Below are 72,089 nucleotides of genomic sequence, written 5' to 3' on the forward strand. Positions count from 1 at the left end.
TTTTAGTTTGGGCTCAGCTTTGCTATAAATAAGACAATTTGTTAAAGAGTACTGAAAGTATTTAAAATTTCTAATGTAAAATGTTAACCTGTTAGTCAGTATTTATCTCATGGGCCAATAAATCTTAATGTTCACTGCAACAAAAGAAGTCAGTTTATGCTTATTAGTATGCTATGATTTATTTAATGTTTACATGTTAATAGCCTCATTCTGTAATAGTTCCACAGTCAGAACCCCATTGACTTCAATTCATAGATTCCAAAGCCAGAAGGGACCATTGTGATCATCTAGTCCACTAAAACGACGAGGAATCTGGTGGCACCTTAAAGACTAACAGATTTATTTGGGCATAAGCTTTTGTTGGTTAAAAAAAAACAACCATTTTTTCAGATGCATGGAGTGAAAATTACAGATACAGGCATAAATATACTAGCACATGAAGAGAAGGGAGTTACCTTACAAGTGAAGAACCAGTGTTGACAAGGCCAATTCAGTTAGGGTGGATGTGGTCCACTCCCAATAATTGATGATGAGGTGTCAATACCAAGAGAGGGAAAATTGCTTTTGAAGTGAGCCAGCCACTCCCAGCCCCTATTCAAGCCCAAATTAACGGTGTTAAGTTTGCAAATGAATTGTAGCTCTGCAGTTTCTCTTTGAAGTCTGTTTTTGAAGATTTTTTGTTGCAGGATGGCTACTTTTAAATCGGTTATTGAATGTCCAGGGATGATTGAAGTGTTCTCCTATTGGCTTTTCTATGTTACCATTCCTGATGTCTGATTTGCATCCATTTATTCTTTTATGTAGAGACTGTCCATTTTGGCCAATGTACATGGAAGAAGGGCATTGCTGGCACATGATGGCATATATCACATTAGTAGATGTGCAGGTGAATGAGTCCCTGAAGGTGTGACTGATGTGGTTGGGTCGTGTGATGGTGTCGCTCGAGTAGATATGGGGACAGAGTAGGCAATGGGGTTTGTTACAGGGATAGGTTCCTGTGTTAGTGTTTCTGTGGTGTAGTGTGTAGTTGCTGGTGAGTATTTGCTTCAGGTTGGGGGGCTGTCTGTAAGTCAGGACTGGCCTACCTCCCAAGGTCTCTGAGAGTGAGGGATTGTTTTCCAGGATAGGTTTTAAATTGTTGATGATGTATTGGAGACGTTTTAGCTAGAGGCTGTACATGATGGCCAGTGGTGTTCTGTTATTTTCCTTGTTGGGCCTGTCCTGTAGTAGGTGACTTCTGAGTACCCATCTCGCTCCGTCAATCTGTTTCCTCACTTCCCCAGGTGGGTATTGTAGTTTTAAGAATGCTTGATAAAGATCTTGTAGGTGTTCGTCTCTGTCTGAGGGATTGGAGCAAATGTGGTTGTATCTTAGGGCTTGGCTGTAGACAATGGATCATATGATGTGTCCTGGATGGAAGTTGGAGGCATGTAGGTAAGTATAGCGGTCGGTAGGTTTCCAGTGTAGGGTAGTGTTTATGTGACCATCACTTATTTGCACTGTAGTGTCCAGGAAGTGGATCTCTTGTGTGGACTGATCCAGGCTGTGGTTGATGGTGTGGTGGAAATTATTGAAATCCAGGTGGAATTCTTCAATGGCCTCCTTCCCATGGGTCCATATGATGAAGATGTCATCAACGTAACACAAATAGAGGAGGAGTGCTAGGGGACGAGAGCTGAGGAAGTGTTGTTCTAAGTCAGCCATAAAAATGTTGGCATACTGTGCGGGGATTCAGGTACCCATAGCAGTGCCGCTGACTTGAAGGTATAAGTTGTCCCCAAATCTGAAATGGTTGTGGGTGAGGACAAAGTCACAAAGTTCAGCCACCAGGTTGCCATGGCCTCATCAGGGATACTGTTCCTGACAGCTTGTAGTCCATCCTCATGTGGAATATTGGTGTAAAGAGCTTCTACATCCATGGTGGCCAGGATGGTGTTTTCAGGAAGATCACCAATACTTGTAGTTTCCTCAGGAAGTCGGTGGTGTCTCAAAGACAGCTAGGAGTGCTGGTAGCATAGGGACTGAGGAGAGAGTCCAAATAGCCAGATAATCCTGCTGTAAGAGTGTTAATGCTTGAGATGATGGGGTGTCCAGGATTTCCAGGTTTATGGATCTTGGGTAGCAGATACAATACCCCTGGTTGGGGCTCTAGGGCTGTGTCTGTGTAGATTTGTTCCTGTGCTATAGCAGGGAGTTTCTTGAGCAGATGGTGTAGTTTCTTTTGGTACCCCCTCAGTGGGATCGGAGGATAGTGGCCTGTAGAATGTGGGGTTGGAGAATTGCCTGGCAGCCTCCTGTTCATAATCTGACCTGTTCATGATGACTACAGCACCTCCTTTGTCAGCCCCTTTGATTATAATGTCAGAGTTGTTTCTGAGGCTATCGATAGCGTTACGTTCTTTATGGCTGAGGTTATGGGGCAAGTGATGCTGTTTGTTCACAATTTCAGCCAGTGCATGTCTGCGAAAGCACTCTACGTAGAAGTCCAGTCTGTCATTTCGACCATCAGGAGGAGGCCACGCAGAATTCTTCTTCTTGTAGTGTTGGTAGGAGGGTTCCTATGGGTCAGTGTGCTGTTCAGTGATGTGTTGAAAATATTCCTTGAGTCAGAGATGGCGAAAGTAGGCTTCCAGATCATCACAGAACTGTATCATATGCATGGAAGTGGGGGCGCAGAGAGTCCCCAAGATGAGACAGGCTCTTCTGCCAAGCTGTGTGAGGTTGGATAGATTAACAATATTGTTGGGTGAGTTAAGGTTACCACTGTGGCATGTAGGAGTATAGATCATTTACTGTCCTTTTTCCTCTGTAGAGAAGTGAAGTGTGCATTGTAAATGGCTTGTCTCGTTTTTGTAAAGTCCAGCCACGTGGAAGTTTGTGTGGAAGGTTGGTATTGTATGAGAGTCTCCAGTTCTGAGAGCTCATTCTTGATCTTCTCCTGTCTGCTGTACAGGATGCTGATCAGGTGGTTCCTCAGTTTCTTTGAGAGTGTGTGGCACAGTCTCTCACCATAGTCCGTGTAGTATGCCGATTGCAATGGATTTTTTACTTCAGTCCATTTGGTATGATGTCCATCTGTTTGCACTTGGAGAGGAAGATTATGTCTGTCTGTATCTGTGTGAGTTTAGTCCATTGTTTCTCAACCAGGAACTAAATGGACTGGTTGAGAAAGTCCAGGCCTCGGTCTTCGACGGTCTCCTGGCCGGGAGCTCCCAGCCGCACGTCTGCTCCCTGTGGTGGCTGGCCGCCGACTGAGCTCTGGCGGCCGGCTTTTATACTTCCTGTCCCGCCCCTTGACTTCCGGGGGGCGTGGACAGGCGGTGGTGGTCCCACCCACTCTGGGGTCTGCACGTGGGCTCCCTCTTCTGGGCAGGAGGGGAGCCACACCGACTCACTACAATACTATACACTGAAATTTAAGTACAATTTTTATATTCCAATTGATTTATTTTATAATTATATGGTAAAAATGAGAAAGTAAGCAATTTTTCAGTAATAGCGTACTGTGACTATATTTTTGTCTGATTTTGTAAGCAAGTAGTTTTTTAATGAGGTGTACCTTGGGGGTACGTAAGACAAATCAGACTCCTAAAAGGGGTACAGTAGCCTGGAAAGGTTGAGAACCACTGATCTAGTCTGATCTCATGTATAACACAGGACATAGAATTTCCCAGTGGCAGCTCCACACAAAGAGAAACACCAGGATCAAAGCTGCTTCAATGATAAAAGAAAAGAACATTTTATCTATCAAGTCTCCAAGTGAAACCTTCAACCATAGTGGAAATGGGTGCATCAGCACCAAATATGTGTGAACCCACCCACTGCAACTGCAAAACTCATTGTTGTTTGCATGCATATGAGTTCACGCATAGACACCTGTGTGTGTTTATTGGGTGATTGCATGACCAATTGAAAAAAGGATAATTTCAGTTGGATATCAGAAAGTATTTATAGAATCATAGAAATGTAGGACTTGAAGGGATCGTGGTAGGTCATCTAGTCCAGTCCTCTGCACTGAAGCAGGACTAAGTATTATCTAGACCATCCCTGACAGGTATTTGTCTAACCTGTTCTTAAAATCCTCCAATGACAGAGATTCCGCAACATCTCTAAGTAATTTGTTCCAGTGTTTAACTACTCTTACAATTAGGAAGTTTTTCCTAACATCTAACCTAAATCTGCCTTGCTGCAATTTAAGCCCATTATATCTTGTCTTGTCCTCGGTGATTAAGGAGAACAATTTATCATGCTCCTCTTTATAACAATCTTTTACATACTTGAAGACTGTTATCCTGTCCCACCTCAGTCTTCTCTTCTCCAGATTAAAGTTTTTTCAATCATTCCTCATGTATCATGTTTTCTTATCCTCTAATCATTTTTGTAGCTCTCCTCTGGACTTTCTCCAATTTGTTCACATCTTTCCCGAAGTGTGGTGCCCAGAACTGGACACAATACTCCACCTGAGGCTTTATCAGTGCTGAATAAAGTGAAAGAATTACCTCTTGTGTCTTGCTTACAAGACTTCTGCTAATGCATCCCAGAATGATATTCACTTGCAACTCTATTACATTGCTGATCCATATTTAGTTTGTAATCCACTATAATCGCAGGTCCTCTTCTGCAATACTCCTTCCCAGGTAAAGTGCTGGAATCCTCCAAGTCATAACTAGAGTGGACAAAAAATTCTAGAACATTTTGTAGAGAACAATTCAGCAATTGAGTGGGATGGACAATGTGACCTAAAATATCTTGTCCGTCTCCAGTTTGTATGTTTATATGAGAGAGTCCTGTATATTAGATCAGAGACACTGTATTTTTAACACATGTGGAGATGGAGAAAGTAACATATAAATCACCTGAGATACCTTTAAATACAGATGTGAGCACAAAACATATCCTATAAGTCTGGGTAACAAATTTAAAAAATGTCTAGAGCTGTGCTGTTATATAAGTAACAGACAATGCACTAAATCCTCTATGCAGCTCAGACTGAATAGCTGAACTATACCCTGGTGATCCCCTAGTTGGAAGGAAACCCTCCCCCCCTTCCTAATGCTACTCTCAAGCTGATAATACAGGCTGAGGACTGGAGTAGCCTCCAAGATGAGAGAAAAGTTGGTGGATCCACAGACCTGCTGAATCCCAACCACAAATCCCCAGTGTGGCAGAACACCAGAGTCACCGCAGAGCTGGTTTTAAGGGGGTGCTATACTTCCTTGTCATCAGGCCTCACCAACCCTACCCTGCCCCAAACATCCCACTTCCTCTGCAGAGAGGGCATCTGAGAAGCGGGGACAGGATTGATCCTAATGTATGTTCACTTTCCTAATTAAATAGTTATTCTTCTTCTAAACAAATATCAAGCGTTTTTTTTCTTCAGGATGAACCCTTGTGCTTGGTAGCCCAATAGGCTTAATATGCATTTTGCTCTGTCCCACTAACTCTCATGCTTTCCTTTTGAATTGTTACTGTGCTAGAGATATTTTTCTGCATATTGGTGGATGAATAGTCTACAGTGATAATCAATCTTTACAATCTTTTTGGGCTTCAGCTGTTATTGCTGACCAATAAGAAGTCCCTTGCTTCTTGTCACAGACTTATCTACTAATTACGAGATCCATGAGAACAGGGAAGGTATATTAAAACACTATTTTCACCCAGTCCTATTTCTGGTAAATCCCGTGCCAAAATGGAGTAATACTTGATCTGATCCTCTAACTGTCCGGGATGCATTCATTAGTCTAATATTTTTTCTAAACATTAATTGTTCTCATTTTCAAGGGTTTAAGTTATGAGAGTATTCGAAAATCAAACACAATTTGTTTATTTCCATTTGTGTGTCTGGAATCTAATTAGTATTCAAAATGAAATGCTTTCAGTTGGATGCATGGATATATACTGTATGCTAAACATGTGATTCACACTAACTAAGACAAGGTAAGTAACAGACCTATACTTGTTTGCATTTAACTTAAAAGAAAAAGGTTTCTGAGCATCAGGTATTTTCCCCCTCTCAGACTGTGCAAGGAAACCTTCACACACATTTGTTTATTGAAATGTGGGTTGATAATTTAGGGGGTTATTCTTTCCTTGTTGAGCTAGTGTATTTCCCATTAGCATTAAAGGGGGCTATATGTGCATATTAAGGGGAGAATATTTTCCTGCATGATCAACTCTTTCAAGAACCAGTGTAGGTCCTGCTGTCTACTTAAACTGAGCTGTACCTTAAATAAAAGCATCTTTTATATCACAACTTTAAATAAACCCAATGGATTCAATGATCATTTCAAGGTTATCGTCAATGTTAGCTTTTGACCTCCAACAATGTAGCTAATGTACTTAAGACTAAGGATGTATATTTATTGCAAACCTCATAAATAGTGTTGGTTGGTTTATCTGCAGCTACCAAATTAGGCCAGTTTAGCATTCAAAAGCACTATAGCTATTTTCCCCCCACTGGTTAATGATATTAACTAGTCATTTGTTCTTGGGAAGAGGAGGGGGAGAAAAGATGTGTTAGGCTCATGGTAACTTCAATTAGTTGTTAGCAAAAGATTTTATCCTGGTAGCAAAACCAGAAAAAAAATCTTTTAAATTAATTTGAAGATGCCTACATTTAGAGAATGGCATTGCTTTAACAGGGCTATGCAAATGAGTCCAATTTAGCATCTTGTATTCAGCTGGAAACCATTGCTAAATGATCGGGATAGCCAGTCACAGATATTAAAATGAATTATATCTAATCTGAATTTTAGTCACGCTACATTAACTAATAGAAAGTTATTAACATTTCAAGAGAAAAAAAGCTTTTGCCTGCAAAATTAACAGTGGCTGAGATGTGACCTGTGAGCCATGCAGCCTGATCACTGTAATGACAGTGTAATGGCATATTTACATTAAAATCTCTGCAGCTAATATGTGATTCAGAATTGGACGTTAAGTCGAGGATTATTTAGTCTGGCCTGTTGGCCTTTCTCTAAGTAGTTTTTTTTTACTTCAATACAAATCTGAAACTTTTCATTTCATGACTATTTATGTGACCAGTTTCTATGGCTATGTCTCTCCATCTTTACATCAGCTCCTTTAAACGGCCAGCTTTCTCTTTCATTTTTTCCTTCCTTCTTTTTAAATATATTTATCATTTTTTGCTGGCATGTAAAACGTCAAGAAACTGGTACTTAGTAGCAAACCAGTAGGGAAAAATGGAATGTTTTTCTACTTCATTTTTACTGCTAATTTGCTTAAAAGGGTAGCATGTTTTCCTTTTTATACTTTTTAAATATACAGCACACTGGGATAAATGAGTAATTCAAAACAGGTCTATATCTGGATAGAAAAGAACGTATAATGATGTGGACATTCTTATCCTTAGTACACAGTGGAAACCTACGCATTATTCTTGCTATCAGCCTGTTTCTGCCGAGTAAAAAGCTTGGAAGTTAAAGAGCTGACTACATGAAAATTGTATAATCTACAGCATTCATTTACTTTGTAAAAGATGTGCATATGTGTATTTTGTGTCATAATTTTAAAAGGCAGCACAGACGGATATAATAAAAACAAGGAGAAATTAGGAAGCTTATTGAATAGAGTAAAAGATTTTCTTAGATCGATGGTGTTTTATTGTGAGATGTCCAGTTTATAATTTTAAATGAGATGAGCTTGAAAGGGCTCAGGTCAGTTCTTTGTGAACACCAGGACTTTGTCACACACCCACACTCCAGTCAGAACTTTAGATCTGAGGGTTACGCTGGAAATATTATTTGGGAAATTCTTATTGAAACAGATTTTTAATTTAAATATTTTATTTTATCTTTTAAAATGATGTATTTACATTGCCTCTTTGTGTCTTTGAATGCATCAATAGATCATAGGCTGATCGTGTTTCACAGTGGTGTTGGTTTTTATTAATGCAAACTTAGGTGTGTTTAATGCCCAAGTGAAAAGTAATAATTACTAACACAAAGTCTTATGATTTTTGCTGTTGCTAACATTTACATGTAAAAGCAAATCCTAGTGTAAGTAGACTATTTCAGTTGTTTTTCTTCTATTTACAATAAGAATATGTTCTGAACTCTGCTTCAGCACAGACATATGTCAATCACATAAGCAGTCATAATATAAATGCCACCTCACCTCCATTTCCCAATTAGAAAAGAGAATTAATATCGGGCCATCTGTATGACTGACAAGCATTTATGCTGAAATAGTGCTGTGCACAGAGTTGTAATAAACACAGGTGCTTCGTTTACAGCAAGTTTAGACCTTCATCCTATTTCTGAAATCTTTATTACAATGCAGTCATACAATAAACGTTGATTGAAGGAATAACTAGAAATTTGATACAATATAATGTGATGCAATTTAAGTTTAACAGCCTGAACTTTATTTGATATTTCTGAATTCATCTCCTAACATTCAAATTTTCTGTAAGAATGAAAGGATAATACTAGGCTTGCATTAAATGACACCCAGGGCCACATTCTCAGATGTAGTTTGGCTGCTTTTTTCCTCAGAGACAGTGGATTCTGGCTGTGAAACTGGCATAGCTGGATTAGGACGGATCCTGTGGTGGCATAGATCTTACCTTCCTTGCCTCTCATCTGGTGGGCACAGCCAGGGTAAAAGGAGTTGGTGAAGACACCCTTACATTATACCACTTCCTGGCTGCCATTTTGGGCCATTAGCAGCTGGTATGAATTAGAGCAGCCCTCTAATTTAAACCAGAGGGTTAGCGATGGACATAGTGGCCCCAGGAAAGAAGGAATGCAAAAGTGATCTTTAGGTCCCCTTTGTCCATACATCTGTGTGCAAATACACACACACCTTGAGCAGTGTGCTCCTTGGCACTAACCAAGGATCAGCCTCCCAGTGTTTAATTTTGTTCTCAAAGCGAATCTTTTTCAACTTTGTGTTGGGTTGAATTTACCATGTCCTGGATCTGGCCAGTGCTGACCTTACTATTATCAATTTTAATGTTTATCCTGCAAATTGCAACACCATTGTTTCCATTATGAGCACAGATCGCTTTTGTTTCTCAAGTGCATTCCACTCTCTATAGTATTGTTATACTTAAATTTAAAAGCTAGTTTGTAGCTGAAAATATAAAGCACATAGAAATGAAACAGTAAATTTCTGATCTGCTGATTGATTAACAGATCAGATGGCATTCACCAAAAGTTCTGAAAGAACTCACATGTGAAATTGCGGAACTATTAACTATGGTTTGTAACCTGTCCTTTAAATCAGCTTCTGTACCCAATGACTGGAAGATAGCTAATGCAACGCCAATATTTAAAAATGGCTCTTGAGGTGATCCCAGCAATTACAGACTGGTAAGTCTAACATCAGTACCGGGCAAATTAGTTGAAACAATAGTAAAGAATAAAATTGTCAGACACATAGAAGAACATAAATTGTTGGGCAAAAGTCAACATGGTTTCTGTAAAGGGAAATCATGTCTTACTAATCTATTAGAGTTCTTTGAAGGGGTCAACAAACATGTGGACAAGGGAGATCCAGTGGATATAGTGTACTTAGATTTCCAGAAAGCCAAAGTCCCTCACCAAAGGCTCTTACGTAAATTAAGTTGTCATGGGATAGGAGGGAAGATCCTTTTATGGATTGAGAACTGGTTAAAAGACAGGGAACAAAGGGTAGGAATAAATGGTAAATTTTCAGAATGGAGAGGGGTAATTAGTGGTGTTCCCCAAGGGTGAGTCCTAGGACCAGTCCTATTCAGCTTATTCATAAATGATCTGGAGAAAGGGGTAAACAGTGAGGTGTCAAAGTTTGCAGACGATGTTAAACTGCTCAAGATAGTTAAGACCAAAGCAGACTGTGAAGAACTTCAAAAAGATCTCACAAAACTAAGTGATTGGGCAACAAAATGGCGAATGAAATTTAATGTGGATAAAGGTAAAGTAATGCACATTGGGAAAAATAACCCCAACTATACATACAATATGATGGGGGCTAATTTAGCTACAACTAATCAGGAAAGAGACCTTGGGGTCATCGTGGAGACATCCACGCAGTGTGCAGCGGCAATCAAAAAAGCAAACAGGATGTTAGGAATCATTAAGAAAGGGATAGAGAATAAGACAGAGAATATCTTATTGCCCTTATATAAATCCATGGTACAGACGTGGTCTCCTCATCTCAAAAAAGATATACCCGCATTAGAAAAGGTTCAGTGAAGGGCAACTAAAATGATTAGGGGTTTGGAACGGGTCCTATATGAGGAGAGATTAAAGAGGCAAGGACTTTTCAGCTTGGAAAAGAGGAGACTAAGGGGGGATATGATAGAGTCATATGAAGTCATGAGTGGTGTGGAGAAAGTGAATAAGGAAAAGTTATTTACTTTTTTCCATAATATAAGAACTAGGGGCCACCAAATGAAATTAATGGGCAGTAGGTTTAAAACAAATAAAAGGAAGTTCTTCACACAGTCAACCTGTGGAACTCTTTGCCTGAGGAGGTTGTGAAGGCTAGGACTGTAACAGGATTTAAAAGAGAACTAGATACATTCATGGAGGTTAAGTCCATTAATGGCTATTAGCCAGGATGGGTAAGGAATGGTGTCCCTAACCTTTGTTTGTCAGAGGGTGGAGATGGATGGCAGGAGAGAGATCACTTGATCATTACCTGTTAGGTTCACTCCCTCTGAGGTACCTGGTATTGGTTACTGTCGGCAGACAGGATACTGGGCTGGATAGACCTTTGGTCTGACCCAGTATGGTCGTTCTTATGTTCTTATGATCTTATCTGTGAAAAGTAAGAGTGGTTATGAAAATAAGCCAGAAAGGCTTCTAAACAGGTATCAGTTGGAGGCTCAAAGATAGGTTACATTGTTTGCTTATGCTAACAATATTCAAAGCCCTGAATGGGGAGATGGTGTGTACAGTGTGGCTTTAACACGTTTCATTATAAAGTAGAATAGGAGTCTGGGATACTGAGCTCGTATTTGAGATAGGAGACTGAAAAGATGAAACCCTTCTTAGTTAGGTCTGAGATGTTTTTAATGCTAAGTGGTTCTCAAAGGATATTACTGGAGCATTCTCTTCTGCACCTGCCAGGTGTGGTTCATGCGAAATTTAATGGAAGAGAATAAATATATCTCAACAAGCTCCATCACTGTTTTAGAACTTCCCATGAGGAACTGAAGATTGGCTCCTTTTCCAGGATGCTAATAAGAGATCAGCTTGATTGTCTTAGGGCTAGTCTACACTACCCACCCGGATCGGTGGGTAGAAATCGATCTCTCGGGGATCGATTTACCGTGTCTCATGTAGACGGATAAATTGATCCCCAAATCGACGCGCTTACTCCCACCTCATCAGGAGGAGTAAGCACCGTCGACAGGGGAGCTGCGGCGGTCGATTTGCCACCGTCCTCACAGTGGGGTAAGTTGAATAGGATACGCCGAATTCAGGTAAGCTATTCGCGTAGCTGAATTTACGTATCTTAAATCGACCCTCCCCCCTTAGTGTAGACCTAGCCTCGGGGTACGTCTACACTACGAAATTAGTTCGAATTTATAGAAGCCGGTTTTATTGAAAACGGTTGTATACAGCCGATTGTGTGTGTCCACACAATAAAATGCTCTAGGTGCTCTAGTCGGCGGACCGCGTCCACAGTACAAGGCTAGCGTCGACTTCCAGAGCATTGCACTATGGGTAGCTATCCCACAGCTATCCCACAGTTCCCGCAGTCTCCGCCGCCCCTTTGAATTCTGGGTTGAGATCCCAATGCCCGGATGATGCAAAACAGTGTCGCGGGCGGTTCTGGGTACATGTCGTCAGGCCCCTCCCTCCCCCGTCACAGCAACGGCAGACAATAGATTCGCGCCTCTTTACCTGGGTTACCTGAGTTACCTGTGCAGACAACATGGAGCCCGCTCAGCTGAGCTCACCGTCACCATATGTCCTCTGGGTGTCGGCAGACGTGGGACTGCATTGCTGCACAGCAGCAGCTGCTAACTGCCTTTTGGCGGTAGACGGTGCAGTAGACTGGTAGCCTTCATCGGCGATCTGGGTGCTGGCAGCCGTGGGGCTTGCCTTTTGGCAGTAAATGGTGTATTACGACTATTAGCCGTCCTATTACAAGTCGGGTCATCGCACGTTAGCAGAGTCTTCCCCGAGCAGCCGATTGTGCAATAGGCCTGAAGACCATCGTCATACGCCGCCCCGTATTTGCTGCCAAGCACCCAGAAAGATGCCGAGGGCTATCAGTCACGCTGCACCGTCGTCTTAAGATGTAAAAAATAGATTTGCTCTGTATTCATTTGCTTCCCCCTCCCTCCGTCAAATCAACGGCCTGCTAAGCCCAGGGTTTTCAGTTTAATCTTTGGGGGGAACATTCTGTGTGACAGTTGTTTGTGTTTCTCCCTGATGCACAGCCACCGTTCTTGAATTTAATTCCCTGTGCCTGTACGCCATGTCGTCACTCGGCCCCCCTCCCTCCTTCCCCTAGTCCGTCAGATACTACGTTTGCGCCACAGCTCAGAGAGCCGAGAAGCGGTTCGCGCCTTTTCTTTGAATTCTGGGTTGAGATTCCAATGCCCGGATGATGCAAAACAGTGTCGCGGGCGGTTCTGGGTACATGTCGTCAGGCCCCTCCCCCCTCGTCACAGCAACGCAGACAATAGATTCGCGCCTTTTTACCTGGGTTACCTGTGCAGACAACATATCACGGCAAGCATGGAGCCCGCTCAGCTCAGCTGAGCTCACCGTCACCATATGTCCTCTGGGTGCTGGCAGACGTGGGACTGCATTGCTACACAGCAGCAGCTGCTAACTGCCTTTTGGCGGTAGACGGTGTAGCATGAGTGATAGCCATGGGGCTGGCAGCCGTAGGGCTGCATTGCACCAGCCCCTTGCCAGGCGATGGTATATTATGACTGGTATCCATCGTCGTCGTATTGGTGTGGCTGTCAATCATGGCCACCTGGGCAGACATGCTACTGTTTCGATGATGATGGCTACCAGTCGTAATATACTATTTTCTGCCAATTGCCCAGTATTGTCTGCTAAGCACCCAGAAGAGGCCGAGGGCGATGCTGGGTGCTGGCGGACGTGGGGCTGGCAGATGTGGGGCTGCATTGCTACACAGCAGCAGCCCCTTGCCTTTTGGCAGATGATGGTATTTTATGATTGGTATCCGTCGTCGTCGTACTGGAGAGGCTGTCACTCATGCTGCACCGTCGGCTGCCACCTTAAGATGTAAAAAATAGATTTGTTCTGTATTCATATGCTTCCCCTTCCTCCGTGAAATCAATGGCCTGCTAAGCCCAGGGTTTTCATTTTAATCTTTGGGGGGACCATTCTGTGTGACAGTTGTTTGTGTTTCTCCCTGTTCCTGTACCTGTACGCCATGTCGTCACTCGGCCCTCCCTCCCTCCCGTCCTCCCTCCTTCTCCTGGTCCATCAGATACTACTTTCGCGCCTTTTTTCTGACCAGGCGCCATAGCTAGCACTGGGATCATGGAGCCCGCTCAGATCACCGCGGCAATTATGAGCACTATGAACACCACGCGCATTGTCCTGGAGTATATGCAGAGCCAGGACATGCCAAGGCGAAACCCGGACCAGGCGAGGAGGCGATTGCAGCGCGGCGACGAGAGTGATGAGGAAATTGACATGGACATAGACCTCTCACAAGGCACAGGCACCAGCAATGTGGAAATCATGGTGTCACTGGGGCAGGTTGATGCCGTGGAACGCCGATTCTGGGCCCGGGAAACAAGCACAGACTGGTGGGACCGCATCGTGCTGCAGGTATGGGACGATTCCCAGTGGCTGCGAAACTTTCGCATGCGTAAGGGCACTTTCATGGAACTTTGTGACTTGCTGTCCCCTGCCCTGAAACGCCAGGATACCAAGATGAGAGCAGCCCTCACAGTTGAGAAGCGAGTGGCGATAGCCCTGTGGAAGCTTGCAACGCCAGACAGCTACCGGTCAGTCGGGAATCAATTTGGAGTGGGCAAATCTACAGTGGGGGCTGCTGTGATCCAATTTGCCAGGGCAATGAAAGACCTGGTGATAGCAAGGGTAGTGACTCTGGGCAACGTGCAGGCAATAGTGGATGGTTTTGCTGAAATGGGATTCCCAAACTGTGGCGGGGCCATAGACGGAACCCATATCCCTATCTTGTCACCGGAGCACCAAGCCACCGACTACATAAACCGCAAGGGGTACTTTTCAATGCTGCTGCAAGCCCTGGTGGATCACAAGGGACGTTTCACCAACATCAACGTGGGATGGCCGGGAAAGGTACATGATGCTCGCGTCTTCAGGAACTCTGCTCTGTTTCGAAAGCTGGAGGAAGGGACTTTCTTCCCGGACCAGAAAGTGACCATTGGGGATGTTGAAATGCCTATCGTGATCCTTGGGGACCCAGCCTACCCCTTAATGCCATGGCTCATGAAGCCGTACACAGGCAGCCTGGACAGGAGTCAGGACCTGTTCAACTACAGGCTGAGCAAGTGCCGAATGGTGGTGGAATGTGCATTTGGACGTTTAAAAGCGCGCTGGCGCAGCTTACTGACTCGCTCAGACCTCAGCGAAAAGAATATCCCCATTGTTATTGCTACTTGCTGTGCGCTCCACAATATCTGTGAGAGTAAGGGGGAGACCTTTATGGCGGGGTGGGAGGTTGAGGCAACTCGCCTGGCCGCTGATTACGCGCAGCCAGACACCAGGGCGGTTAGAGGAGCACAGCAGGGCGCGGTGCGCATCAGAGAAGCTTTGAAAACGAGTTTTGTGACTGGCCAGGCTACTGTGTGAAACTTCTGTTTGTTTCTCCTTGATGAACCCTCCAAACCCCCCCCACCGACCCGGTTCACTCTACTTCCCTGTAAACCAACCACCCCACCCCACCCTCCCCTCCCGCTTGCAGAGGCAATAAAGTCATTGTTTTTTAACATTCATGCATTCTTTATTAGTTCCTTACAGAGGTAGGGGGATAATTGCCAAGGTAGCCTGGGATGGGTGGGGGAGGAGGGATGGAAAAGGACACACTGCATTTTAAAACTTTAAGTCTTATTGAAGGCCAGCCTTCTGATGCTTGGGCGATCATCTGGGGTGGAGTGACTGGGTGGACGGAGGCCCCCCCACCGTGTTCTTGGGCGTCTGGGTGAGGAGGCTATGGAACTTGGGGAGGAGGGCTGTTGGTTACACAGGGGCTGTAGCGGCGGTCTCTGCTCCTGCTGCCTTTCCTGCAACTCAACCATACGCTCGAGCATATCAGTTTGATGCTCCAGCAGACGGAGCATTGCCTCTTGCCGTCTGTCTGCAAGCTGACGCCACCTATCGTCTTCAGCCCGCCACTTGCTCTGTTCTTCCCGCGATTCAGCCCGCCACCTCTCCTCTCGTTCATATTGGGCTTTTCTCATCTCCGTCATTGACTGCCTCCACGCATTCTGCTGTGCTCTATCAGCCTGGGCGGACATCTGCAGCTCCGTGAACATCTCGTCCCTCGTCCTACGTTTTCTCTTTCTAATGTTCACGAGCCTCTGCGAAGGAGAAACATTTGCAGCTGGCGGAGGAGAAGGGAGAGGTGGTTAAAAAAGACACATTTTAGAGAACAATGGGTACACTCTTTCATTACAAGGTCGCATATTTCGGCTTGCAGGCAGCCATCGTAGGCCACAGTGTTTTGGCTTTTTTAACCTTCTTAACATGCGGGAAAGGTTGCAAACAGCAGCGCATTTCCCATATCAAGGATGAATTGGGTTGTCCATTTAAAATGGGGTTTCAATGTAAAAGGAGTGGCTGCGGTTTCCCGGTTAACATGCGGCACAAACACAAGTAAACCCCCCCCCCCACACACACACACACGATTCTCTGGGATGAGCACTTCACCCCTCCCCCCACCGCGTGGTTAACAGCGGGGAACATTTCTGGTCAGAAGAGCAGGAACGGGCGCCTCTGAATGTCCCCTTAATAAAATCACCCCATTTCAACCAGGAGAGCTTTCTGGAGATGTCCCTGGAGGATTTCCGCTCCATCCCCATACACGTTAACAGACTTTTCCAGTAGATGTACTGGCCGCGATTGCCAGGGCAAAGTAATCATTAAACACGCTTGCTTTTTTTTTGTAATGTTTACAAATAGTTACAAAGTTACACTCACCAGAGGTCTCCTGTGTGCCCTGAGGGTCTTGGGTGAGTTCGGGGGTTACTGGTTCCAGGTCCAGGGTCACAAACATATCCTGGCTGTTGGGGAAACCGGTTTCTCCGCTTCCTTGCTGCTGTGAGCTACCTACAGTACCTCCATCGTCATCTTCCTCGTTCCCCGAACCGTCTTCCCTGTGTGTTTCTCCAGTGAGAGAGTCATAGCACACGGTTGGGGTAGTGGTGGCTGCACCCCCTAGGATCGCATGCAGCTCCGCGTAGTAGCGGCAAGTTTGCGGCTCTGCCCCGGACCTTCCGTTTGCTTCTCTGGCTTTGTGGTAAGCTTGCCGTAGCTCCTTAATTTTCACGCGGCACTGCTGTGTGTCCCTGTTATGGCCTCGGTCCTTCATGGCCTTGGAGATCTTTTCTAATACTTTTCCATTTCTTTTACTGCTACGGAGTTCAGCTATCACTGCTTCATCTCCCCATATGGCGAGCAGATCTCGTACCTCCCGTTCGGTCCATGCTGGAGCTCTTTTGCGATCCTGGGAGGACTCCATCACGGTTACCTGTGCTGATGAGCTCTGCGGGGTCACCTGTGCTCTCCACGCTGGGCAAACAGGAAATGAAATTCAAACCTTCGCGGGTCTTTTCCTGTCTACCTGGTCAGTGCATCTGAGTTGAGAGTGCTGTCCAGAGCGGTCACAATGAAGCACTGTGGGATAGCTCCCGGAGGCCAATAACGTCGAATTCCGTCCACACTACCCCAATTCCGACCCGCAAAGACCGGTTTTATCGCTAATCCCCTCGTCAGAGGTGGTGTAAAGAAACCGGTTTAAAGGACCCTTTAAGTCGAAAGAAAGGGCTTCGTTGTGTGGACGTGTCCAGGCTTAATTCGGTTTAACGCCGCTAAAGTCGACCTAAACCCGTAGTGTAGACCAGGCCTTAGAGAGCAAGTTTATTTCCCTTTTGGTTGGGAGCCAGAGTAGGCTGGATGTATTTGACGCCACCACTTCCCTCTTTGAGAGTGTTATCTCCAAAGCAGGTAGATGCTCACACTTCATTAACCATAGTTCCCACTGGCTAAATGCTAATCTGCTACTCAACCCCTACTTTCATCCAAGGCAAAGTGGAAAAAAAGACCTTAGGGTCTCTGGTGGAAAAGAATCAGATACAAACGTGGTAAAATACACTTAAATTATTACCTGGTATACATCTAACACCAAACAAAATATTAAATAGATTATACTTGAAATAGTTTACAGGCAGTGAACTTCATAGATTCCCTAACCTGCTGGAGATCTGACTCTTAATATTTCTCACTATTGCACATGATCCTTTGGCCCTGCCATATGATTGGATCCACATAGTTAATATCTTGCAGAAGCATTAAACCATTCCCCTTTCTGTTATACTATCAGTTTATTTCTATTAAATTCTGCCTCCACCTTGATAAGAGTGTCACCGTAACACCCACTCTCAAACAGTGTCTGCACAGCTCTTAACACAAATGAAAACACCATAGATTTACTGACACGCTGAAAAGATCCATTGTCTCCCAAGAACAGATCTAGCACTTATCCATCTACACTTATCCGAGCATATTATCCTAGCACATAACTCATCTAGTCCAGTCCCTTGCACACAGTGCAGGACTAAGTATTATCTGGACCATCCCTGACAAGTGTTTGTCTAACCTGCTCTTAAAAATCTCCAATGATGGAGATTCTACAACCTCCCTGGGCAATTTATTCCAGTGCTTAACCACCCTGACAGTTAGGAAGTTTTTCCTAATGTCCAACCTAAACCGCCCTTGCTGCAATTTAAGCCCATTGCTTCTTGTCCTATCCTCAGAGGTTAAGGAGAATTTTTCTCCCTCCTCCTTGTAACAATCTTTTATGTACTTGAAAACTGTTATCCCCCCCTCAGTCTCTTGTCTCCAGACTAAACAAACCCAATATTTTCACTCTTTCCTCACAGGTCACGTATTCTAGACCTTTAATCATTTTTGTCACTCTTCTCTGAACTTTCTCCAATTTGTCCACATCTTTCCTGAAAGGAGGCGCCCAGAAGTGGACACAATACTCCAGTTGAGGCCTAATCAGCCTGGAGTAGCATGGAAGAATTACTTCTCATGTCTTGCTTACAACATTTCTGCTAATATATCCCAGAATGATGTTTGCTTTTTTGGCAACAGTGTTACACTGCTGACTCATATTTATCTAGTGATCCACTATGACCCCCCCCCAGATCCCGTTCTGCAGTATTTCTTCCTCAGCAGTCATTTCCCATTCTGTATGTGTGCAACTGATTGTTCCTTCCTAAATGGAGTACTTTGCATCCGTCCTTATTGAATTTTATTCTATTTACTTCAGACCATTTTGCCAGTTTGTCCAGATAGTTTTGAATTTTAATCCTATCCTCCAAATCACTTGCAAACCCCCCGATGCTGCAAGGCTATAGGTAGTGGGATGGTACTTCTGGAATTCATTCCCACTAGGAATATATTCAATCCCCAAATTGGACACATTGCAAATACATTCTGACTATATACCCCCTTCTTTGAGTAGCTGTTGGCTCCCACTACTTCTCTACATCACACACAAACTTCTTGTACTTACCTTCAAGGCCCTTCAAAATCTAGCCCCACCAACCTGTCAACTGTTTTATTTTATGTCATTGCCATGCCAACAATGCCAACCTTTATCACATGTTACTCCTCTTCTCCCACAAGCACCTCCATGCTTTCTCCCATACCACCGTGGTATGCATGGAACAATCATTGTGAAAACTAAAAATCTACAAAGTCATTGGCCTACCCACCTTGAAATCCCTCTTTAAGAATCACTTCTACCATGATTCCAACAAAATCTGCCAACCAGGTGATAATGGCCTGGCAGGTTGAAAGTAGGTTTACCACCTGGCTGGTATTTGACCAGCCTGGCTGATTTTCTTATGGATTTGCCCATTGCCAGAAAAATAATTTAATCCACCCCCTTTTCTTAAAATCAAAACTGTTGAAAATACAGCATCTGTCTGCCCACCAACACGCAAGTGCACCGCGCATGTGTGTGAGAGAGGGTTTGAGTCCGGTGAGAGTGAGGAGACATGTGATGTTATCAATCTTATCTGTATGTGGTATCTCTCTAGATGCTATAAGTGGCTATTGAAGGGGAGGGTTGCAGAGTTACTTTGTGGTTGGATGTTGGGGTTGCGGCAGGCTTGCCTTGTTGGGGGGGGAGGTGCTGGGTTTTTTTGCATTTTAAAGGTGGTAACCCTAGCTGAAGGCTTATATTGCAGCTACTGATCAAAATTAAACAACACACCCACATAGAGTTGTATACATACTAATTGTGCACATGTGTAGGCATTCTCCACTAGAGGAGCTTCTAAACTTAACTGGGAGTGTTCCAGTCAGGAAGATCCTGAGTGCTGCAATCCAGCCTGGGAGACCACAGCTCCCATGATGCCTTGGAGAGACTTCCATTTCTAGATGATGCAGGGAGAGCATGCAGTGGGCGCCATCTTGGAGGGGAGCTCAGATCCTTGTTGGGGAGCTGAGATTGTTTTGTGGAGCTCTGTCCAAGCCAGAAAGTGCTGCTAAGCTGCTGCTAGAAAGACAGAAGCTGCTACTGAGAAACTGCTGGGCCTTTGCCCAAGCAGAAAGCCACAGAGACTACTGCTGGGCTTCATTGGAGGCATGGCAGTGACTTTGGCTGGATACAGAAATGACTGAGGCAGGCCTGCAGTGAAGGCAGTATGACTAACCACCACCTTTGTTGTCTGAGAAAGTGCTTGCAGGGGAAAGAGGCTAGCAAAGGGACTTTAAGGTGATTCCCTGAATCTGTGAAGAGACAAAGTGTTCTTACTGTCTAAGCAGGATCCAGGGTTAATGACCTCTGGTTATAACAACTCCCATCTTCAGAGGAGTTGTGTAGCTTGGAATGAGCCCAAGTTAGAATTGCTCTGCCCCTGGTTGCCTGGGCTTCTTTCCCAGACCAACAGAGTCCCAATCTTCAAGTACGCCCATGCAAGCAAGCATCTAGAACTCTGAATTTCAGAGGAGTGAACATTTCGGGGTGGGGTAAATAGTGCCGGTGTAAATGTAAGGTGGTTAAGTTTAATTTACTACTGTAACCAGCAATTATTAATTGATTTATTGAAGTGCCCCCTGCTGATTTAAAGTGGTTGTGACATTTTAATTAATCTCAGTCTGTTAGGTCATGTTTTTCTAAGTTGTGCAGTAAAGGTGTATTAACTCCAATCTAAGTGTCTATTGGTTGTATATTGTTTATAATTGGTACTTCTGAGTTAGACCCATTGCATAGATTTGCTCAGTTTTACTCATGGAGGCTCCCAAGGCACGCCGGTGAGTGTGTACAGGGCCCAGCCAGGTTCAGGCACCACCAAGATTAATTTCTGTTATAAGTAAAAGGACTGCAGCAGAGGAGTGGATAGAGGATTCCCACCTATCCATCAACACCACGGGCATTCTCAGGATCTCTTTTATTGTCAACAACATCAGGCACCCAGGTGAGTGTTGCCTGCTCCTGAGTAACCCAGGAAGAAAAGGGGATTACACATAGTTAGTCTGTGCAAAACATGTCCTTATTACAGTACTCTGGTCATCCCATCCCCTTTTCTCCATTTCACCCACCTGTTAGTCTTATCTTTAAAACTGTAACCTCTTGTCTTTTTCTATATGTATGTGCAGCATCCAGTATTCTGGGGTCCTGATCTGGCTGGGGACTCTAAGTACCAATGTAATACAAATAAATTAATAATAATTAATATTATAATTTGTCTATTTTTTCTAGTAATTACAGGCTCTGGAATCCTTGCTAGGTTGTCTCCGTCTCTGTTCTTTAGGGTTATACTGATGCCTGGAAGTTGGGCAAGAGTACTGTTGTATTAATTTAGATTAAATAAATGGGCCAAAGGTGTTAACATTACCCGGTCACTGTCCAACATTAAAAGGTGTTAAACAAGGTCCAGGATTTGGTATACAGAGACCTCAGCCTGCTTAGAACCATGCCAAACACATTATTAAACATCCTCTTAACCTTTTATTAAAGATACAGAAAAGAAGAAAAACAGTTAAAACATTGGAAATGCAAAGTATTAAATAAGGCTTTCACTGTAACAACATTTCTTGCTCCATTTCTCTTTAGCTGGAGAGAGTTTTAGAAGGAAAAAAAGTGTTTGACAGTCTCTTAGATGGTATTAAAGATGGTAATAACTGTCATCCCGGGAGTTCAGCTGAAGATGGTAGAGGTGGTGATATTGTCTGCATCCCTCTTTTTCTGGCCTGTTTTGATAAGGGCACTTTTTAGAATCAGGATGATGAAGGCCTGGGGTCCCAGGAATTGGTGGGTGGCAGCTATGATGGTGAAGCTCATTCTAGTAGCCTCCGTCTGTTCTTTCCATCTGTTCTTATTTTGTTCTTTTGTCCTTTTCTTTTAGGGACCCAAAAAGGGAGTGATGCATGGAAATAGATAGACAAAATAATAAGGGTAGGGTACAGGCTATTAGGCTTAATATCTGACATACCAATTTTGGTTTATTAACTTCCGGCTCCACATACCCTCTTTTTAACAAACATACATTCAGCACAGTCCTTGAATCATATCAACTTGGCCTTTTTGTTTTGACTAATTTAGTCATTCTGTCTCCCTTTCACACATTTTCCCATCAACATTTGTTGTTGTAACATCTTGTGAACTTTTACCTACTCTTGACAATTGAGTTCACAATTCCGGTAAATTTGTAGGCCCACTTTGTCACAACAGCACTACAGAATATTTGTGCCACATAGCTGGAAAATTGTATTTGCTCTTATTCTAAACCATGTAACATTTGTCAAGCTATTGGGGGGGGATAGGTGACTTAAAAGCATGTTTAATAATAATAATAATTAATACTGGCTGATATAACATGAAATACCTTTGGGCTATACCTAGGTGGTAAATAGAGGGTAATTTAATTGGAGACAATGCTTATAGCATGTTAAACTTTGATAAATGGGCAAGTAATTTCTTTTGACCATGGCATTTTTATTCTTTATTCTTTATATGGCATCAACAATGTACTAGATGCTTTACAGCCAGGTAGTAGGATAGATACCTTGCCCCAAAGAGCTTACAACTGAGATAGACAACAGGGAGGGGGAAAGTAGTAACAAAAAGCCATGTGAGTAAAAACTGAAGCCTTGTACATATCTTCTTAGCCCTAGGATTTTTGTTGGGACCTTTTCCTTCTTTTAATGATCAGGAAGAGAAGGGAAGTTAGGACACTTGCTGGAGGGGTTGGGAACACTTAGTAGTGTTCTTATTTGTGGGTAGTAACAGATACAAGAGATTAATTGGATCTTTGATTTTGCCTTACAAAAACTAAACACTCTTCCTCTGCCCCTTGCAATTATATCTCTTACACTGGCCCAATCATCATCTTATCTAATACACAGTTTCTAAGGATGGGCCCATACAACATTTTTTTATTCCATCATCCCCACACCTCCCATGTGTATCTCTGTTGGACAGTTTCTTCCCGTGCAAACAGTGCCTGAGCTAATTCTCAAATTTCAAGGGGATGTGATTAGCACATGTGGTCAACAACTTTTCAAAGTTTCTTGCTGCAGAATAAGTCAAAGAGGCTAACATAACTCTTCTTCCAGTAAAGTACTCTGTTTTCCTCCCTCGTCTGTGATTTGAGAACAGGGAAGGAAATTTTTATGTGCATATGTAGCAATGGTAAGCAGCTGTACAAACCTTCCTTTCCTAAAGGTTGATGAGTATATGTTTCACTAGCATTAACACATCTGAAAGACATTTGACACTTTGGAAGACTGACTCTGAATCTTTAAAATGCTTTGCCAGAAATTCCTCTGATATTCTAACTTCTATTCCTTTTTTCTTCTGGCTCACAGAGTATAGTCTTTAACAGCCAAACACAGAAGATCAAGTGCTTTCAACAGCTAGACATTTAGGAATACAACCTGGTTCTTTCTGTGGCTTCTTAAATAACTGGCTCCTGAGATCACATGGCAAAAAGAGAGAACATTTCTATAATAAAGAGTTTTAGATTGATCTGGAATATACAATAGGAAGACATATTTGTGCTTTTTATGTGAGTTTATAAATGTAAAAAAATCATCTGTCATGAAAACCCAGCTTCTGAATACATCTGAGCAAATATGGCAGTTTGTTATTTGCAAGAATATTTGTAGAAAGTCTTGCAAATACTTATGTGAACATGTTTAGGCAAAGATATGGGCCAGAAGTGTTTGCATGGCCATCCTAAAATCTCTTTGATTTCTCTCCTCCTGTTTATACAAATTTCAGTTCACACATCCAGTCTGGAAGCAAAACTAATGATATGTGACTTAAGGGACTAATCATATGCCGTGAATAGCAAATAGTTGACAAAATAGTCAGAGCAAGTAGTTTGTGAGCAGCCCAGAACCGTTTTGAATACTGAGCATATTTGTAAAGTTCAGCATCTGCTTGTGGATATTTTGCATAGAAACACAAGGGCTAAACTGAATGGATAAAGTATTAGCTACAGCTAGTATTTCCTATGAGTAGCTCTGCTGCTGACTCAGTTCTGGAGGAAGGTCATATACCTACTCTGTATAAGGAAAGAGCTCTTCTCCAATAGGGTCTTATTAGTGGTACAAGTGGAGCTCCCTACAGGACACTTGTTTTGCACCCCTGGAGGAAATGGTGGCCTCCACTAGTACATATGCTAGCACTGAGGGCAAGCAGGAAGGTTTCCGTGCAGACTCAGGTAAGCTCAAAGGCTTTTGTCCATTCAGAATGAAACGTACATTGTACTTGCCAATAAACCTGCCATTTTAAAGCTCTGGGGTTTTAATCTTATAAATAATAGAGTTCAGAGAAGGAGGGTTTTCAAGTCTGCATAGTTCTGCCTGGAATTCAGATTTATGTAATGCACTCTGAGGACTGTTGTGCTGAAATACATGCAAGTTGTGGGGTATTTGAGATTCAAGGCCTATATTGCACAAGAATATGCAATGCAACACTAATATTTCTCTCTGTTAAGCTATTTTTCTCCAGCTGCTGCAAGACCATCCATCATTCAATGGCAGCCCAGAGCTATCCAGTCCACTGCATGTATTGACATCGCTTTTTTCCTTTCTGCTGAAGAGTCTGTTAACAAGCATGAGAGACACAGCCAAGGTTCTCTTGAAATCTGTAAAAACTGCTGAGGTGAAGGTCTAGCATTTCAGTTAGATATAAAAGTTATACGTTCACAAACTTTCTATTACTGAGGGCACCTGCTTACTGTGTGATATATGCCTACATGCACATTTTGCATAACCATTAGAAGAGCAAGGAACAAGTCAACTTAGTATCTTTTCTGTATTCAACAGAAAAAAAGGGTGTTTTTAATAGTATATTGCAGAATATTATATTTTGGATGCCTAATTAAAAAAATTTAATACCTGAGTAAAGTTAGCAGTGCTTTCATTAATTAGATAATAGGCTGTCTGAAATACCCAAGCTGACTTAGTGCAACAAGAAGTCCCAGAATAATTTCATTTATCAGTCCATGCACTTATAGACACACAGCCAAGTCCACTGATGTCATGACATCCTTCTAGTGTTGTCGCTGTTCTACTGAATTCCAAATAAAGTATATGTTGAACAAACTTTGAAACTATTCACAGAGCGCCAGTGGGCTATTTGGGAACCTACTACAGCAACACAGTGAAGACCAGATCAAACTAGAAATCTAGTCATCCAGTATTATAATTTAACATACTAGTACAACCATAACCTGGGGAACAGGGTAAGACATGGAGGATAAGTCACAACAACAAAGACATTCCAAGTCAAAGTGACCATTTGTGAAGGTTTGGAAACAATTTACAATGTTTTAAAAACCTTGGTTTAGGTCAGTTCCTTTGTATACTTTCCCATCTGGTAATGCTGCTTCTAGTTCCACAGAGAAGTCTTTTTACCTTGGTGGTAACTGCAGAAAATATTACATTTTTGCAGGCAAGGAGGGAGTCATCAATAAAGAAAACTCCTCAAGATAGGTGTATTGGTGTATAGGTATTGGTTTGCTCTGACAAGGAATGAAAACAGCTTGTTTTCTGCTTGTGCAATATTTGTGAGCAGACCATGGTAAGATTCTGTGCAGTGCCCCTGGGAAACACGGTCGGGGGTAGGTGACTTTGAGCCACATTTGTGTCCTAACAATTCTGAGCTGCTCCAGGGTTGAAATGGCCCCAGGTGTTTTTGACACATCCCACGGAACTGCTTTAAGTTATGGCAGCCTCCTTGATTATGCATATTGCTTGCACCACCTTTCCACCTATCTCCCTCCCTGGCTCTGGAGGCAGACAGTTCAAGTTAGATCAGTCTCTGGTTGATCTTGCACAGGCAGTAATGGCCCACCTAGGGATCACTTCACTTCCCCCCAGTATGTTCCAGCTTCTTTCCTGCCCAGCTACTGTGCTTAAAGCCCCTTGGCATTCTCTTTCACAAGAGGAATCTCCAGCAGGCTGCTTAAGCCAGTTTTCCCCATGTCATGAGCACCATCAGAGCAAAGCACAGAGGCTAGAGTGGCACTGAGGATTTTACCCAGTCCCCTAAATGCAGGAATGTAAAAATCTACTACAGGTCCTAAAATTAGACACAGGAGGCTAATTTCCTCCAGCATTAAGAGGGCAGCCATTCTCTGCAGAAAGCACCAGTTACTCCAGTTCTGAATGAGATTAATTTGGAACATTCAAAGTGCTTAAGAAAGGGCAACTTTCTGGTCCTAATGAATCAGGCAGACTGATGTCCATGGGAACAAGATTAATGAGGGTGAAGTCTCAACATCTTTTTGGCTGTCCGCAGAAGGCAGCCATGGAAGAGAGAAAACAAAGTGTCCACTGGTGGGCTGAATTTATACTGGCTCACCCAACTGGGTGTGAAAGCCTGAGCCAGGATCTGTAGTTTCTAGATGAAAAAGAAGCTGTAGGATTTATGGTAAACAGAGTTTTCATTGACAACATTGGTGATGGATTAATTTAAAGCAGGAAACTACAGTACTATTACACTATTTAAGATGGAGTGGAACACTACGTGTTAGAAAACGTAAGTTTATATGGAAAGAAAGACTATCTTCCCATTAATCTACACCAAGCAAACACTTTTGCATTTATATGACAGTGGGGAAACATACAACTATTGCTTTAACTGCTATCAGTTTATTTTGGTGGTTGGGATTCGTGTTAACAGTATTATAAGCCTAAAACATAGGGCCAAATTCAGACCTGGGATAAGCAGTCATGGTGAACTTGCTTACACCAGGGCTGAATTTGGTCCATTGTATGCAAAAATCACAAAAGTGTTTAGAATTACTAGGAATTAGCTTTAAGCCCACATACATTTATTGACTCCATGTGCGAAATACATACATTATTTTACAGTGAGCCATTAAAAATAGACATTTAGGGCTTGAACCTGAAGGGTGCAAAGCCCTCTTGTGAGGTAGTGAACAGCCTCAACTCCCATTTATGTCAGTGGGAGTTGTGGGATCTCAGCTCTCCACAAGAGTTTTCAGCACCAGACAGGATTCAATACTAGTAACTGTCAGTATTTGCTGCGTTCCCTATAACCTGAATGGGAAATCCCGCAAATACAGTGAGACATTTTGGTTGCCTGTGAAAATAGGACTTTTTTTTAAATAAAGACTCTAATCCCTCAGATGGAAGGCATCTGTTGCCCTCTTGGAAATGCAGGATTCCATCTATCTTCTTGTAACCACATTCTGCTTGTCTACACATGGTGTTATTCATGAACAACTATTCCTGAATAACTCCATGTGTAGATAATCCCTTATATTAATCAGGACTCGCCGGTAGGGACAGAGTAGCGGAAAAGCAAAAGGAGAAAAGATTGAAAGCAGTCAGATAAGAGTGCACTTCAAGTGTATCTGAGATCTTCTAGCTAGAAGCTGAGGATGGAATCGTCAGGTGGGGTCCAGGAACAATGCCTTGGTGGAAAACCTAGTAGCCTACACACTTGCAGGCACTTCATCTAATGAATAGGTAGGCGTCTGGTAAATATTTGTATAATGATATGGCATCTTATATATTGGGCTCTAAAGGCATTAAACAAATTAACATAGTTCCTTGGAGGATGCTCCCTGAATTTAATTATGCTAAACATATATATGAAGATGAACTATTTATTATAACAAAAATGTGTTTCTTAAAGTGGCTCTTTAGCCAGTTAACCGTTTTCCCCCAGATATGTTACAACAATAGTAATACAGTGTACCACACTGCTCTGCATCAGAGAAGCTAAAAACTGTGTTAAATCTCACCACACCTCTGAAAAACAGGTAAGCAGAAATTATAGGTTGAGAAAACTAAAGTATGAGGCCCTTAGGGGAGTGAGAGAGTAGGTCTAGATTTTTAAAGGTATTTAGGTGCCTGAAGATAAAGAGAGGTGGGTTTTTCAAAAGCCCCTAAGTCCCTAACTCCCATTGATTTCAATAAGACTTAGGTAATCTTACTAGGAGCCTATCTGCATTTTTATACATCTACATACCTTTAAAAATTTTTGCATTTTTTAAAGGTATGTAGATGTATAAAAATGCAGATCGTAAGATTACCTAAGTCTTATTGAAATCAATGGGAGTTAGGGACTTCGGGGCTTTTGAAAGACCCACCAGGAGCCTCTCTCTATCTTCAGGCACCTAAATACCATTAAACATCTGGCACTAAGTGATTTGTCCAAGGACAGTCAACAAATCAGTGGAGGCATTGGGAAGAACCTGAAACTGGGAACCTGAAACTGCTCCAACCTCTAGGCCATGCAAGGGATGTGTTTATTAAAACTATATAGCTTAATTAGCAACTTTATTAAATAGGCTTTTATAATAGGTACCCACATTTATGGAATTTGAGCTACTCTGTGATTGTCTCTTTCTAATTTAATAATGAAGGGCCTGATTATGAGTAAGGATCTGAGCCAAAGCCCACTAAAGTAAATAGAAAGACTCCTGTTGACTTCCATGAATTTTGGCTCAGGCTCCAAAATTATAGACATTACTTTGTGTGCAGTCTATTGGATGTGCACCTCCATGTAGCTAGATAACCACCTGTCTAATCATATACATTTTAGAGATGTGTGTGTGTGTATCCAGTAGTGGGGGTGCAAAGTAGGTAAGTAGGTACATATATGCAATCTTAGGCCCCAATCCTGCCAAACAATTCACCCTCCACACTCCCACTGAAGAATGTGTATCCCACGTGTGTGGATTACTTTACAGGAACAGGCCCTTAATTAATAACACCTAGCTCTGGGAGCTGTGGGACTACTGAATGCAGGAAGGACAGTTAGCTAAAACAGACTATGTCTAGTAGGTGGCACAAAAGAAAGGGACTGTTGGAGTTGAAACAAATCAGTTAATAGAGTGAAATTGTAAGCAAGCAACCAAGGAATCAACTAAAATTGGTTGCTTAATGAAGTTGATCTTCTATGTGCATGAGAATTGTGCTAGTGGGCCTGTTTCTCCTCTCATGTGACCCAGTGTGAATCAGAACTCCAGGGAAGGCAATAGATTTAAACTAACCTATGTGATAAGAAAATCAGATCAAGTCTGGGTTTTTTTGAGGTGATTGTCTACAACAGGAGGGTGCCCAGTAATAGTGGTGTCTTGTTCAGCTTTCAATGTATTAGATGTTTCTTGGCTTGTATTACTCCCAGATATAGTCACTGGCTGGTTTACTGCTGATTACTGCTGACTTAGAGGAACCTGCTAACTCCTCATCATTGTCAGATAGACATTTTAGTTACTATCTGGGGCAAGCATTGACGGTATCATAGACTTTACTGATTAAAAAAAAAAAATCCCAGGGGGCTGAGATATAAGGAGGTGTGAAAAGAATTGCCTCCTTGTCGATGGTGTACTTGGTTGGCTGTCACTGAATTTGTAGCCATAACAAAGGTTTTTATACACTAGGGGGAAAAATCATGCTTTTACCTAGTCTAACCAAACCACCCTTGTTCAGATTGATTCAGCTTCCAGCCTTGGCTCTGACCTCACCCTTACCCTCAATCCTGCCTGACTTCCATGCTGAGAATTTTATACAGCCTCCGTTTTCTCTCTGCATAGTTTTTTTTTCTCCGGACAAACATCTATGTTCCACTCATCAACCATTGCTTTAGAAATCTTCAGGCTGGATGGTCAGGCATGCAGTGCTGGCAGGTGGTGTAGCTGTTAGGCAGCCTTGTGTATCACAAGAGATCTGATGCTATCAAATTTCTTTTCCCCCAAAGACTAAAAAGAGTGAGCCTTTGTAAGCATGCAGGAGGGGGATGAAAACAGTTTGTCTCCTGAGCAGCCAGCCTTTGTCATTTTACAAATGAAATCACTTCGGAAATTTAGAGAATTAATATCATAATGAAGACGGGAGTACCCATTAGGGTGGTCTAATGTTGCTCTGGAGATATATGATGGATGTCCAGTTGCTGCAAGCCCTTATTTGCAGAGAGTCACCTCTGTAGTTGCCATTATTAGGAGGATGTCTGAAGCAGAGGATCAGACACAACCATTGCAAGATGAGATAGTGTTTGACTGGTTTCCAGGGAACCGAAGGATACAGCCTTAGTTGTACCTGTCACTATGGCTCCCAGCTTTTTTCCCCCCTTAATGTCTTTTTTAGCTGTAGGAAGTTTCTCTTTAAAGATTCACTGCTTCTCTAATGGCACAAAATCAGTAATGGAAACATAAAAATGTTACCTGCATTAAAAACTGGCTTCAGTTTATTGCAAAACAATAGGTATTATTCAGCATCAAAGGGTTGTTTTACACTGTGTTAGCTAGCTTTTTAAAATAACAATGTCCGTGAATCTAGACACCAATGAACCACCTGAAGTAACTGAAAATAATCAGTACTAAAATACCTATCTCCTATGTCCGCTTGTGGATACACCTAAAACACCGACAGAGCAGTGATGCTGTTATTGCCATTCCTGGAAGGACAGCCTCAAGAAAGTAGTACTTCCAGGAATTATCTTAATGTGCAATTTAATCATCATTTCTAGCACTCTAGCATCTTTCCCAGAAGTACAGTTTTCCAGAGACAATGATTCTAGTTAAGAGAAAATGTGGGTATCCAAAATTGAATACTGCCCCTTCCCCAGTGGTTTGCAGAAAACTGAAGCTTTGTGGAAATTTTAAAATTAGGAAGAAGGGAACATAGGACACATTAGGCTGGAAGGTGCCTGTCCTTTCTTTATACTAACTGTTCTACTCACATAATTTATTTTCTTTCAATTATTTAGCTTCTTTCTATAACTGTACTGGTTACTTGTGATGCTGCCTTGTTGTCTTGGGGCTGCCTACACATTGGGGTATTGCACTCTTTGGGGTGGGGGGTTGATTTCTAAAGCGCATTAATATGTTCGGCATTAATTTGTCCATGTAGACCCTGCTGGTGTGCAGTAAATATTCACTTGTGAATTATAGGACTACAGTAAAGTGCACTAGGCGAGATTTAGTGTGCACTAGCAGGATCTACACCAGGGGTAGGCAACCTATGGCAAGGGTGCCGAAGCCGGCACACGAGCTGATTTTCAGTGTCACTCACACTGCCCGGGTCCTGGCCACTGGATGGGGGGCTCTGCATTTTAATTTAATTTTAAATGAAGTTTTCTAAACATTTTAAAAACCTTATTTACTTTATATACAACAATAGTTTAGTTATATATTATAGACTTATAGAAAGAGACCTTCTAAAAACGTTAAAATGTATTACTGGCACGTGAAACCTTAAATTAGAGTGAATAAATGAAGACTCGGCACACCACCTCTGAAAGGTTGCTGACCCCTGATCTACACCAAGGGCGGGCAAACTTTTTGGCCTGAGGGCCACATCAGGTTTTGTAAATTGTATGGAGGGCCAGTTAGCGGGGGGTTGTGCTCGGCCCCCACTTCCTATCTGCCCCTCTCCTGGGACTCTTGCCCCATCCAACCCCCCCTGTTCCCTGACGGCCCCTTTGGGACCCCTGCCCCATCCAACCACCCCTTCTCCCTGTCCGCCTGGAGCACCGGTGGCTGGCGGCGCTACAGCCATGCCGCCCGGCTAGATCCGGGCCACGCTGTCGCCACTGCCGCCACCTCCACCACACAGCACAGAGCACCGGGTCAGGCCAGGCTCTGCAGCTGCACTGCCCCAGGAGCTCACAGCCCCGCTGCCCAGAGCATTGCGCCGGTGGCGGAGCGAGCGAGCTGAGGCTGCGAGGGAGGGGAACAGTGGGGGAGGGGCCAGGACTAGCCTCCCAGGCCAGGAGCTCGGGGGCCGGGCAGGACAGTCCTGAGGGCCAGCTGTGGCCCGCGGGCTGTAGTTTGCCCACTCCTGATCTACACAGACCAATTAAAGCACAACACGTTAGTGTGCTTTAGAACTCACACCCCCACAATACACATTATCCCTTAAGACAAGCCCTTATTTTGTATAGTAAGTACTCTGGGGCAGATCCTCCACTGATGTAAATCGTCTTAGCTGCATCAACCTCAATGCATTGTTTTTAATGCCTATCCCTTTCCTAGAATGAATGTATACCTTTGTGGGTACCCAAAGTAGCCCCCTCTCCCAGTCCTTTCAGATATATTTGATTGTTATGGGGAGCACATCTATAAATACTGTATATGTATAGTCAGCACTGATTTGGGGGGAAGAATCAGTAATAAACAGAAATGAGCCCTGCTGAAATATCCTTGTGTGTTTCAAGGGTAAGAGAAACATAAAAATGGTGATCAATAATTACTTATAAAATACTGGTAGCAAACTCCTAACCCTGGTACATGGTAATGTTTAGAAGACCCTTTCTTCCCCCAAAAGAAAACATATTTTTACATTTTCAAAAGTCTCAATGGTCATTTCTATCCCCTAAATACTCAGTTCGCTAACAAAATTCAACTTTGTGGAAACAGATGCAATGCTGTTGACTGCAACAGAATTATGTCTGCATATATCAGTGGTGAATTTGGCCCCAGGTTTATTGCAAATACCTTGGCTGTTGTCATATGATGTGGTAAATCAAGCTCAGAGCAAATCAAGCAGACTGGCTGTGGCTGCATCACTATTTTATACAACTCAGGTCACAATGGACAGGACAATGCTGCATTGTGAAATTCAGTGTTAAGCAAAATAAATTATTTCTAATCTTTTATAGAAATATAGCTCAGATGGCCTTAAAGAGGGATTTAGGTAGCATGACCACTATTGGAAACATCAGAGACATTTAAAAGTCTAAGACAAAAATACCATCACCCGAGAGGAAAGCAGATGTTGGTGTGGGACTCTGATGTTTTTGCAGTTCCTCAAATCCCATCCAATTGTTGCACACGCCCTCCAGTAATAAAGATATTCATTCTCACTACAGAAAATGAAAGTGATGCAACATGCCAGTCTTCAAAGCCTGCAAACAGTAAATGTGATATTGAACAGAGAAGAGCTAATGAAAACAATCACATTAAACATAGCTCTTCAGTGTTCAGTGCTCAATAAGTGAGCAGCAGGCTTTCTCTGTCTAGCTTACAGAAAACAGGAGGTAGCAGTTTGCAAGGAGCAGCGTTTTAATGTGATTGGACTATAACAGACAATCTATTTACAGCATGCTCTGGGGAGCTTATAAACAAATGTTGAGTAATTTCAGCCAGCAGTAATTACCCTTGCAGCTGACAGGAATAGCATGATACTTTCTCCTTCACCTTCAGCCCAGTCCAGAAGGCACTGTACACAATGGCACTTCTAATTATTTCTGCATTTCTATGGCTAAAGACCAAAGTATGTTATTAGAGAACATTTTAGAAGCTTTTTAAAAAGCTTGTTTATTGGGACAATTAAAAGTCATCACTGTGACAGCAAATCAAAGGTTCCATTCCTAGGATTGCAGTATCAGGCTAGAGTTTGCCTGCTTACCTTTTAAGCCATGTCTACACTAGGGAGAATTTGCAGACACGCTTCACTATAGCTAACACCAGTTCAGTGGCACCAGCATTAGCAATGTGAGGAACCCTGGAGTATATAGGCTGCTGGGCTTTTAAAGCACTATGTTACCTAACCCTACTTAGAGCAAGTTGATTGGATACAGTGCTTAAAATGCTGTTCATTTGTCTATGCTAGAGCTCCTAACAGCAGTGGAGATGAATCAGTGTTAGCAATGATGAGAAATTTTTGCAAAAATGCCTGTAGTGTAGACAGAAAGTAGGATAGAGTGGCTTTTTGCCTTTTGTTTTTTAAAGAAATCATCCATTAACTGTTAATTAGTGGTAAACATGGTGGCTTGCATTTTATTCGTGAACGTGGTTTATATTCTTCCAGACATGAGACGGTGCTTGAGAACTTTCATTCAGAGGCAATATTTATAAATCTTTATCGTTTTAAAAAGTACAGGTTTCGTTTGACTCCTGATAAGTTCATAGGCGTAATACCACCTATTCGTGTGGCACTTGACTACTCTTTGGAAATATAAGCTGAAGGTACTTAGGTCACTAGAGGGCAAATTTTGGTCCTACTAAAGACAGGAAGAGCTGTGCAACAATTTCAGGTGGACCAGGATTTGTCCCCAAACGCATTTTTTTCAGTTAGCATGTATCCCCCCAGTAGCAATTTCTGTTATTCACAGCATATAGATTATGTCTGTAATATTCTTATTGTTTCTAATTTTAAGAGAGAGGTTTAAAAATGTGCAAGCTGGTTTTCAGCTGTTTTCACTGTTCCTTTAAGCATTTATAATTAACAATACAATTTACTCACAACAGTGTACGGCACAAAAACTTTTGTTTAACATTGTAATGCATTTATATATGTACCAAACTACCCAAAAGTAATTGGGTAAGTCAGTGAACTGTGATATGCGCTGGTTCGCAAACAGCATGGACAGTTTGGCGTTCACTGAGCTTCCATCCGCCTCAATAAATTCAGTTCAGATTCTTGCTATAGGAATTGACAGCAGATATCTTATCCCCAAAAGTGTATTATTTACATTTTTTGATATGTTACATTGCATTACAGCCTGTCATGTTGGATCTCATCACAAACAGATATAATATTGCATAAAATGATGTAACATGATGACAGACATCAGAAATACTTTTTTGTTAAGATATTATAGCTGGTATCTGAAATGTTTCTGAATGATTTCTAAAACATTTGGGAAGCTAAGAGAAGTAGATTATACTTTACTACAGCAACCACAAAGCAGCCTCTTCCAGCCATCGTTTTAAATAAAGCTACATCATTTTGCAGTTTCATGAACCCTCAGAAACATATTTTGCAAATATTTTTAAAGGAGTCATTAGGAGGTAAATTGCTAAAGCACATGTTCAGTAATACCATAAAATGACAACAGCTGCTGCAAATTAGCCTGGCTCAAAGAAAACCACAGAAATATATTGCAAACTTTAACAACGTACTGGAGCTGGTGATTGTTCACACCATTGCTAGCCACTCATTTCTGATATACAGTTGGCGGAGGAACATTAATTTGTCCTTGTTCTTGAGACTGGCAGGTGTCACTTTGCCCAGTGTGCGACGTGAGTGACAGATATTTTGCAGCTGATGAAATGAGAATGCAGAAATTCAAGAGTGCCTCTGGGATTTCACTGGTCATTTGTGGCCAGCGCAAGGGCAGGGCACGCTGCTTTGCTAATGCAGAACTGACTGTTGTTGCTACTGCTGCAGGCTGCTGCAGATTCACACCATTTTAAATAATATTTGTATTATGAGGCTTTCCCCCCACCATCACCGGGATGGTAGTTTGCTTTTTTCCTAGGTTGATATTGTCTGGAAAACTATTATAATTGCTTTTTGCTGTGCTATATGCCAAAACCTGATTTCAAAGGAAAATTGCCTACATATTTTGCAGTCTGTGTTCAAATCTTTATATATCATTAATAAACTTAATCAAAAATATGACAGGCATATAAAAATGTAATTTATAGGTACTGTATCAATATGGAAGGAGGGGAAGATATTGCATCAACTAAAGTATTTCTTTCATAAATATATAAAACTAGAAAAATGTTTTCCATGCAGAATGCACATTATTTATGTCTAAATAACAGAGGAGGCTGGAACAAATATTGTAATCTTAAAGAATTAAGACTGAGATTTGCTGAATTCTTAACATTTCTCTTTCTTTCACATTTCTCTTTTAAGACAGAGTGTTTGGGAAGGATTGGGAGAGTTAGTGTTTAGGATTTCTACATTGAAGAAAATTAATATTTTCAATAATAAGTACAAGAAAAAGAAACTGTATAGTTGGTAGCTCATATCAATATTTTTTGCCTTCGCTTAAATGATAATTATTTTTATGGCCAGCTTTTTTATGCAGAAGAAAAGAACGGGTTAAAATATTCTATAATTTCTTAAACACATTGCTAAAAGAACTTTAGTGCATATGAATAAGGGGGGAAAGTACTGTAAAAGCAAATACCTTTTTTTCAAAAACACAAACTATTTTGCAAGGAGGATATTTTCTAAAATAATACACATTTCAGAAAAATGTCTCATTTGCTAGTCATTTTTAGATTGCATATACCTCTTGGTGTAACCCACAGAACCACTCACAGCATTTTTAATTGTGATGCAATCTTATTAACATATTTGCCTCTTTAATGATTTTCTGTCCAAATGTTAAGAGATTTTACTCAGTCAAACTCAGACTGAGTCAAATCTGCAAAAGGTTGAGGCTTTTTTATCTTTTTATACATGTGGTATCTCTGGATATCTATTCATATTTTAAAAGAAACAAAACATTTTAATCTATCTATTTATAAAGATCATGTTGGTTACATATGAGATATGGTCACGCACATCAAGGCTGATGGTAGATTGCAGGTCACGAGTCAGGAATTGTATGACGAGGATAAATAAAAACTAGAAAATTTTCCAATCTGTTTAAAGGAACAATTATGGATAGTGGTACATGAGTAGTATATTAATGCAAGACTTTGGTTATATGTATAGAGTTATCTGACTTCATTTTCTATTAATATCTTTGACTGAAATAATATCAGTTTGTAATAAATAAATAAATAATGCCATATGTTTATTATGAAAACATGTAATTTCACGGTGAACTTTTCATATTCATTGAAATAATTGACATTAACAATCCTTGCAGAGAAATATATGAGATTAAAATATTGATACAGACTGAAGATGTGAGAATGTTGTTTAATGTCATTTGCCAAATGTTGTATTATCATACATATAATTACTTACGTTAAATAATTTGAAAAACATATAAGTGGCATATGACATTATACAAAATTAGTAATTTAGTATAATTCTATTACAGAATTATTTTGAATGGAATAAATATTTTCCTCTCAAACCATCTCTCTCTCTCAAAACCTATAACATAGTGTAACAAAACAAAACAATAAGCCACACAATTACAATTAGTTTTTCCTACTTTCAATACAAAGATAAATTGTTATCTTTTGGAAAATCAAATATTTTTTCTAACCAGTGTGTTTCTTTAATTAAACTCTATTCTTTATAGTGATCAAATATAATTAGGAATAACAAGTATTTAATGAAAACAAACTGCTTCTCTGAAACCATTCCAAAATGCTTTACTTTAAGTCCAATAGCTGTTCCAGGAAGATCACTGTATCACAACAAATAAAAATAAATACATTATTTTAAAAATAAATGCTATATGCATTGCACCATTTAAAAAAAGTACAAAAAACCCTATAGATCTAGAATCTGTACCTGTTGTACAAGTCATGCTATTGTTTAAGATATTTATTCCAAACGGCTAGTGGTTCAATGTGTTATAGATCTGTCCTTTAACTATCCCATCTGATATCATTATGGACTAAGTCATTACACCAGTATCTTTGATTATTACTATGTGACTGAGAGGAGAAGAAACTGTGCTTATACTGGACTCATTGACAGTGAGGTGCTATAGCAACTCTCCTGTAATTAATTGTGAGTGAAAAGGGGTTTGGTTTTTGCAGCCTCGTAAAACTTTTCCCACATGGCTGAACCCACGGTCAGGAGACGTTAGGCAACATTAACTGCCTGTACATTTCTGCAAGGCTCTGGAGGAAGCGACTAGGCACTGGGGCTCCAATTCTGAGAACCCTGGGACACGAGACATCAGCGTCTACTTTCATCTTAGCTGAGATTTGGAGAGGGTTCAGACCACAGAGGCTCCTTAATTCTCACTAATTCATTTGCTTTCCTGATTCACTTGGCTTGGGATAACCTGCGAATGATAATGAACCTGTAAGGGGAGCGCTTAGTCCCTTGCCTTTGAATGTGCTCGGCATGGATTGAGGGCTTTCTGTGAATCTTGCAAGAGGAAAAGAATCTTATTAGCACTGATTGCTAGTCATGAGGTGTCTCTAAAAATTGCTCTTGTATTTTTAACTCTTGCTTGCATGTAACAACCACAGCTACAGAGAGAGATTTCTTGTCTACTATACATGGTGTACAGCAGTGTTGTCAACATTTACTGATTTCTCTTTGTAATTTGATCTAATCATAACAATACATTTGTTTTCTCATGTCATTACTACACTGCTATGAACCCTTCATCATTTTTCCCATGATTATTCTGCAAGTTTATAACTACCCAAGTCCTTGTCTCTTCACCCCCAGCTAACCATCCTCTTCGCATAAATGTATACTCTCTAGAATTAAGGGTCTAATTTTCTTTTTTCCTTTTTTTGTTAACCATTTCAGCAGTGCACATAAAGAACTGTAATCCTGTTACTAGCACATTTTCTATGTCTCTGGAATTCTGTCATGTAGCTCTTTTTCTTTTGCCATAAGTATGTTGTGGATCTGTAATTCCTACATAAATAAGAATTTGTGCCCCTGACGAAAATGCAACAAACAAACTGACCAAAAGTGGCCTATTTTAGAGAAAGCAATAAAAGGGTAATCTGAGTCTGTTTGTCAAAGGAACATTGGTCTCTGATGTTCTGACAAAATGACATTATTATTATTTATTTTATTATTTTGCTTTCACATATGCAAATTACAAATAACTGTACAGAAGAACATGGATCAAAAAAGCTGAAACCTGTAAATGCCAGTAGGGTTCAAATGAGACCATCAAACTCCCTTCTAGAGCCTGAATTGAAACCCTGGATCTATGTTTGGGGGATTTGGGCTCCAAACCTAAATTTTCTGAGTATACCTATAATGGTCTGAACTAAAATCCCAAACCTGAACACCCCCAAATATTTGAGACCATTCAGATCCTAACATTGTGCCTTGTACCCATCTCTATTCACTTGACTACAGAATTAAGTTGTCTAACAACCTAAATCTCCCCAATGAGGACTCTACTTTAAATTTTAGCGGGGATAATATGACTTCTCTGCAGTGCATATGGTGCTCTCTGCTATGGCTGCTAGGCTGTTAATATAGTGCACATGCTGTTCATGACGTCCTGGTGGTCCCGCTTTGGTGCTTCACACTGCAAAGTGCATGGTTTAGGTCAAAAGAGCAGTTACCCCACATGGATCCCACATCTGGAAGAGCTGTTCTGTTAACAGCTGTGAATGGTGCATTGAACTGAGATGAAGGTGAAATTATTTTACTTTGATTTTATTTTCACATTTATCTGGGTGAGGCAATGCTCCACGTGCCCAACCAGAGGAACTGCCACTAGTTTCTCAAATGAGAAGCTCATGAAATAACTGCATTCCCCTCATACTATGGACATTAAAACTTTTTTTTTATTAGATGCACATATTTTGTTGTTTCTTCAAAAGACTTCTAGATGACAATATATTATATACAGTTACAGGCTATTTTCTAAGAAAGAATTGGGAAAATTCTGAGATTGATCAGCTCAATTATTCTTTATAGGGCAGGAATATTAGAGTTGTTTGGAAAATGGAATTTTGTTCCAGGGTTATTCCAATATTTTGATATGTGTTTGTCAAAATATCGAAAAATGTCATGGAACAAAAAGTTGGCATTTTTCAAAGTGACATTTCAACTTAAATCAACCCTAAAATGTCACTTTGGAAAAATTTAAAAAATCATTAAAATTGCTACTTTTTCATGGAAACATTCAGTTTCAATTAAACCATATTTTCTGATGAATTTTTTTTCATCTGAATATTTGTGAGCCGCGGTAGTGAACCCTGGGTACATTCAGGGTGAAATTTCTCCTAATCAAAAAGGTTGTGCTTAGTTTTTATCCATTTATTTCCGGTCACCAAGAACTCTTGTACTAAACATCACATGAAATCTGAATTATGCAGCCAAAACTCCAGTATTATGCAGCAATGCTAACACAATGGAAAAAAACCTTCATTACCACCAACTGGGTGCCACAAATCTACCTCCCATTTGTAGATTGGCTGCGTATAGCCTAGAAACATTCCAACCTAAGCCAGCTGTGTCAAGTGAGCTCTAGAGCCCCCTTTCCCTTGAAAAACATGTGGCAACAGAAGGAAGAACAGTCTTATGGTCAAAACAGTGGACCTAGGCCCAGCTCTACCCCCCCCAGTTTAGACAAATCATTTGAATCCCCTGTGCCTCATTTACATAATCTGTAAAACTAGGGATTATTTTAACCCTACCTCACAGTGGTGTAATGCAGCACATTCATTAATGTTTGAGGCACTCTGAGAGGTATAATTGAAAAGCCAATATACAATAATGTACACAGGAAGGAGTAGATGCTTCAGGTCAGTCATGGTTGTGGGGAGGCCTCAGAAGGGGACTACATGTGGGAATTGATAACATTAAAACTCTACAGTGGGGGGACTTGAAGGAAGAAGTGATTAATCTGTGGAGCTCTGCCAAAGGAGAACCCCGACTCTGGTCAAATTTAGAAACTCCAGAGAACATGAACATCCCCAGCTGTGGAGTTCTTAAAACGTGCAGGCAGAGAATCCAACCATTCAGTATGTTCTGGCAAAACACTTCAGGTACATAGTATGGGGCTCTTTTCTTAGGCACTTGAAGAATTACACAGCTAGCAAAAAGCACTAGTTGCTCTGTCAGTAGGGGCAAGCCCTCTTCCAAAAGTCTACTCCCTGCTGCTTACGCTCCCTTTGGCTTCTTCAGGTGCTTCCTGGCCACCTGTCTGCCACTCACCTGTTCCAAGCCTCCTGGCTGATCATATATGAGCCAGCTTTACAGAAGGACGAGATCACACACACCCATTACTTTATCTTTATACCTCCTTACACCCACTTATTTGCTGCTTTTCTTACTACAAATCCAACCTCCAGCTCCATCAGTATATTAGTTATACCAACCTGCGGTATTATTCACTCACCAAAATCTTGGTCCCATTGAAGCTAGAGGGAATTTTAGACCAGTGTTAAACCCACTTTCACAAACCTACTAATGTGTAACTTACACTGTAGTTTGTCACCTCTGAATTTCACCACACACTTCCAATTTCGCTGCTCAATGATATGCAGTTCTACATAAACAAAATTCCCCAAAGTGATTAACTGATCTTGCACCTCGAACTACAAATGGGTGGGTTAGGTACAATCAGAATGTAGCACTCACCACATTCTCCAAGCCTTCTTGCAAATGTGCTATAGGAGAAATTATTTTCTCCTCTAACATTCTAGTCAAAAAAAGCACCAATTGGCACATTATACTCATTTACATACATTTTCTATTAAATTTTTCTATCATAAAAAATTGCCTTTATGATCCAGGCACGTAATTTATTATGCAATGCACCACCACCATCATCACACTGAATTGCATTTTACGTGTTTATACTAACAGGGAAGGTGATCAGCTTTAGCTTTCTTTTCATTATATGCATCATTCATCCTCCACCACCAAGATCTCTGGATTTTGTAGCATATCCATCATTATCTAACTGCCAACTGTTTTCAGAGGTTCCACTGCTTTAAGCTCATTATTTCTTCAGATTGGTGAATGTACAGAGAATCTTTCTTCAATATACAGCAGTCAGCATGGTACATGTGTACAGATGAATGGTAGGGGTTTGTCCTTCACAGTCTCTTTGTACCTAGCTTAGCCCCAGAACTGTATCATGTAATGAGCAGCAAATGCATACTCATATGTCTAAAAATAATAAAAAGTTAAATGATGTTAAAATAATAGCCAAATAAAGATCTCTTTTTATAACTGAGCTGTTGTGAACACATCTAGTTTCCAGCTTGTACAGTAGTTTGGGGTAGTAGTTACTCTTTTCTTTTAATGCAGGTTCAAGTACAAAGAGCTATGTTAAGATGTGGGATTTCTTTCCTTTCTCCATTTGCCTTAGTGCATTAATTTAATTTAATCAATAGCAGAATGGGGATAACTGGGGGAATAGGATAGTTTAGGGGACTGATAATGGGATATTGAACCTTTCATCTCTAGATCATTGATTCAAAACAGGAATTGACATCCTGGATCAGAGCAGTGGTCCATCTACACAAATGTCCTGTTTCTGACAATGGCCTGTACCAGATGTATTTCAGAAGAAGATGCCAGAAACCTGTCAGTAAGCATTTATGGAATAACCTTCCCATAGGGAAAGTTTCTTCCTAACCTTGATCAGTTAGAAATTGGTTTATGCTCTGAATCACAAGGATTTATATCCCTTCACATATTTTTTAAACCTATCTAATGTACAGTAGATGATAATGTTGTCTAGATACATTTCTCAACTCTTTTTGAATCATGCTAAACTCTTGGCCTCAATAATCTCGTGTATCAATAAGTTCCACAGGATAATTATGTATTGTGTAAATGTAAACATTTCCTTTTATTATTTTTAAATGTATTGCCTCTGTAAGTAATTGAATAGCCTCTCATTATTGTACTATGTATGTTCTTTATACCATTGATTTATTTAATATTATAAGATTTTCAATATTGAAAATCCCATTTCTTTTGCATTCTACCATTTTGTTTGTTTTTTTGACCCTTGCTCTGCACTGAGCAGAGATTTTCATTGAACTGACTTTTATGAGGCACAAGTCTTATTTCTGAGTGGTTACCAAAATGTATTTGAGTAGTTTAAATTATTCCTTCTTATGTGCCTTACCTTGCATTTGTCAACACTGAATTTCACCTTCCATTATATATATTATTCAATGGGCTTTGTTAGATCCTACTGAAATTCCCCATAGCCTTCTCTGATCTTGAATAATTTAAATCATTGTGTCATCTACAACTGTTGCCACTTCACTATCCATTCCCCTTTCCAGATCACTGATACTTATATTATTTATTTCCATTTAAGTATACGAAAATGTTAAACAACCAATGGCCCTGGTATGACACTCTGGGCCACCCAACTATTAAACTTTTGTATGTTCAAAACTGACCATTTATTTCTCTTCTTTGTTTTCAGTCTCTGAACTAGCTTCTAATCCATGACTGAACTTCTCCTTTCACTCTGTGACTACTCAGTTTCCTTGACAGAGTCTTCCAAGAAGTTTTCTGAAAGTCCATCTAAATTATGGGCTCTTATTCTCCTTCACTCACTACTTTGCTGATATACTCAAACCATTCTAGTAGATTAGAGAAGCAAGATTTTTCTTTATCGAATCTTTGCTGCTTTGCCACTATTTAGTCATTTTTATCTGGGTGTTTTATAATTCTAGTCTTAATTATAGTTTCAACCAGTATACTTAGTGCTGAAATAAGGCTTACTGGTCTGTAATTCCCAGGAGCATCCTTAATGCTTTCTTTAAAAAAAAAAAAAAAAAAAAAAAAGGCAGTTCTAACATTTGCTACCCTGCTGATAACAGCCAATTTTCATGAGACATTGCGTGCTTTTGTTAGCAGCTCAGCTACTTCCTTCTTAAATTTTCTTTAGAACTCTCAACATATGCCATCCAGTCCTGATGACTTGTTGGTCTTACTTTGTCAGTTTGTTCCAATACCTCTTCTTTTGACACCTCAGTCTCTGACCTTTCTTACCTCAAAAGGATAGGTGTCTCCCCAGCATCCTCTGTGGTGAAGACTACTTTAAAAAAAAATTCCTGCAATGCTTCTTAATTACTCCCTTTACTCCTTAATAGGCCATCAGATCTACCAATTCCTTCGCAGCATTATTGCTTCTGATATATTTAAAGTATGTCTTGTTATTATATATATATCTTTGATAATTTGCTCTCTAAATTTCCATTTACCATCCTACAATTTATCTTCCAGTTTATGATCCTTTTTATTCACTTCAGTGAGGTGAGATTTTCATTTTAATTTCCTTAATTTCGACTTTGGGATTTTTTGGACATTTTCATCATTTTTTTACTCCTTGGACAATGTTGTTTTTAATTACTTTGTGCGAACTGTTACTCTTTGTGGCTCAAAGCCAGCCCACTTATCAAAAACCGTTACAGACAGTTGTCATTCACTGGCCTAAGTAAAATGTGTTAATGGTGTCAGTTCAGTTCCTCGTGGTTCCCTGACTACAGAAGAGATGACAAAAAAAGAACAGACAACCTTGTTGATAGTCTCAGCAAAGAGACAGTATGCCTGGGGAATGAGCAACCTTCCCACCCTTAGAGAGGTTGAACTTTGGTGTGGCATTGTAAAGAATTTTGCAATGTTACTTCTAAGATTGACCTATTTTGTGAATAAGCAAAGCTCTTTAGTCTCTCAGGCTTTCAAATTCTCCTTTTCATTACGGTGAATTTTGTGATGTGGAGTTGAATACCTGTTCTCTGTGAACTGGACTGCAAGTAAACATCCATTTGGTCCCACACTATAGCTCTGTAATAACTCCTTTCCGGCTATCTGAATCTTCTTGCTTTTGTAGAGCCAATTTCATGGCTCAACTATGGCTGCAGTGCAGAGCCTGTCAAAGATGTACCATCTAGGCTCCGTAGGCATGGATGATGCTCTGGGACAGCTACAGAAAGTTTCTGCAACTCTCCAACAGTGTTCCCTGCCCCAAACCTCATTCCATCTGAGCACTAAAGGATGACACTGAGGAATCAATGATCAAGTAGACAACAGTTTTAATTGCCTCAGCTCCATACAGGGGTGGGTTTCTCCGCAGCTGATTACCAGCCAGGAGATTAAGTGGACCATACCACTCAACAGACATTTCCCTGGCTGACAGCTCCAAAGTCAAGCTGATAAATGGGAGCAAAAGACAAGTCCTTTAGATCAATGATTTTCACCCTCCCAAAGATGTTCAAGGTCAGGGAGGGCTCACTTACCACAGGTCTCTAGTTGACAGAGGGATTAGAATCTAGGCAGGGCTGCTCAAGTGTGGGTAGCTCTCCTCTTTCCATATTTCCAAGCAGCTCTGCACCAGCTACCCACTGAATCAGTATGGATCCCATCACCACCCCTTGCACACTGGGCCTAGCCATGCTTAGGAGTACTTGGTCTGATGCACTTTCACTTTATATGATGGTCTGTTATTTTTCCTCCCTTGTAGCTGCATAGACAAGGCTGAGGGCTTGGCTCATATTGAGGAAACGTAAATCAGCCTCCAGATCATCTGAATATCTTATATATCTAGTTTAACTTTTTTTAAATGACTGAAAGTCTATGATTAAGTTTCAGAGTGAAACGGTTACTTTAAGACATTACAGTTGGTCTAACCTGTTTAATAAACCTAATTTATGATGTGAGATAACAGAGCGTGCTATGACTGACTGCACAGCATCATTGTGGAAGTAATTTGTGTGAATCATACTGCTAAAAGAAAACATGTTACGTGATCAGCCCTAAGTAATCAGATGTACTGCTTAGAGAGCAGTAATCTTCATTGTTTTTACTACAGCACAGAATAGCCAAAAGGACTAGTTATCTCAGCTGTAAATATCAGAGTTACAGAATCACAGCTGGAAAGTCATGGCTCCCTACCCTGGCACAGTCTCTCCCATAGCTATATCAGCATGCCACTATTGAGGACTAAAGATGAAGAAGTTTTGCAACTTGCTCCTGCTATGCTTTCAATCGAGTGTATTGTCATCTTTAGCAATTCTGAGATTTTTTTTGTCTGCATGTATTTAAAGCAAGTAGTACTTCTCTCTAACATCCTCAGAGAAAATAAAATATGTGAACAAACACTCTATGATTACTGAATGCAGCAATTATTTAATTCTGACTCAGAGAGTAACTGAATGAAAGAAAAAAATCGCATTCTTAAAGCGGGCAACACTGGAGTTTCCTCATGCATTTGGGCATAAAATGATATTCTTTGGGATGACATGATGCACAACTGGCCAAGCACAAGTATGAATGATTTACATCTGCCTGTGATGCATTAGGTATAAGATAGCGCTTTACGTTAGATGGATTTGTTTGCTGTTCTGCTATACCAGCACCTAGCTTCTACACTTCTATCCTATGCTATCATGGGTAAAGGGAAGTTAGCTCAGTTGGATGTAATATTTTAAAAGAAGCATCAGATACCTTTTGAAATATGCTCTGATCTTCCAGTCAGATTAATAATTGGGAGGCTGGAAGCAAACCATTAAGTCTTTGGAAAGGAAGATGAGTGTTTTGCTTGCGTTTCACCCTGCAGAAAACAGAGCCAGAGAGCTATAAAGGAAAGGAGACAGTGAAGTACTACTGTAATGATTAGTCACACAAATGAAAGGATTTAGAAATTGTAATACATGCATTCATACATGCAATAGAATATTATTTAATTCTACAATGCACCTTTACTTCACAATACCAACTGGTATGCTGATGTGTTTCCTGTAAGAAAGTATAAAAAGAGATGCACACAACTGACAAGGAGAGGGAGGAAGCTTTGGTATTAATAAGTGCACGCATTCCCCACATTTTTATCTAAATATAGACGTCTTCTGGGACTTTTGGAAATGGTGAGAGAAGAATCAGCTGTTGAAAATATGCTAGGCTCCTCTATTGAAATACAATACCAATTACCTTTGAAACATGGGATCTGCAAAATGGAATGCTTTAAATGCTTAGAAGGGATTCCTACAAAATCCTGTAATTCTTTGGATGAAGAAATCTCCTCATTCCAGCCCATGTGGTTTGGCCTATGGTATCTTCATTATAAAAGTAGACAAGTACACTCCTGTCAGACTCACAGTCAGGGCTGTCTGCCGCATACAATACTTAGAGGAAGGAGTCCATGCAGTGCAGGATGTTTGATGAGTAGCTCAGCAGCAAACTGAACCTCATGGTCAGAGCCTGCTGGTGTGCACGCCCCACTGTACAGAGAGACAGATGGAGGTGATGAGCTGGGGATGGCATCCAGTGCAGATATGTTGTGGGGAAGGTGGCTTGTTAATAACACTTTTGCTTCAAGCAACTACTTGTCAGCAGTAGAAGTTTCAGGATCATAGAGTTGTAGCCTCCTAAAAATTGCTGCAGCACTGACGTAACTGTTAGCTTTACTTGGTGAGGTTTAATGAAGGCGTGAGATTTAAAGCTTGCTGAGGGACTCTGGCTCTTTGCATGCACAGCAGAGTGGCTTGTTTAGTGGAATTTCACACCCTTTCAGGTTTGAGAATTTAAGATGCTTTGGAAAGATGCAAAATATTTCACAGTAGGATTCTACAGCTTGTCAGCCAAACTAGAGAAATATAGCAATAACCACCTTGCTGTTTCACAGATAAAAAGTTTCCAATGTCTAATGTGGTGGTATGCTACATTTCAAACACCTACTGTTACTTACTCAAACAAACAAAACAAGGCCTGTTAATAATTTGTCTCCATTTGATTAACAATATTGCATAAATGAAAGTCAGAAAAAAGTATGTTCTTAACATTAAGCACCACAGAAGAAGCAGCATTTAAAAAAAATATACAGTCAAGCATATTCAGTGACAGTAAATCTTGGCCTTTCCTCTAAGGCTGTGTAAGTATCTGTAGTTTGTTTTCACACTACTAGTGGCTAATCATAAGTGTTATCCAAATTGCAAACTTTCATCTGGCAGTGGTATCCTTTAGTAACCTTTTCCAAGACAGCTATGGCTTAAAAAGACACTATCAAGTTATTTTTCATCCTGTTTTAAATGCAGTTTTACTCACTGTTTTCACAATAGCACTTTTGCAGCTTGGCACTGAAATGTGTTTCCTTCGTGGGAAAGAATCTTCTTCCTCCACAGAGAAGCTCACAACAGATTGTTCCAACAGGGTTATTTACAATGATTGGTCTTCTGGCACTTAATTAAAAAAAAACCACAAATGACATTTAAAGCATTTGTTTAAAAATATATAAATGCCTACAAAATATTTCATGGACTTTCTAAGCAGCCAAAAGAGACAAAGTAAAATTAAAATGTGACGATGCATGGGGTAATTAAGGGAAAAAACACAAATCATAATACAAAGATGTTGCTGCAGAAGTCCTCCAGAGATGTCACTGATTGCACTAACTCTTTTATTCAATATTTTGCAGTTAACCTACTGTGATACACAAATTCCTGTTGTGCCGTGTAAGATGTCTTGTTGCATGCAGCTATTCAGTAATCTGCTCTGGTTACGGGTGTGGTGCCTTGCACTACATCTCCCAGTGATGCTGCTGGCAGGGTCACTGTTCTATATTCAAACAAGCATTTTGCAACACAGGTGATATTGGGTGGGTGGTTAGGACAGGTATCCCAGGTGCGATGAACACTGACACCTGACTCGTTCATAAAGGAATTTGGATTCTTTCAAAAGAAAATTAAAGGTCTCAAGGGCCCTAAGGGACCCAAAGAAAAGTTTGTTACTTTTCTTCCCGCTGAGCCTACAAGGCCCAGGAAAAGTCCAGGCTTCGTGTAGCTTTTCCACAAGAAAAACTTAAATTTTCCCATAGTGACAAATTCGGATATAAGCACTAGGTCCTGATCCTCAAGGGCTTTTCACTGCATAGCCTAAGGGGGATGACCAGGAGGAAAGGAGGAATGGCTAGAGCTCCCATTGCCTTTGCGATTCTCGGCTGTTGTGATGGTCCCTGGAGGCTATTGGTGGCCAGCACAAATTGGAACTGCCTGAAGGCAGACCAAACAAAAAGCCTAGAATTAAGGGAATGAAAAAGTCATGTATAGCCCTCTTTGCTCACAGACACCATCCTGCTTTTCAGTGTGTGCTCATCTGCCACAGCAAAGGATCAAGGCCCAGATGATTTCTGCTTTTCATCTGACTATTTTTTTATACAATTCTCCCTGTACGTCTGAGACTGTAGCATTAAACACAGTGTAAAATAGTTTGCAATAATGGGAAATCCTGCCAACTTTAAAGCAGAAGTGAAAGAGAAAACAAGAAAAGATAAGACAGAATGAAAAATCCCAAAACAATGAAATAAAGATTTCCACTGATAGAACATCCTTATCCTCAGATCTAATCAACAACAAATATTAGAATTAATGTTATAAAGAACTTTCTCATATCCATTTAATACATTATTTGCTATTATATTGATAGATATACAGTTAGTGTTCAAGATCTGTCTTGTGACTTTTCTGCCCTAGACAGATGACATCTATTTTATGGATGGGATGTAATATTGTTTGTTGGTCCTGGATTTGTTTTATTGTGAGATTACTGATGCTATAGGATTTGTGCAGGATTTTATTGTACTTATGCTTTAATAGACTGGGATTTTTTTACTGTAAGATTATTTATTAGTTATTGGTTTATGGATCTGGAATGGCACTGCTATTTTTGTTTATATGGCATCACTGGCAAAAATGATGGTCCACAGACAAGTAAGAAGACAACATTCCAGTCCCAAGAAATTTCCATTTAAGAATCTAATCATGCAAGGTGCGAAGCAACGAAAAGAATAAAAGCTTTAGAAAACCCGACCTATGAAAATAGGTTGGAAAAAACTGGGCATGTTTAGTCTTGGGAAAAGAAGACTGGGGGTAATAACTGATAAAAATCTCCAAATATATTAGAGGATGCTGTCTATATCCAGTGAAGGTTTCTTAAGAAATAGTGGCCTTAATCTGCAGCAAGGGACATTTAGATATTAGGAAAAACTTTCTAACAATAAGGATAATTAAAGTTTCAAGAGAGGTTGTGGAATCCCCATCACTGGAGGTTTTTAGGAACAGGTTGCACAAACATGTGTTAAGGAAGTCTAGGTGTATTTAGTCCTGCCTCAGTGCAAGGGGCTGGACTTGATGACCTCTTCAGATCCCTTCCAACCCTACAGTTCTAGTCTATTATTATATCTTTCTGACCATAGGTACTCCTGTACTCACACCCACACACTACTGCAATGATATTTGTACAAAATATGCCTTGTGAGGTATCATATGAAAGCTAACAACAAGCTAGTTATTAATATCATTGTAAAATGCATGTGTTAGCATTATATGTGAATTTTCTCTGTATGATGTTACGAGCACATGTTTAAGACAAGACAGCCTAGCCTAGGTAATGGTGTCTAGGTAAAAGAATGTGGATTTACCTCCATTTACATACACTTCTACCTCGATATAATGCGACCCGATATAACACGAATTCGGATATAACACGGTAAAGCAGTGCTCCAGGGGGGGCGGGGCTGCGCACTCCGGTGGATCAAAGCAAGTTCAATATAACGCGGTTGCACCTATAACGCGGTAAGATTTTTTGGCTCCCGAGGACAGCGTTCTATCGAGGTAGAGGTGTCTTAGCAAAACTATGGAGCTAAATCAGCAGGGGTTATTCTGTTCCTGACCCTGAGAGACAGAGAATTAACATGGAGAGACACAGAAGAGTGAAGGCCTTCCTGACTTATCAGACAACGGTATCCCTTTGGGGATATAAGGAACAGAGAGGGACTCCATCTTTATTCTCCACCTTAGGAAACAAAGAAGCCAAGCGATCTGATCTCTGTGATGGGTCCTGGCCAGGGTGGCCAGTAAAAAGCTGGAAAGGAGACTGGGGGTAAAAGAAACCATTTTGGACTAAGACTGTATCTTGCTAGATTAAGTTTTAGGCATGTTTTTTCACTTTTATTTGTTTGTAACCATTTCTACCTTTACCCTTTTTACTTGGTATCACTTAATCTACACTCTTTTGTTAATAAACTTGTTTAACTTTTACTATAAACCAATGTAGTGCTTTGTTTGAAAGGAGAGGTGTTTTTACCCTAATTAAATTAATAAACTGTGATGTACTGACTCTAGCAGTGCAGCGAATTCACTGTCTTCTGTGAATGCACAGTGGTGAAGCTGTGCATTGCAAAGAAACTTCTCCGAGGAGCTCAGGGGCAGAAGTTCAGAGAGTGCTGTGAGGTGAGGCTTGGGCCAGGAGAGCCTTGAGGAATTTGTTGGTGAGGAAGACAGCAGAGACACAGCCTAATCCCCAGCAAAACTCACGCTTGCTGAGGCAGAGGGGTAACACAGTGGCTCACAGCTCTGGGTATCCCCAGCAGAGTGTGTAACAAACTTTATTTCCATTTTCTTGTTAGTCTGTTATGACTCCAGTTCTCTATACTGTTGCTTTTCTTCTTTTCTTTTTCGACACCTGCCTCTTCCTATCACTTGGCATAGCAGCACTTCAGTCACAACATTCTATCTGGGTTGTAATAAATTATGTTGGATTGCTGATTAAATGAAGATTATTGTTAAATATTAAAAAGAAGCCTTTAGCCACATTTTAGCTGTCACAGATAAAAAATACTATATATATCAATGTAATCCACTTATTGGTTTATGGTCCAAAAGTCCTACAGGAAGTGCCACATGTCCACATGGTGTCCCTGAGTGCATTTTGCATTAGGACCTTCGATTGAGCTGAAAGATATATAAAAATCATATAGACAGCTCCCTACAGGCTACACATCTGAGAAAGCTCAGGCGCATATGGTCGGTACACAGAACTTATGCTCAAAAAATGAGTACAAGAACCATATACAAGGGGCCTAATCCTACAAAACCTCCCATGCCAGTAGTCCCACAGAAGTCAAGGTGATTTCTGGCATGATTCAGGACTGTTCTCATGAGTAACGGTTGTGTGGTCTGACCCATAACTTTTTTCAATTTTCAGAGGTATTATGGCTCAGTTCAATTCAGTTCAATATTGCAAACTATTCTGAGACATTTTATATTAAAGAAAAGGACTAGTTACTTTTGCAAATACATTTGATTTACATTTGAAGGAAAAGCTCTAGCGCTTCTTATTGAACTTCTATATTTATAGAAAACAGACACTTCATAAATATTGAATTTTGCTATTACTTCTCTTTTGCTGGTTTCTATACATTTGTAATTATCACTAGATCTATTCATGAAATTTTTAAAGTGGATAAATCACAAAATCAATGTTCTTTATTCTTTAAATTAAAAAAAACTCAGCCATTTTTGGATTCTGTCCCTTTGTAAATTAAATAGGAGAGAGGGGGTTAGAGGCAGAGTGTGATTCCCTGAAACTGGATTGCTGAGGGTTGATAATGGGATAGAGGACATTTGGGGGTCCCTAAAAATGAATCTAATGATCCATTTGTAGTTAAGGAGTGAATGTTTTCTGAATTCTCACAGTTTCCCCCCCCCCCCTTTTTGGAAGTCATTTTGGCTGAACTTGGATCTAAATATCCTAGATCAGTGAAGAATAAATGCTGAAGTTTTAAAACAAACGAGGGGGGAAAGTGTTCATAGGAATATGCTTGTGCCGTCACCCTTAGCTCAATTTACTTTGGGTGCTACATAGTTTGAACTCTTCTCCCAGTCATTAGTGAATTACTTGAGGTACATATTCAAAAAAACCCAGAAAGATGGCAACAAATGTGCAAAGTTAAACTGGTTTTAAACTATATAAATTATATGGATACCTTAAAAATACAAAGAAGGGGCAAAATCTATTTCCAAAGTACAGATTCCACAGAAAGCAGATAACTAGGCACAGCTGTCTAAGATGTTCAAAGGACTGGGAGTGGCGTACAGAGAATTTCCCCTGTAGGCTCCCCTGGTTTTTAACCCTAACTCAGATTGTTAGTGGCTAGAAAAGGACAAAGAAATAATCACTGAACTTCACAACTTTTTCTGTTTGGAAAACTTCCATGAAAGGAATAGGTTTTCACAAATGTCTTTATTCTTCAGAATTATTTAACAAATGTTTCAGCTAAATAAATATCTCCTTACAGTTTGTGAGCAAACTGTATTTCTTGTGATTTATTATTTGTTATTACCACTGTCACATGGTTTTGTTTCCTGATTAGATATCTTCAATTGTAATAGAGGGAGGGTATAATCAGGTTACTGGAGTCTTTCAGGAGATACTTGTTCTCTCTCAGAAAGTGGGAGCAATTTGTGGAGTAGGAGGGGGTAGGCCAGCAGGATTAGGAAATTTTGTAGGACATTTAAAAACTTGCATCAGGGTCACTTGCCTCAGACCTTGCCTGAGGGGTCAATGCTAGAAAAAGTAGGTGAGGTTAGATTTAAAATAAATGTTCTCTTACCATATTCACCCAAAGGAATTGCTTGTGGTGAGTACATGCATATCCCAGGGACATAATGAAGGAGAGAGATGCCACACCTGCTGCTGAGTGGGAGGAGAAGTAGATTCTCTTTGTGGGGTGCCCACATTGCTAAAGTGCCTATCAGCAATTCAGCTCACCAGTTCATTTTTTATTATTACATATTTGTATCACAGAGGTATCTAGAAGCCATAACGGGGGTCAGGGCTTCATTGTGTTAGATGCTTTTCACAGCGGTTGCAGAGATGAGTGGGTCCTCCAACTAGTCATGTCCTCCCCACCCTACTGTCACTGACCTCCTTCTGCCTCTTCCCTCCTCTGTTCTCTACCCCCCCTCACTGTTGTCCACCCATTAAGACCATCCATTAAGACTTCCACTTTCCTCTAAAATGGATTTTGATTTGTCACAAATGCAAAACAAAAATCAAAACCAAAAAAACCAGTGTTGCCTGTGAACCTTACATTTCTATTTCAAGAATAATTATATGTATGAAATTTTGCCCTCATGTAAAACTAAGACAAAATGGTAAATTTGGGGCCAGATTTTATTTGATGCTTAGTTTCCACTGAGTGTAGCAGCTCCCTGATTCTCTGCTGCACACTGGCTCCAGCACATTCCTACCTCCCACCCCCAGGGTAGGTGGTGTACTGGAAGCATGATGGAGAGACTTACGTTTTTGCAATCCTGAGCCAGTGGCATAGTCAGAGGGTCATTCCTGTTGGTGCAAATTAGTGCAGCCCTGCGGTGGCTTAAAGGCACATTTGCTCACCCCTTCTTCCATTCCCTTGGGTGCTATGCAGAGCATAGTTCAGCCTGACCAAAGGTTCAGGCCCAGTCAGTTTACAGGGGCAGTATTTGGCTCTGTAGGGTTAAACAGTGTCACAGCTAGAATAGCAAACCACAAACACAAAGAAATTCAGAGTCACAGACAATGGAATTCTGCCCCTTCACCCATTCATTGTGTCTGTGCATTACTACAAAGATGTTCTTATATTTTAAAGAACAGTCGTTAGGTGGAAACCCAATGCAATAACAAAATACGGAAGATTGTTCTAAGGCTGGAATTTCTGTTTCCTCCTTTGTTTCATTTGTCTCATTATTAAGGTATAGTTTTTCTCTGCGAATAATAAACACTTTGAGCTTGAATTAATCCAAATATTTCCCCCACATCTTGCTTAGCAAAATAATAGAGATATGTTAGGCTCTCTTCTCTTGCCCATTAATGTTGTGTATCTAAATAAGCCAGGTTATCTTTTCCTTGTGAGCAATGTTTTATCTAACAGGCGCTTGCCTAGTAGTTCAGTACTCCACCACTCTAAATTAGGACACTTTATCTTAAGGCTTCATAATCTTACGAGACTATAATTGGAAAGTTTATAAAAAAAAATCCTGCTTTGTAAGCTTGGCAGCTGAGATAGAAAGAGGGAATGAGAAGGGCTACAGCAGAATTACACCATCACTGCTGGCCTGACTCCGCTTGACAGAGCCGTTTAATATTTTGACAAGACAAAATATAAAGCAGCATTTTATTCTGTAGAGACTTCACTAGACACAAGCATGGAAGTGCTTGTGATCAATAAAGTTTGCGGTGGAGAGTGATTTATTTACAGCAGGGTATTATGTAGAGAAAGAGCTGTGATATTTCCACAGGCTTTGACGGCATAATGGGCCCCTCTCAATCCTTACATGGAAGGGTTAGATTGTCATGGTTGCTCAGGCAGTATTCAAAACGTTATCTGATCAGCCTTAAAGACTTCAGAACGAGACAGATGATTAGTTACCCTAAACGATCCTCATCATGCAGAAATTGATGATTTAATATAGTCAATGACAGACGATTCCATTTGTACTAGATAAAGTGTCTGCGGTTTGTATCAATCATAATAGAGTTATTATTGAGCATAAAAGAAAAGCATGTTTAATATCATTAATTCCAGATATGTCGCTTTCCACATCTGGCATTCATCCATAGAGCAGAACCACTCCAGGCTATCAGTCCTGCCTGTGTGCTGGTGACTCCAGTGTTTTTTGTAATTTCAAAATGTTTTTCAGCACCTCCAGCTAGGTGCAATAACAGTTTACAGATTACCTATGTCATCACATTTTGACAAACTTCTCAATCTGATGTGACCTTCATCTTTAGCCATCTGCTTGCCTTTGTTTCTGATTTTTTATATTTTATATTACATATATATATATATATAAACCTCCACAGCTTAAAGCTGTAGTGGTTTATTCCATATACTTCTAGGTCAACATTTCACCTGTGTAAATCCAAAAACATAGACTGCAATGTAAAGACAGTAACCTGCGTTCAAGTCCCAGGATAGTTGACATTGGGTGACCTCCTAGCTGTATTTTTTCATCTCTCTCATCAAATACATTTTGATTGTTTAAGGTTTTCAGTGATCCACAAAAAAAGAAAATAAAAGAAGAATCAGAAAATAAAGTCTATCCTGTCCTTCGACTATGAGCTCCTCATGCAGGGCCTGTCCTTTCTGGAACGCCCAGAAAATGCTACACAATGTGGGTGCATCCATAAACCAATATTAAATAATGATAATTGAACACACAGAAAACATCCTGAAGACATACAAGGGACAAATTGCTTATTAAACAAGCCAGGGAAGCCAGATGAATAAGAGAGAAACTAAAGATGCACATTACTAAATTCTGAGGTCAAGCATTTAGGCTGCATCAATGTCTCTTTCTCCCTCCCACCCCTCCCCCCTTATTCTGAATTCCAGCTGAAATTTAAAACAAGGATGAAGTCATTTAGCCAAAATATACATCCATAGGATTTTGTTTCTTTCCTCTTATTTAGAAGGGTGATTGGGTGGTTTTAAGTGCTAAACTTTCCAAAAAGAAAATTAGGGAGTTATAAAAGACAGAGTTTGTCTCCAGACAGTAAGGCCAGGACATAAAGGAATCCAACCCTTGACATGTAGGGGTCTCCTCTCCTTTTGCTGTTATGTGTACTGGTGTTTTAGACTGGTGGGGAGAAAATTCCAAATAAGTTGGCTGCCAGCCTGTTCAAACAGCAAGAAGTTTACTGATGCTGGGAGCCTTGTTTATTTTGCGTTTTATTTTGGAGGGAGGAGCAAAGAGCAAGTTGGCCCCCTGCACTTCAGGCTCTGCTATCAACAGAGCATTGAAACATCTCCTATATTGTGGAATACAGTTTAAAGATCAAGTCCACTATTACTTCCTCCTTTCCTACTGTCACTCCTCCAATGGTAAAGAGAAGAAAACTAAATCATCTGAGTAACTACTACTGTGTATACAAATGACTTAACTGTGTCTGTGTGTATTGGGGCGAGAGGGTTATTTACAATTGTATATGTCCCAGATGGTGCTGTGCAAAATGTTTAGGTTTTGCTTCATGATTTTTTTCTCAGCAGAACCAAATAATTTTATAGTTTAACAAAAAACAAACAAATAAAAAAGCCGATGATCAAATTTCAGAAAGATTTCTTCACCTTTGTGATATTTAAACAGCTGATAGACATCAAAGAGAGTTGATTGTCCTTTATGGTAATGTTGTGAAAGTGCAAGGTTTTCATTAATGCAGCAAGGAGGATGAGGGCAACAGAAGTGTCCCCTAACTCTGACATAGAAAACCTTTGGGGCCTAGACAAAGTGTTCACCTTGATCAGTTAATGGGGAACATCTTTCATTTTTATTCAGTCTTTACTGAATCCCACTGACTTCAGGTAAAGGTCTCAAGCTTTGAGCCAGAACATAAATGTGGATTCTAGTCCTTAGGCTGCCACTAGCTTAACGCGACCTTGGGCAACTCACCTTATCCCCTTTCTGCCTTGGTTTTCCTACACCTGTTAAATGGGGACAATTATAGTTACCCGCCTTTTTAAATGCTTTGAAATCTATAGATGTCATGGACTATATAACGGCAAAATATTAAATTCTTATGTCAACAACTTTTACACATAAATGAACATTTTTACATCAAAACAAGATAAAAAAAAAGTTACCAGTACATGGTGTTATAAAATAGATACTCTGTGCTGAATAAACAGTAGGGTGTAAAGTAAAAAGCATCCATATTACAATAACTCAAGTTCACTAGACAGATGAAACTGTCAGAGCGAGGTAGCAAAGAACTGTTTCTTAGCTTTTGAAGACAATTTTTTTCCCTGCATATATTTGTGGGTAATGGACAGCAAGTGCTACCAAGTTTTCAGTTCATCAAGATAACCTTACTGGCTAAGAAAAAAAATACTTACCTGTAATTCTGCATTTTTGGAACTACCTTCTCATGGCATTCCCACACTTGGGGCTACACTTCTAACATGAGGCATGGAGGCACTCTCCTAGCTCTTTAAGATTGTTGCTCTTTCAGGGGTCAGAGGGTGTCAACAAGGCTCCTCCTCCTCATACTTGCTCCAAAAATCAGCCTCAAGCTCCAGCCAGCCAGTTTCTTTTGGCGCAAGAAGGGAAACCTTTAAAAACTTGGAAAGATATCACATTTGGAGGTACAATCCAGACTAGTGAAGGGTTGTGTCACCACCTGCTCTGCAACGTTGGGTGTCTCACAGTGCTTTGCTGCTGTAGCTCCCAACCTGGGCTTCTCACAAACAGCATGCAGATCATATCCTGGAGTGTCTGTATAGCTGCAGCCAGCCAGCACGATTCCAGTTACACTCTGGCTTATACCGGCCTTGGATACCGCTTGCAGGGTGACCCCCAATATGCTCACAGTCCTGGATTTTCCCCCAAAATGTGTGTGTTCTGCACTGTCTAGCCCTCTCCTGGACAGTTCAACTGTTAGATGTTCATTGCCCCTGTAAGGGGTCAATATACAACATTTTGCTACTTTAATTGGTGTTACCAAACAGTTGAGTTTAAACACAACTCTGGATTAGTTTTGATTAAAGAATAAAACAAGTTTATTTAACTACAAAGAGATATACTTGTACTCATTTAAAATCTAAGGCATTAAAGTCATAAATGGTTACAAGAGAAATAAAGATAAAAAGATTTCTATTTACTAACACTTAAACTAGATTTGGTTCAAGGTAAAAGTCTTGCCACATGCACCAAGCAACAGGGCTGACCAAATTTCGGGTCAGGATCTCTCCCAAAGTCAAATGGCTGCATCCATTGTCTTCTTATATGAAAGAGTGTGTATAAGAGAGATCTAGAAAGAAAGAGAGAATACCTGTGGTGTTTTTGCCCCCTCACGTTTATAGTCCAGTCACTCTTTGAAATGCCTTTTCCTGAAGGTTACCCTTAGATAAAGTTCCTTCCAGCTGTGAGGACAGAGACACAGAGTCTCATGGTGAAAGAGGTTCATGTTGTTGTTTGCTAAAATGCAGCTCAATCTTTTCCTGCCCCGTTTTGTTGCCAAAGAATGGCCCCTTGACAGGTGATTGCCAATCAACTTTAATGATACCTGGCTAGTGGCGTCAGCTTGTCCTTTGTCTTGGAGAAACAGGTTTTCTCGCTCCCCAGACTTGTCTGGTAAATGCATTTCAATCATAATTTCAGTTTATATTCAATATTCTACATAAAATGTTGCAACACACATTCCACCACGATATTATTGACCAGCAAGGCATTCGTTTTCAAATGATACCACACAAGGCATATTTTGTACAAAGATTATTACAATGGTGTTTGGGGTGTGAATAAAGGGTGCATTCAGGCACAACAAAACACATAATATTTTTTCAAATTTTACAACAGTACAAACTGTTTTAAAGGATAAGGAAAATATACCCCATTAAGGCAACATATTACACAAGAATAGAACACCAAATTCTGAAGGCAGGTTGGTATGCGAGTGGAAATCCTTATGAGGTGATACCTTCAAAGTAGCAGATTTATAGGTAAGTAGCTCTCCTTGGCTGAAAAATACCACCGCAACAAGATTTCTACTCTTGAAGATTAAATAGCTCAAGGAAGGTCTAAAAATAAAAACAAACAGGCAGTACAACTGGAAATAGCAGGTATACCAATGCCAACCAGTAAGAACAATTTTAAATGACTTTCATTAAATAAAAAATAGAGGATCCTTTAATGCTGGGTTGTAAAGAAGGACCGTACAAGGATGGACATGTGGTACTGGGAACAATATTAGCAGGAGGATTGGCTCATTAATGTGTAGCTCCTTCTCCACCTTTGTGGGAAATCTAAGGTGAGTTTGTAATGCCACTTATCTTTGTAAAACTTGGTATAAAGTGGATCAGCTTGAAGCTCACTCATTCTGTGAGCTGAAGTCACCTTCCATGTAAGACTCTTGAGCTCATAAGTGGCTCAAAAGGAGCTTTCATCAGCTTTGTCGGGACCACATTAATATACCACAACACAGGAAGCTTTTTAATGGGAGGGTTTCAAAGGTACCAAACCCTGCATGAAGTCTGTGACTTAGGGCAGCATGGACATTAGCCTTCCTTCAACTGGCCTACCTGAAGTGGGTGGGGTCTAGAAAAGGTGTATGTCCCCTACAGATGTAGAAACTGAGAACATTTATTTTCTTTTTTTCTCCTTTTCGGAAGTAGCCAAATCATTATGAAATAATAGCAAATGTTGAATAAAGCAAACTTTCTATAAAATAAAACTGAAAGAGTTCACTACAGCCCTCTAGCTTTTCTCTTTCTTCGTCTCTTTCTCTCGCCACGTGTATCTTTTTTTTCCTATTAATCCCCCACACCTATTTATCTATTTTAGTTATGTATAAATTGCCTCTCAACTTAATATCCAAGCAATGTCTCCACTTTCTGCATACCCTGTTCAGCCTCCTAACCACTCACCGTCTTCCCACTCTACCTCCCTACCTGCTCTACATCCTCCCATTCTGTCCTTCATTCCCCACTCTGTCCTTTGCTCTGTCATCTTACCCCTATTTTGCCTTCTACACTGTTGGCAAGTTTTGTGCAGCTTTAGAGATGGAAGGTTGGAAGAGCCAAGAATGGCTACAGGGAGCCAGAGTGATGAGGGTATGGGGGACTGAGAGAAGCTAGGGGAAAGAGGTTGAAGGAAACCAGGGAGACTGGGAAGCTGGAGAGAGCCTGAGAAAGCCTGATGGAGAATTGCTAGGGGGAGAGATTGACAAAGTGAACTTTTGGGGCTTATTGCAGGGGCATTTGGGAAATCCCTCAACGGCCTCCCCTATTCTGCACTTACTTACGCATTAAGCCTACTTCATTCTGCTCCTAAACCATATTAGCCCAGCCAGTACTGTCCCATTTCAATACCTGCCTTCTGAATGTGCTCTCCAGACCATCCCCTACTCTTTAACCTCTGCCACCCCTCCTGTGCCTCCCCACCCTGCCAAGTTCTCCGACATGCCTTCTGCCCCACAGTCTCTGGCAAGGTACAGGAGTAGCCAGCCACAGCCATCTCCCACTTCTCTCAGCTTCTGCAAATTAGCTTGAACACAGTACGGAGGAAGTGAGAAGAACGGAGAGAGAGGTTGGCCACCTGCAATTCCTCTGCCAAATGCCCCAGAAATCAGCAGGAGAAACAGCAGGGAGTCCCTGCAATGCTGCTAAATGTATAAGATTCTAGCTGGACCGCAAGGAGATGCGATAGAGCTGCCAAATATGTGCAATGAGGAATGAGTGACATTTGGAAACCCACTCCCCGCTCTCTTCTGCCTCTCCATTTCCCTGAATTGCACCCCACCGATGGTGGGACCTTAGCAGGCAACTGTCATGCAAGTACTGCAGGAGCTTCAGCTGTTAAGTCTCTATCACACAGTGGGCCCCAAAAAGTCTGCCCTATGACACACTCCTCATCAATTGCCTCCAAACCTTCCGTCCTGGAGACCAATAGCCCTCCTGAGTGGGGGCGAGAGAACAGCGAAAGATTCACCATCACCAGATCATCAGACTGCCCTTGCAGATCTATCGCTGCTCGGAAGATTCCTCACACTGTGCCCCCATTTGCCTTTCTCCAGCCCACCACGCTACATTGCCCTGCCCTCACATTTTCCCTATCTTTTCTTTTACAATATTATAGCTTCTCTCTGCTCCTTTTCCTCTTTAATACACTCAGTTTTCTCCTGCTCCCCATATTCCCCTGAATCCCCTTAGTGTCCTCCTACTTATGGCACACATTCTCCTCAATCCTTTAACCACCTTCCTGCACCCCTCATTTCCCTGAACCTCTCAGTCTTCCTGTTCCCCCACTTTGCCCTGCACCCTGCACTCTGTGCATTCCCCAACCCCCTTAACCTCCTCAGCTGCCTCCATCTCAGTGTCTTCTACCTTCCACATGCTCTTATAGCCCCCTCAGTTTTCGCTTGCATGCCATTCCCTGCCTCCCTCCCCACAATCCCCTGTCTCCTCATAGTTTCCTATCCAGCTAGCTAAATAATGAGGGAAACCTTGCTTCAGTTTCAGTGAAAACAATGGGGGGTCGCAGTCAGTTTAATTAGGGACAGCCTCACTTGCACATGCAAATGCTAGCGGGAATTGTGTCATCTTGGCTTATGGCAGTTTGGCTTCAAGCCTATTAAAAGTCATGCAAAATGGCCACCATTTCACATAAGGGGAAATTCACAAGTTTGAAGTCAGGAATCATGAAAACATGAAACTGTTACATAAGACTGGGAACCACTGAGATGAAAGACACACTGAAGGGAGCTGACATGGGGAAAACACACCAAACAGAGGGCATAAGCAGGGGAAGCTGCATGTCTAGAAGAAGTGCAGTGAACTGTGTGACCACATACCCTGGCAAAGCAGGGATTCGCATCCTTTCAGGGCCTGTCTTGGTTGACTAGTTGGTTTTGTGAAAATGTGTTTTCTCCCTAATTTGGGGAAAGAGCTGTGATTCGGACATACCTGTCTAACCTCAAGGTTTTTTTCAGATTTAGTTCTGCCTCCAAAATCTCAAGACACTTGGTGCTTCAGATGAGTGAAAGTGACCCTTCAGACACTTTGCTTCAGAGAAAATGATGCTGAACACATTAGCAGAGGCACTGAGAGATGGGCCTGTCAAGGCAAGCAGCAAAGAAGGTAAGTTCTGAGCCCCACCCAGTATTGTCCAGAGCCACTGAAAGTCAAGGTGTGTATTATTTCCCTCTTTTTAAACAAATACAAGCGTTTACATCCACGTTTAGGTCCAGAAACTTTGGAAATAGTTTGACTGGGGAAGGAGGGGAAAAGGAAGGTTACTCTGGACCACTGAAAAACCTGAGACCATAGTTGTATATGAGATGAATAATTTTGCATAAAAACTGCTGATATTTGCACACTTGCCACTTATCAGAAAGCACATATTTTTAAATTTCCACAATTTCAAGGGTGGTGTCTGAGGGGCACTGCAGTGCCTCTGGGGACACATCCTCACTTTTTTTCATGAGGGGCTAAGTGCCTCTTTCTTCATCTCTTCTTGGTCTTCCACTTCTCCCCTGAGGCCTGTGGCTTAGCCTCCCTCAAGTTTCCCTCTTTGCCAGTATCTCTCCCCCAACCTCCTGGGTTTGCTCCGTTCGCTCTTTTCTCAATGGATGTCCCACCCCACTTCCTGCCTGTCCACTAATAGTGGCCACTCCTGCCAAACTGCTAGAGGTAAATGGCTGCTGACCTAGGACCCCTTTCTTTCTTTGACTGGCTGCTCAGTAGTGAACATGTAGACTAGGGAAGAAGAGCCAAGGGAAGTAAGCATGTCAATGGAGAAATCAAAGCAAGATCAGACTGAATGTGTACAGGATATACCTATCATAAATATCCCTGGTAGCATAAATTTGCATAACTAGATCATCAGATTTTTCAGTACTCACTTCCAACCTTCTAAATACATTGGCAGAAAGGGTTTGGACTGCAATTTGGGTGGATATTTGAGCAGTTCTCTTATTTGGTCTATTCTGGTATAACTATCCAAAACTATCATCATTCTGAATGATATAACTGAAACGTAAATTGTTGAGACAAAATGTACAACACATCGATGAATTCAGAGTGTGAATAATCAAGTGGGAAACACCCCAACTGGCAAAAAATACACTTGGTACGCAGGAATTGTGTCTGCATTCCATCAGGAATGCTGACATAATCCCTGACTTGTTACAGTCCATGGGATCTTATTCAGCAGGAGTAGTTAAACCAAATTATATTAGAAGTGTTAATTTGTATTTTCTGCTGTGTTGGGTTCCCGTGTGTACTGGTTTGCCATCTGTAGTGTTCCAGTTTGCTGAGTCTTTAAGGTGTTTTCATGGCATACGTATCCACAGAGAACTAATGAAAACTCCCAAGCACGTGTCCTAGCATGCACTGGATCCAGTAAAATGTGGGGTGGACTCTTTTTCAGTTGGTCCAAAGTCCTAACAACAAATATGGAAGGATCCTGTTCTGAACGGTATACCACCCATTCCCATAACACGAGGAATTCTTTTTCCCACAAGAAAATGTATTGATGACCTAAATTCTCTCTAAGCTGTGCAGCCAAGTGGCCATGCAGCAGCTATGAAGCACTGTGCAGGCACTCAGGGCTGCGGCGGGGAGAGGCACCCCCACCCCAGCCCCAACCCAACCCCGGCCTGCACCTGCTGCAGACGGGGGAGAGGTGCCTATCCCATGGCCCCAGTCCCAGAGCTGCCACAATGAGGAGAGGTGCCTCTCCCCACCAGCCCAGGTGCTGCTGTGGGAAGAGAGAGGTGGGGGGAGTCCTCTCGCTCTGCTGTAGCTCCGGGACACCCCAACCCCTGATCCCCATCCCCATCCCAGAGCCTGCATCCCCAGCCGGAGCTCTCATTCTCACACACCCCAACTCCCTGTCCCAGCCCCACACCAGAGCCCGCACCCCCAGCCGTAGCCCTCACGCCCTTCCACACCTCAACCCTCTGCCTCAGCCCTGAGCCCCTCATCCTCGGCCCCACCCCAGAGCCACACCCCCAGCCAAAGTCCTCACCCCCTTGTACTCCAACCATCTGCCCCAGCCGTGAGCCTCCTCCCACACTCTGAACCCGTTGGTCCCAACCCCACCAGATGAATTTTGTTATGTGACACACCACCTCCATATTGATACACATAACAAAATTCATTCTGCACATACGTGGGAAAAATTAGAGGGAACACTGTTGATGACCCCATTCATCTACAGGTTGTGGGAAGTATATATATATTGGAGCAACACATATAAAAACAAACCAAAACAAGATATGAAACTAAAAAAGCAAAAAATATAGACACAGAAGTACAAATCAGTATACTCCTCCCCAGCTATCTTCAGACAGGCACATACACATATTATATCACATTCCTGAATAGGCTGTGTTTTCCCCCAAGGAAACACAGAACATTTCACAAATATTAATTAAGACTTGCAACATCTCTGTGAAGTATTTAAATAATATTGTACCCATTTTATAGCTGGATAAACTGAGGTGCAGAAAGAATAAACTGACTCACTCAGGGACAGACCTGGAATAGGTGGAAGTCAGGAAGAAAATCCAGGAGTCCTAACTCCCATTCTTCCCCTCAAAATGCTAGACCACAGTCCTTCCTAGGCTTCATTTAATGTGTGGGATATGTTTACATTTTGCTAACTCTTGCTGAATCTGCAACTCCAAGACAATCCTCAAAAAATTATATTATCAACAATGAGATCATTGAATTGAACAATTAATAAAAATTCTGAATATTTCTTTTTATACTGGTACGCTAGCTCTATTGTATCACCATATCCTGAACTCTCAGAACGCAGGTTGAACAAGAAAATATCTGCTCATCATTTAAAACCATTCATCAGTCTGCCTCAGCGACAGTCCACACTACTGCATGCATTTCTCCTAGGTGAACCATTAATTGACCCTTCATAGCAGGTACCTCTGCTTCTATGACTTTGCGTCTTGTCAAAGACACATAGGGTATGTCTACACTGCAATTAGACACCCGCAGCTGGCCCATGACAGCTGGCTCAGGCTAAGGAGCTGTTTAATTGCAATGTAGACATTCTGGCTTGGGCTGCGCCCAAGTTCTGGGACCCTCCCATTTCACAGGGGATACACTGGATTAAACAGCCCCTTAGCCTGTGAGTCTGAGTCAGCTGGCACGGACCAGCCATGGGTTTTTAACTGCAGTATAGACATACCCATAAAGTGCACAAACAAATCACAGAACAGCTAAAGGTAAGCATGAAGATTTAATTCCACAAGAACTTTGACTCTCACCTTAGGACATGAGATTCTAGGGCAGTTTTGTGGCATTCCTGGGGTGACTGATGTTATTTGGTTTTTGACAAATGAGTAAAATAACATTAATTTTATTATCTTTGGCATTATTCATTATCATTATCATTCTGGTAAAGGTAGGCCAATAGCTTTCATGCCTGGCATTTTCATTATGATTTTGCAAAGCTGTTGTAAGATGAAATACTCAGCTGTGAATATGTGAAAGAAAAAGTGGATTCACTTTTCCATATCAGAAAGTGTTCCATAAAGGATTACATTTCCTAGTTGTGCTTTTAAAAAAATCTATTATTCTTTAGGAGAAACTAATCTGCTGTTTTTGGCCCTGGTCCCACTGAAGTCAATAGCAAAACTCTCATTAACTTCAAGAAGAGGAGGATCAAACATTTTGTTTTTACATTCCACTCCTGTGGCTTCCCTTCACAACCAAAAGGTTACTAAAGGTGACTAAAAATCATATATGTTCCCATGATCCCAGTGCTCAGCCCAGGGGATATTTAGTGCATGCACCATTCCCTTGTAATTATACCACTGGGTGCTTTCATCATGTAGTTTGCACATATGCAGTGCCTCTATGAACATCCTTATGCCTCCAGTTGAGTTCTGTTTGAGGGGTAGTGTTAACAGCATCACTGTGATGCCAAGCCCATACACTGGGAAAAGAAGAGGAAAAAAAAACTTTAAAAAGCTTCTTTAAAATGGGGATTGATGTCCCAGTGCTCTACTTCTGTCTCCCACTTCACCAGCTGCTAGTTCCACCCATCTCCCTCATCAGCGTCACCACTGGCTACCCTATCCTCCTTTCCACAGTTGCCAATCGTACCTATTTAAGATGGCTAGAGCTCATTTAACATAAAAATTGCCAATTTCTCAATTCATCCTTCCTATTCTAGTATTTATCAATGGGGTTAAAAGAGTGTCCTTTTTATCTGGTCCAAATTGTCACATGTTGGCAGTTGTGTCTTCACATGCTGCTATTAGCTGGCTGCTCTGAAAACCCTTCAGATGCTCGTGCAGCCAGGCTTTCTTTCCTCACATCAGTTCAGTTGCTGCTTCCAGCTTGCTCCTCCATTCACCCCGTGGTCTCCTACCTACCATCTCCCTTTTGACATGATTCTCCTGTTCATTTCCCCCACTCATTCATTGCTGTTGGCTGGCTTTTTCCATGTCCTCTACCCACTCCTGCTGGCTAGTAGCAGCCTCATGCTAGCAGCATTCATAGTGCTAGCTACACTTGGGCAAAAAATTTCAGTCAAAATCTCTCTCCGCTGAAAAATGCAGATTCAGGTCAACCAAAACATTTAGATGACTCATGTCGAAGTTGCTAAATTGTTTGGGTGAAAAAAAAATCCCACATTCAAAAAAAAAAAAAAAGACATTTTCAAAGTGAAGCATTTTGAGTTTTCTATTTGAAATAATGTCTTGTTCAAATCTTACTTTAAAAAAGATTGAAAAACTCAAAAATGAAATCCTTTGTTCAAACCCCAAACAATTTTGTAACTTTTTTCAGTTGGCCGAAAAATAAGAAATATTTTCATTTTGGTTTGAATTAAAACATCCCCTGCAGCATTTGCAACACAAGCATTGTAGAATTATGCATGGGAACCAGAAAGGGAAATTGAAGAGAACCAAAAGTGAAATGCTCTAGGCTTTCACTGTCCAAGCTGAGTGAAACACAAAGAGCAAACTAGCAATATGATGATGAAAAGAAAGTTAGAATTTTAAAATTCATTTACTTTTGCTAATTAAAAATGTTCCGAATGACAGAGTCATGGGATGAAATCCTGACCCCCATTAACATCAATGGCAAAACCCCTCAATGATTTCGTCGGAGCCAGGATTTCATTCCCGGTTAACCATGCTGTTAAACCCGAGTTAGCACTCAGTGTAGACAATATGGGCCTGTTCATTAAAATTACATCGGCTGGTTTTGGGTAAACACATAGACAGTGAGTGTTGACACATATTTAACATCAAGTTAGTTAATGTGTGTTAATATCACAGTCAATTCCCAGATAAGCCCTATGAAGGGAAACATTGGGAAATATACAGGCCTTTCCAAAAAACTCTGGCCACATGACAGAGGTGTCAGGGTGCAAGATCTGGCTATGTGGGGCATGTGAAAATAAATGTAAAGAAAGAGATTTATTAAATAGGAGCATGTGTGGAATATAAATGACTATTTTATTTTGACCCAAAAGGTGAACCATGACCAGCTGACACAATGTTAAACACAACTGGCCTTGTCTACACTGAGTGCTAACACATGTGTTAGTTAATATATCTTATAACTTGATGTCATTTCCTAGTGAACTTCTGGGGTGGCTGCATAAGGTTTCTCCAGCGCTTAAGCCCTTTCTCCAGTCAAGGGGATGAGTCTATGATTCCACACCACTGACTGACTGACGATACTGGGGATGAACAAAGCAAGCCCAGTACTTCTCCTTGGTCGAAGGAGAAGCTGGATTCCCTAGCTGCTTGGCAGTTGGTTGAGGGGAAAGAAGCCTAAAATATAGGGTGCATGCTTGAAATGAAAGCTAATAAATGACAGTTCTGAAACAAATCTGTGAGCCAAGAGCGCCACACTGCAGATATCGCCTAGGTGCCATATCAGGGGAATGATGTGGAGGCCATGTCTTCCTTGGATAAACAAAACAGGGACTCCATCCGGTCTTCTTTCTCTCCCTTTGTGGCAGCGGCATGCAGGTATGTGTAGTTCTGCTGAGCCAAATCATCCCATTTTTTGAACTTTGGTTTAGCCAAAGATTTTTGGGTGTCTCTGAAACCTTAGGCAATTTTTTGTACAGTGCCCTTTAGTATCCCGAATGATAGCACAGTGAGTGGACTACTGTTATTCTGCAGCACCTATTTTATATAAATTGCTGTAAATAGACGTTGCATTAAGTAGTAAATAACAACAGAGAGCGGAGAAACTGAGGCATGGGAAAGATACATTTTCGGCTGACATTTCAAATAAGGAGGAGAGCCTACAAGGCAGTAAGATACAGAAAAGCTGTTCCAGACAGCAGAGAGGGACCCCCAAATAAATCCAGGAGCTTGTCATGCGGCCCAATTCTCTCAAGTAGAAAGATGCTTTTCTATTTTACACACACATCAAACTACTTGCAGCCCAGATTTGCTATTCTCATTTTTTATTATTTTGCTCGCTTTAGCTCAGAAACTGAATCACGAAACTGCCTTTATATCAAATGTTGTTATGTAAAGAAGTGAATCCTATGTCATTTTAAGCTTGCCGCATTAAGGGCAGACTTTGCCCTCAGATGCATGCATGGCCCCCAGTGACTTTAACAAAAGATGCTTCCAGCTAAGAAAAGCACATGGCTCCAGTTAGTTTTTGTTTGTCTATATTTAGGCCTTGGCGGTTAAGAATGAAGAAACGGGTCTTTTTCCCCGTTCTTCTCTATTGTATCTCTGAGGTATTTAGCCAGCTATTGAATAATTCTAATCAGATTTTTACATTTGGTTTAGTGTATTCTCTCCAACTAATATTATCATTAAGTGATTTTCCATTGTCACTAATATCTGCCTCTGACAGTAGAATTGTAAATAATGGTTACGCATCATAAATCATTTTCTTAGATTTTCTTCCTCTAGTGTCTTTAATTTTATTTGCAACAGCTTTTTGTCTCTTTGTGCACCAAATGAATTTACAGCTCATATGAGGAATTGAGATGTTTGGTACCGCCACTAAAATGTTCCCTGATTAGTTTAGATTACCTGCTGACTTCCATACTACCTGCCAAAAATGAGAGCACAAAGACCATAGACATGTTCTTAGGTTTGCAATGTTCATAGTGGGTTTCTTCATAGCTTCAGATAAGCAGCAGAATTTTAGTTGTGCCCATCACTAATCTTACTTTTATTTTTTGCAATACAGATTTGCTTGCTAGATAGATAGATCTCTTTGCAATGTTGCATCCTTGTAAGGCTACATCATACTATACATCATATGTGGCAGAGCATGTAGTCTTTGGTGGGTTAATTTGCCTTCTTGATCTGGTATAAGGAGTTCCTTACAAACAGCTTTAAATCTGTAGCATTTTGAAGGCTCTGATAATTAGGATGATCACTGAATAGACCAAAATTCAACCCCAGACAGGATTATTTGGTGAATTATCTCTTTAAAAGTATTAAAGGGTTGGTAACCATGAAGCTAGGCTTGCTGGAATACAACTGGCATGTAGCTGGTTTTAGGAAATTAATTGACATATTCTTTTGTTATTCTTATTATTCTTTCTGTTGTTAATGCAGCTGAGCCAAAAGGCTCTGGGGTTGTTTAGAAAGTTACTTGTAGAGTTGAAATGAGATTTCTGAGGTCATGTGTATGATCTTTAGTGCTTATTTTACTTATAGGGTGTAGCTTTAAAAAACCATGCAAACTCTCACCGCTTTCATTCTATTTATTTAATATTCCTGAAGTATGAAACTTCAAAACAAAAATAGGATTATGTTTCTGAAATATTTCCCCTGCCTAGTTCCACACATTTTTGGTATTGCTGTCACAGCACACTGAGTGGCACACACAGTGCTTGCTTGTATAAATTCTCAGTAGTGGTATGCAGTTTATGACATCCCCTCCTCAAGACTTACTTTAATTTCAACAGGTTAGCCTGGGAAAGTATCAGTCCAGATCCAGTCAACTATTGTCACATAATGTAAAATGGATTATAATTAGTTTGATTGTACCACACCCGCTAAACTAACTTCCCACAAATCACATGCATCCGATTCCACTTATTCTGTAGAACACATCTGATAGAAACTCTATTATTAGTTGTTATATGTACTGCCGTAGTGCCCATGACAGCCCCTATCATGGACCAGGACTCAGTTGTGCTAGGCACTGTTCAAGCAGAATAAAAGACAGTCCCGTCCCCAAAGAGCAGTATTTTTCACTGGGGAGATACAGGGCACTCAAAACTTCCTAGGCCAAGATGAAAATGGCAGTCATAGAATCAAATTCTGCCTCTGGATAATTGTGTCCAATTCCCATTGACTTCAGTGTATCTTAGGAAAGAATTTTCCCATTAGCTCATAACAGAACTGATGAACACATTTGTTGTATGGGCCTAGAACATGGAAGGGAAAAGGGAAATAAGTGATGCATATAGAAATGAATTTGGAAGAAGTCATGTAGCAGTGGCCTGAGATTCTGTAAATTAGACTTGGGAGAATCTGAACACAAAGGAAAAGTGGGGGATTTCATTTTAATTTCTTTGCATTGGTCATATTGTATGTAAGGAGGATGGGGAGACAGACAAACAATATTAAGGTAAAACATAAGATATCTAAAAACATAACAAAAATATAAGCTATTGGGAAAGCCCCACAAGAAAAAACATAGCCTTGTGAGAAGATTCAGCTATTAAAATTGCCAAGTTAAGTAAGAACCTTGGGTCTTGGCCCTATACAGTAAACTCTGTAGGGTTCATAAGAGGGACTTAGGCACCTAACTGCTAACATTTAAGCTCCAAAAGCATTGCTCAGCTTCTGCCTAACCACGTAGGTGTCTAAGTGTCTGCCTCCTAAGTCCCCAAGGCACCTAATTTTGAGCATGTGCACAGCTACCTCAGTCCTGACATCGCTTAGCAGCTCAGGACCTACGCTATATTCCAACAGGATTCAGAAACTAGGTATTCCTCCACCTCCACCAGATCAAGTAGAAGTGCTATAAGCATGTCTAATGCCACAAAAAATGGCCAGAGGAGATGGTGGTGACAGCCTCTTTCCCCTAAATGATGTATTAATCCATATCCCAGTGGGTAGGGTACCAGTCAGCTGTAGGAGACCCCAGGTTCCAGTTCTGCTGCAGGCTACCAAAGCCTTGCCCCTCAAAAGGAGTTAGCTGCCTATTCTCCCCCTCCTTGGGATTCAAAGCAGTGATCTTATGTCTGCAATTAGGTGTCTGTGCCAGGTCAGTCTTTTTTTGAAGAAAAATAGAGGAGGAGCCACATTCTTTATAGCCTTTAGCCCACTGGCTAGCACTGTCAACCAATGTGGGGGAAGAGTTGTGTTCACTGTCTCACTCTATGCAATGAGAATAAGGAATTTGATCTCTTAGAGGCACATGCCCTAGCCACTGAGCTCTGGTGCACTCCACGGCCAGGGTTCTCAATCTCTCCTGTTGAAGCTGTTCCACAGTGTATAAATAATTAAATATGCACTGGACCAGAGAGGAAGTCAGGGTGACTCACTAGCCCAGTGGTTAGAAGAGCCGCTTGGCATGTGAGTCATCCTAGCTTCCAGTTCTGCAGCAGCAAGACTGAACCTCAAAAGCATATAGGTTCCTTTCTCCACTTGGAATTCGCAGCAGTGATCTCTCCCGCCTTCAGTTAGGTCCTAAGACAGGTCAGTCTTTCTTTTCCCCAAGGAGAACAGAGGACATCCCCCCTTCTCTTATAGCCTTTAGCCCTGTGGTCAGGGCATTCACCAGGGAAGAGGGAGACCTGGGTTAACTTCCCCACTCTGGCTGTTATGAAGAAAAGATATGAACTTGGGTCTTCCAGCAGCATGCCCTAAACAGTGAGATAGGACAGTGGTTTTCAAATGTTTTAGGCTGCATACCCCTTTCCAAATAATGTAGTCTCTGCTGCATACCTCCATCTGCGACAGGGTCATAATATACCTATGAAAACTCAGTGAAATTATTTGTCCATAGATGTGAAACAGAACAATCACCCCCATTATAATAAATTGTTCTAATTGGTTATTTCCTCCCACCACCCACAAGCAGTGTTCTTTGCTTATTCAGACCAGCTCTCTGACCCTTCTTTTCTCTCATTCACCATCCGCTTTTGGCTCTGCACAACTTTAACATGCACAACAAAGTGTCAATTTCATTACCAGCAATCTATATTCAAGGATATCAAATTTGAGTAAATTCCACAGCATTGCACACTGTTTCCATTTAACCTGAATGAAATTCAAGTGAAAATGAGGTGTTAGTCATTCATGAATAGAACCCTTAATGTGTAGACATGGCTTTTTAAGGTGAATTTAGTGCTTGGCAAAAAGTACCAAATTGACAACACTGTAGCTTGGCATTCTCCATGAATTCTTATAATAGGCATGGGGAGGAGCAGTGCAAGCTTCCACACACAATCCAGCCAATATGTCTCAATGTGAATCAGGAGGAAATACCACTGGGCATGGCTCAGACTTCATGTGCATTTAATACTTGCCCTCTCTGTAGAGGGCACTACAAGAGTAGTCTGGTTTGTGATATAGCATCACAGGATATGGAAGTGAATGGAAACTGCCAACTCCTTACATGATGCCTTAAATGAAATGAGACGTAGGGCTGGAATCACAAAAGGACACAGGTTTGCTGTCTCTGGCCCAATGACACAGTGTCACAGCTTCAACTTAAGGTGCAGGGGGAAGGGGAAGAGCATGAAAAATCAAGAGAGCACTCAAGCATGAGCATAACCAGGCTACAGAGTCAGAGCACTCACC

The 72,089-nt window shown here is 41.1% G+C and overlaps 1 long non-coding RNA gene across 1 annotated transcript; it reads right to left on the reverse strand.

Annotated features, from left to right (window-relative positions):
* Positions 1 to 21,207: 21,207 nt before the first annotated feature.
* LOC122174736 (uncharacterized) lies at positions 21,208 to 46,270 on the reverse strand. Its single transcript, XR_006176968.2, has 3 exons — positions 45,984 to 46,270; positions 45,501 to 45,606; positions 21,208 to 21,570 (listed from the first exon to the last, which is right to left on the reverse strand). It is a non-coding gene; the product is annotated as an uncharacterized LOC122174736 (long non-coding RNA).
* Between the last annotated feature and the right edge of the window lie 25,819 nt (positions 46,271 to 72,089).

Source organism: Chrysemys picta, chromosome 11 (assembly GCF_011386835.1).
Source record: "Chrysemys picta bellii isolate R12L10 chromosome 11, ASM1138683v2, whole genome shotgun sequence".
In the NCBI taxonomy this organism is placed as follows: domain Eukaryota; kingdom Metazoa; phylum Chordata; order Testudines; family Emydidae; genus Chrysemys; species Chrysemys picta.